This window comes from Heterodontus francisci, chromosome 5 (genome assembly GCF_036365525.1).
Source record: "Heterodontus francisci isolate sHetFra1 chromosome 5, sHetFra1.hap1, whole genome shotgun sequence".
NCBI classification, from domain to species: domain Eukaryota; kingdom Metazoa; phylum Chordata; class Chondrichthyes; order Heterodontiformes; family Heterodontidae; genus Heterodontus; species Heterodontus francisci.
In genome coordinates, this window is record NC_090375.1 from 119,922,699 (window position 1) to 119,994,787 (window position 72,089).

The window sequence follows — 72,089 nt, forward strand, 5'->3', positions numbered from 1 at the left end:
AGGAGCAGAGAGACCTCGGTGTATATGTGCACAAGTCATTGAAGGTGGTAGGACAGGCCGAGAGAGCAGTTAATAAAGCATACAGTATCCTGGGCTTTATTAATAGGGGCATAGAATGCAAGAGCAAGGAAGTTATGTTAAACTTGTATAAGACACTAGTTTGGCCTCAGGTGGAGTATTACATCCAGTTCTGGGCGCTGCACTTTAGGAAAGACATGAGGACATTGGACAGAGTACAGGAAAGATTCACGAGAATGGTTCCAGGGATGAGGAATTTCAGTTATGAAGATAGATTGGAGAAGTTAGGCCTGTTTTCCTTGGAGAAGAGAAGGCTGTGTAAGTGATTGACCTGTGCGGGGTCATAACAGTGAAAATCTCTCCTCCCCCAACACTCACTTGTGGGGTTCTTGGCGAAGGCGGTGTGATATTGCAAAGTGGAATTCGAAAATGATGTCAAACAACACTTAGGTATATGATGAATCAAACAAGGGTATTTATTAAACAAAAACCAACAGTGAAACCACTTATGCTCTATCTTGTACAATGGATATAAAAACATCACCCACCCAGTCCAACCTAAGGTGTGTGTCTGGTGTATTTGATAGAGGGACCCTTGCCCACGCAGCGTGTTGTGTAGTCTCGTTGGTGATACTCATGGGTCTGATGTCTTGCAGCTTGCAGTGGCCTATCGTTGTTGCAGTGCACAGTCTATCCTGGGTCGAGGATTTACCTCCTTACTTCAATGCCCCTCTTTTCCTCTGTGTCCTGAACTCAAACGTGAGCTCTGTGGTCTGGAAGTGCTGATGTTATCGGCACTCGCTCTGTACAGCCTGCTGGAGATGCTGGCATGCCTTTTCTTACTGTTCCTGTAATGATCTTGCTGAAGAAAAAAAACTCATCTACCCAAAACCCCTCATTGGGCAAACCCTATACCAGTTATAGTGTTATCAGTTCACAACAAAAACTGTCTTGCTATTGTCCTGTGAGTTTGTGTCAGACAGGCCAGATATAACTTGTTGAATAGTTCTTTTGAACAAGGTTGCCTATCTCGTTTGGGGAGAGTAGGTAAAAAATGGAGGGGAGATACGTTGATCATGTCTTGATAGTTTGGAGATGTCTAGAGTGGGTGCTAATTGATAACTGGTTTCATTTTATTTGAAATGACTTGTCCAGGAAATGGCATCCCTTATCAGGTCTTTGAATATTCAAATACTCCCTGCTGTTTGGTGCCTGATAGTCTGTACCTGTATTTCTTTAATTGATTTTTAATCCGTTGTTCAGAGGCAATTTGTTAGTGATTTAAAGGGACAGTCCACATGAGTCAAATTCAAAGTGTCCTGGCCACAGTTGCTGAATTTAAAGTGTCCTTTGGCCTGGGCTGATTTGAGGGCTTAAAAATGGCCATGCCTACAGCTGAGGGGTGATTTGATAGAGGTATTCAAAATCATGAGGGGTCTGGACAGAGTAGATAGAGAGAAACTGTTCCCACTCATGAAAGGATCGAGAATGAGAGGGCACAGATTTAAAGTAGTTGATAAGAGAAGCAAAGTGTCATGAGGAAAAACTTCTTCACGCAGTGAGTCGTTAAGGTCTGGAATGCACTGCCTGAGAACGCGGTGGAGGCAGGTTCAATTGAAGCATTCATAAGGGAATTAGACAGTTATATGAAAAGAAAGAATGTGCAGGGTTATGGGGAGAAGGCAGGGGAATGGAACTGAAGGAATTGCACTTTCAGAGAGCCAGTGCAGATAGGATGGGCCGATTGGCCTCCTTCTGCACTGTAACGATTCTGTGATTTGGTGAACTGTAATTGAACAATGGGCTGTCTTTAAAGAGGAGATTGTTTGGGTGCAGTCGAGGTACACTCTCATGAGGTAGATAGGTACGAGAAACAAAGCCAGAGCTCCCTGGAAAATGAAAGAGATAGAGAGTAAGATAAAGCAAAAAAAGGATGCATATGACAGATGTCAGGCTGATAATACAAGTGAGAACCGGGCTGAATATAGAAAGTTCAGAGGGGAAGTGAAAAACCAAATAAGAGAAGCAAAGAGACAGTGTGAGAAGAGACTCTCGGCTAACATAAAAGGGAATCTAGAAGTCTTCTATAGGCATATAAATAGTTAAAGGGTGGTAAAAAGATGAGTGGGCCAATTAGGAATCAAAAAGGGGATTTACGCACAGAGGCAAAGGGCATGGCTGAGGTACTAAGTGAGTACTTTGTATCTGTCTTCACCAAGAAAGAAGATGTTACCAAAGCCATAGTGAAAGAGGAGGTAAATTAAAAGCAAAATACTGCGGATGCTGGAAATCTGAAATAAAAACAAGAAATGCTGGAACCACCCAGCAGGTCTGGCAGCATCTGTGGAAAGAGAAGCAGAGTTAACGTTTCGGGTCAGTGACCCTTCTTCGGAACCGAAGTGAAAGAGGAGGTAGTTGAGACACTGAATGAATTAAAAATTGATAAAGAGGAAGTATTAGAAAGGCTGGCTATACTTGAGGTTTTTAAGTCACCAGGACTGTATCAGATGCATCTGACGAGAGGAAATTAAGGGTGGAAATTGCAGAAGTACTGGCAATAATTTTCCAATCCTCCTTAGGTACAGAGGTGGTGCCAGAGGATTGGAGATTTGCAAATGTTACACTCTTGTTCAAAAAGGGGTGTAAGGATAAGCCCAGCAACTATAAGCCAGTCAGCTTCGAGGTGGGAAAGCTTTTAGATACTATGGGCTGAATTTTGTTGAGCTCTCAATGTCAGGCTCCATGGCGGGGGTGAGGGGGTGCGGGGGGGGCCGGAAGATCACAACGGCAGCGGCCTGCCACGGAGCCCGACACCGGGATTGCCGGGCCCGATCTTCCTGGCGGCAGCAAGGCTGCATGGCGGCCGTCCCATCACTCGGCGATGGGAACTGACTTTAAGTATTTAAATAAACCTCATGAATATATTTACCTGCAATTCCCCGCCATCTTACTGGCTGTCTGGGATCTTCCGTGCAACAGGCACACTCACGCTGGTGCCACCGAGGTGGGGAAGTGGGGAGCTTAGGATTTTTGGTGTAGTTGGAGGGAGCAATGAGGTCAACTCTGCATTTCTAGTGTGGTGAGAGTGAAGGGGTGACCTCTGCACTTTGTGTAGTTGTTGGGTCGAGGTCAAATCCTCGATGTAAGTGTTTTTGAGGTGGGGGGGGGCAGCCATTTATTTTCATTGTATTGGGAGGGGGATGGGTCAGAAATGTATTTACTGTATAGTGGGGGAGTGGGCTTTGGGATTCAACTCTGTATTTTCTGTGCAGATCTGGCAGTCCTTTAAAAATGGCCCCAGCGCCTGCGCAGAGGCAGCTGAAGCCATTCACGGCGTCACTGAGGCCACCCCTGCTTCGTAACTGTGGGTGGGGGAGCAGCACACCCTGCATATTTAAATGAGCCGCCGCACGCTAGATCGCAGTGGCATGGCGGCACGCGGCCTGTGTGTGCGGGTATTCATTTTCTTCGGTGGGAGAATAAATTCCAGCCCTATAAAATTAACAGTCACTTGGACAAATGTGGATTAATTACAGAAAGTCAGTATGGATTTGTTCAAGGCAAATCGTGCTTAACTAACTTGATTGAGTTCTTCAATGAGGTAACAGAGAGGATTTATGAGAGTAATGCAGTTGTTATGGTGTACATGGACTTCCAAAAGGCATTTGATAACGTGTCATATAACAGGCATGTCAGCAATGTTAGAGCCCATGGAATAAAAGTAACAGTGGCAGCATGGACACAAAGGTGGCTGAGTGACAGGAAACAAAGTGTAATGGTGAATGGTTGTTTTTTGGACTGGAGGAAGGTATATAATAGGGTTTCCCAGGCTCGATACTAGGACCATTGCTTTCTTGATGTATATGAATGACCTAGACTTGTGTGCAGAGGGCACAATTTCAAAATTTTCAGATGACACAAAACTTGGAAGTATTGTGAACTGTGAGAATGGTAGTGATGGGCTTCAAGAGGACATGGAGAGGCTGGTGGAATGAGCAGACACATGGCAGATGAAATTCAATGCAGAGAAGTTTGAAGTGATACAGTTTGGTAAGAAGAACAAGGACAGGCATTTTCAAATAAGACATACACTCCAAAAGTGGGTGCAGGAACAGAGACCTGGGGATATATGTGCACAAATTGTTGAATGTGGCAGGGCATGTTGAGAAAGTGGTTAATAAGGCTTACAGGATGCTGGGCTTTATAAATAGATGCATTGAGTACAAAAGCAAGGAAGTTATGATAAACCTATATAAAACACTGGTTTGGCCTCGACTGGAGTATTGTGTCTAATTCTGGGCAGCACACTTTAGGAATGATTCGAAGGCTTTAGGGAGGGTGCAGAAAAGATTTATGAGAATGGTTCTAGGGCTGAGGGACTTCTGTTATGCCAATAGATTGAAGAAGGTGGTTTTGTTTTCCTTAGCGTAGAGAAGGTTGAGTGAAGATGTAATTGAAGTGTTCAAAATCATGAGGGGTCTTGACAGAGTAGATAGGGAGAAACTGTTTCCGTTGGCGGAAGAATCGAGAACCAGAGGACACAGATTTAAAGTGATTGGCAAAAGAACCAAAGGTGACATGAGGAATTTCTTTCAAAGTAGCAAGTGGTTATATTGGAATGGACTGCCTGAGAGTGTGGTGGAGGCAGACGCAATTGTGGATTTCAAAATGGAATTGGATAATTATATGAAAAGAGAAAATTTGTAGGGCTACGGGGAAAGGGCAGGCGAGTGGTACCAGCTGAATTGCTCTTACAGAGACCCGGCACAGATGCAAAGGACTGAATGGCCTCCTTCAGTGTGTTATGAAGGTTCTTCCATTTTTAATATTTTTTGAGGACGCATGTGCAAATGATTGTGGAAATACTGAGGAGATGCTGCACTTGTTTTTTTAAAAAGGGTCACTGGAAGGGCACTTGGGACTTTGTTTAAAAACAAGCACTTACTGGAACTGTGGGCTGAATTTTACGCCGCCCCAGTGGGTCGGATGGTGGCGTGGGGGTGACGTAAAATTGAGTGGGAAGCTCTGGGAGGCCTACCCACCCCACTTCCGCCTCCGGCCAAGCTTACAGTGTCAAGCAGGGGGTGGGAAACGGCACCCTTACCTGAGGCCAATCAAGGCCCTTAAGTGGCCACTTAACAGCCACTTAAGGGCCCTCGCCCTACTTCACGGGTATTTTACCCTTGGCAAGCGGGCGTGCTGGGGACGTGAAAGGCCGCCCAGTGACAGCTGCTGACCTTTCCGCGCCCTGGGGGATGCCATGGCAATCAGGCACAGGGTGCCCGATTGAGGGCCGCCCCCGCCTCCCGACCCACCCCTGATTTCAAGACGCACCCCTCCCCCCAGAAGATCACTCCAGCCTCACCAGGGAAGGACTAATCCCCCTGGTGAGGCAACCTTAAATTACCTTCCCTCCAGGCTCCTTGGCGTCGGCTGGGCTGCAGTCCCAGCAGTGACCACTGCTCCCGGTGGCGCTGGTGGGACTAAGAGCTGCCGGCCCACTGATTGGCTGGCAGCTCACGGAGGCGGGACCTCCTCCCTCAAGTGGGTGCAGGTCCAGCCTCGGGACAATTAAAGCCCGGGGATCTGTAAAATATGGAATGGATCCCTGGGCTAGGCAGAAGCGGGTTTGCTATTGACTTTCATGTCAGTGGCAAATTCCCATCTGCCTAAGGTAAAATTCAGCTCTACATTTCTTAAGCTAAGTAAACAGCTGGAGCCTTGCTGACTATCGGAGTTGTTTATAGAGAAGTGCCATGTCTAGACTTATGGTGGTCAAGAGTTGGTTTCATTTTAGGATATTGTTTGGAGTTCAGTTGGGGTGTGAGCCTGCTAAAAGACAGAGGTTACCAGTTCACCCTGTTCCACCTCTTTGAAAAATGCTGAGAATCCAGTGTGAGAATTGGAGAAACTGATGCAGCATGTGCAAGACTTTCTTTTGACATCTCCTGAACGAACTGCTTCTGAAAAGATCCCAGTGACCACTGCATGTGTCCAGTGACACCTGTCTACATGTACCTGGATGCCAGACCAAAGATCCATCTGGAACAATTCATATCTTATCCTTTTTCTTCAAGGGTAGGCGGTGGCGTAGTGGTATTGTCACTGGACTAGTAACCCAGAGACCCAGAGTATTTCTCTGGGGACAGGGGTTCGAATCCCACCACAGCAGAAGGTGGAATTTGAATTTAATTAATAAATCTGGAATTAAAAGTCTCATGGCATCAGGTCAAACATGGGCAAGGTAACCTCTTACTGATTACCACCTACTTCCCTCCCTCAGCTGATGAGTCAGTACTCCTCCATGTTGAACACCACTTGGAGGAAGCACTGAGGGTGGCAAGGGCACAAAATGTACTCTGGGTGGGGGACTTCAATGTCCATCATCAAGAGTGGCTTGGTAGCACCACTACTGACCGAGCTGGCCGAGTCCTAAATGACATAGCTGCTAGACTGGGTCTGCGGCAGGTGTTGGGGGAACCAACACGAGGGAAAAACATACTTGACCTCGTCCTCACCAATCTGCCTGCCACAGATGCTTCTGTCCATAACAGTATTGGTAGGAGTGACCACCGCACAGTGCTTGTGGAGACGAAGTCCCGACTTCACATTGAGGATACCGTCTATCGTGTTGTGTGGCACTATCACCGTGCTAAATGGGATAGATTTCGAACAGATCTAGCAATGCAAAACTGGCCATCCATGAGGCGCTGTGGGCCATCAGCAGCAGCAAAATTGTACTCAACCACAATCTGTAACCTCATGGCCCGGCATATCCCCCACTCTACCATTACCATCAAGCCAGGAGACCAATCCTGGTTCAATGAAGAGTGCAGGAGGGCATGCCAGGAGCAGCACCAGGCATACCTCAAAATGAGGTGTCAACCTGGTGAAGCTGCAACCCAGGACTACTTGCATGCCAAACTGCGTAAGCAGCATGCGATAGACAGAGCTAAGCAATCCCATAACCAACGGATCAGATCTAAGCTCTGCAGTCCTGCCACATCCAGCCGTGAATGGTGGTGAACAATTAAACAACTAACTGGAGGGGGTGGCTTCACAAATATCCCCATCCTCAATGATGGGGGAGCCCAGCACATCAGTGCGAAAGATAAGGCTGAAGCATTTGCAACAATCTTCAGCCAGAAGTGCCGAGTTGATGATCCATCTTGGCCTCCTCCTGAAGTCCCCAGCATCACAGATGCCAGACTTCAGCCAATTCGATTCACTCCGCATGATATCAAGAAACGACTGAAGGCACTGGATACTGCAAAAGCTATGGGCCCTGACAATATTCCGGCAATAGTACTGAAGACTTGTGCTCCAGAACTTGCCGCACGCCTAGCCAAGCTGTTCCAGTACAGCTACAACACTGGCATCTATCCTGCAATGTGAAAATTGCCCAGGTATGTCCTGTACACAAAAAGCAGGACAAGTCCAACCCGGCCAATTACCACCCCATCAGCCTGCTCTCAATCATCAGTAAAGTGATGGAAGGTGTCATCAACAGTGCCATCAAGCGGCACTTGCTTAGCAATAACCTGCTCAGTGACGCTCAGTTTGGGTTCCGCCAGGGCCACTCAGCTCCTGACCTCATCACAGCCTTGGTTCAAACATGGCCAAAAGAGCTGAACTCAAGAGGTGAGGTGAGATTGACTGCCCTTGACATCAAGGCAGCATTTGACCGAGCATGGCATCAAGGAGCCCTAGCAAAACTGAGGTCAATGGGAATCAGGGGGAAAACTCTCCACTGGCTAGGATCATATCTAGCTCAAAGGAAGATGGTTGTGGTTGTTGGAGGTCAATCATCTGAGCTCCTGAACATCACTGCAGGAGTTCCTCAGTGTAGTGTCTTAGGCCCAACCATCTTCAGCTGTTTCATCAATCACCTTCCTTCAATCATATGGTCAGAAGTGGGGATGTTCGCTAATGATTGCACAATGTTCAGCACCATTCGTGACTCCTCAGATACTGAAGCAGTCGGTGTAGAAATGCAGCAAGACCTGGACAATACCCAGGCTTGGGCTAGTAAGTGGCAAGTAGCATTCGTGCCGCACAAGTGCCAGGCAATGACCATCTCCAACAAGAGAGAATCTAACCATCTCCCGTTGACATTCAACAACATTACCATCGCTGAATCCTCCACTATCAACATCCTAGGGGCTACCATTGACCAGAAACTGAACTGGAGTAGCCATATAAATACCGTGACGACAAGAGCAGGTCAGAGGCTAGGAATCCTGAGGCGAGTAACTCATCTCCTGACTCCCCAAAGCCTGTCCACCATCTACAAGGCACAAGTCAGGAATGTGATGGAATACTCTCCACTTGCCTGGATGGGTGCAGCTCCAACAAAACTCAAGCTTGACACCATTCAGGACAAAGCAGCCCACTTGATTGGCACCCCATCTACAAACATTCACTCCCTCCACCACCGACGCACAGTGGCCGCAGTGTGTACCATCTACAAGATGCACTGCAGCAATGCACCAAGGCTCCTTAGACAGCACCTTCCAAACCCGCGACCTCTACCAACTAGAAGGACAAGGCAGCAAATACATGGGAACACCACCACCTCCAAGTTCCCCTCCAAGTCACACACCATCCTGACTTGGAACTATATCGCCGCTCCTTCACTGTCGCTGGGTCAAAATCCTGGAACTCCCTTCCTAACAGCACTGTGGGTATACCTACCCCAAATGGACTGCAGCGGTTCAAGAAGGCAGCTCACCACCACCTTCTCAAGGGCAATTAGGGATGGGCAATAAATGCTGGCCTGGCCAGTGATTCCCACATCCCATGAATGAATAAAAAAAAAAATTAACAAGTATTTGGCCAAAATATTTTTTTGTCTTTTTGTAAAGTTGATGTCTGCAGAGAAAGCTTCTTTATTTTTCCTCTAATCAGTGCATGTGTGCATGTGTATTGGGGTTACTTAGAAGGGAATATATTTATACTTTCATATTTAAACCTCTGTGTTAATAAGCTTTGCATCTTTATTGAATGAGTCTTGTTTTATAATAAATTAATATATTAAAGAAACCTGGTTGTCAGATTTTTATTCTGAAACTAGAATAGATAAAGTATATAACTGGTCGTTTAAATATATGTTGTGACCTATGGAGAAGTGGAAGACAGTGTACTCCTGTCACCTCAGTCATAACAAGTGCTGTATCCATTCCATGATTCTATGATTGTATTTATTCCCTGGCATTTAGAAGGTTAAGGAGTGATTTGATTGAAGTTATCAAGCTATTACGGGGAATAGATAGGGTAGATAGAGAGGAACTATTTCTGCTGGTTGCAGAGTTTTGGACTGGGTGCCTGCTCTAAAAATTAGAGTTGGACCTTTCAGGACTGAAATTAGGAAACAGTAGATCAAGTTTAAATTTCAAATCTGATATTGATAGATTTTTGTTATCCAAAGGTGTTTAGGGGATTATAGGGGCCAAGGTGGGATATGGAGTTAGTCCATACATCAGGCATGATTTCACTGAATAGCCGAACAGACTGGAGGGGCTAAATGGCCTATTGCTGTTCCTATGTTCCTGTGATCTTGCTCCCTCTGATGCGGGTGCTGAACAAAGGGATGACAGAAGGTGGCTCCTACTGTTCCCTGCAGAAGCTTCTGGAAGTGGAGGAGAGCGGGTGCAATCAGCTCTCTGCCCTTTTCTCAGGGGCTCCAATGATTTCCTTCTGGCTTTACCAAGGGACCCCCTAAGGAATTTTGGTCTCACTGGGGTAGATTTTCAACTTGCCGACTGAGTATAAAGCTGACATTGAGGATCAGCTGCCTGTTTTAGAATCTGCCTGAGTTTTCTCTTCATTAACATGAATAGAAATGAAAATCGAACAGTTTCTATACTGGGTGACTGGTCCCCAAAATCAGTTTTACGCCCACTTGGCAAGTTACTCAAGTCTACCTCATTATGTCTGTTCATTGTGAAAATAATTGTTTCAAATGTGAACCAAAAGTTAGATATAAAAATAAAAAATAATGAAGTGGTAAAAAATAGTGCAACTTTTAAAAAGAAAAGCATTTCAACAAAAAAGCTTTTCTCATGAATGCATGTTTCTGTGGTTCCAAAGCACATCACTGACACAAAAACAGATAATATGCAAAAGGCTTAATTAAAAAACAAAATCACAACTGCGAAAATGAGATGGAATGTTTCATACTTATAATTAAAATAGGACATAGAAAAACATTCAAATACATTTTCTCTTTGTTGAAACTGACTTCAGAAGAAATTCAGATCAAGATTATGTGATTTTACAAGAACAACGGTATCAATAAAGTTCTGGAACTTTAATTCTTTTTGTTCTGGCCCTCTTTCTTAACTAAAAGAGTTATTTGGCCAAATGGAGTCATGGGTTTATGTACCAACATTATCCACTACAAAGTAATAGGATGTAAGCTTTTACTCTTAGTTCACTATGTGGTACGGTCCTGATTTCAGCCAGGACATAGTCAAAGTAGTGAAGTGAAGGGCAGCTTATAGAGAACGACAGAAATTGGATGGCAAGTGACTGAGGCCTATCTGCACATCTTTTCGCAATTAGTTGCAGATGACAATGGTAAAGACCTGGGATGGCATTGCCGTAGATGATCTAAAAGGGAGGGGTAGTGAAGGGTGGGGGGGGGGGGGGGGAAATAAAGAAATCAAATAGGAAAGCATATTTAAATAATTATAGAATGGGTTTAAATAGTGGCATCAGAACCTGCATGTAAACCAGCAGTGGGGTTGAACCAAATCTGTTTGTTGGAAATTGGGGTATTGGCATCTTCCTGTGACACAGAGATAATTCGTTCTTCCTAATTCAAGAAACTGAGCATATGGTAGGCAAGATTACTTCTTTCAGGAAACAAAAGGGATGAAATTTGTTAAATCGTAAGAAAGTAGATTCAGCAGAAATCTATGCCCAGTATGTCGGGTGCAGATGGAAGGAACAATACCAAAAAATTGACCTGTAATGAGCTGTAATTGTACTTCACATCTTCCTCACATTTAGAATTAAGGATAAGAACGTGAATGCATCATATTAATGTTTAACTTGGACAAACAAGACAAACAAGGGAAAATATTTGTTCAAAGCCTAGCATTGGTCACACAGCTACTTGGGCAGGAGTCAGATTTGTTTTTTTAAAAATATGCAAATATTTAAAAAGGAGTTTTCAGATTAGACTCCAAGTTAATAAGGTGAAGCTTAAAAAGCTATGAAAATAGCAAGAAAGTGACTCCTGACAACGCATCCGGCACCTGATGTTATCTGACCGCACCCAGATGTGCACCAGTAAGGTTGCTGCCAGTAAGGTGCTGCGCATGTGCAGCCTACGTTCTTGCCAGGACTAATTTGCACATGTGTGCGAAAATGTAATCGCTCCCCCTCACCGCTTCAAACCACCCGCTTCCCCCTGTTGTCGGCCACTCGCTCCAGGCCTCGCTGCTTCATTCCCCCCCCCAACCTCACTCCCTCCCGCTTCATCCCCTCCCATTTTCACTTTTCCCCCAGTCTCTCGTTCGTAGTCTCCTTCCCCTCCCCTGCCTATGCCTATCTTTCCACTCTCTCTCTCTCTCTCTCTCCCTCGCTTCCCCCGTGGGGAGCAGGAGTGGGGTGGGGGAGAAGCAGGAGGGAGCGGGGGATGTGAGGGAGCGGGGAGAAGTGTGAGGAGGGAGCAGTGGGGATGAGCAGGGGGGGGAGGAATTAAGCAGTGAGGCCTGAAGCAAGTGGCCGACAAAGGGAGAGAGGTGGGGGGGGTTTGAAGCGGTAAGCAGGAAAGAGTGGACGACGGGGTTGGGGTTTGAAGGAGTGAGTGGAGCGAGCCACTGATGGGCATGAAGCAGCGAGGCAGAGCAAGTGGCCGACAGGTGGGGTGGGCGGGGGGGGGTGGGGGTGGAGCTGAAGCAGGGAACATGTCACTGAGGGAAGGCAGTGATGAGGCTGGGAGTGAGCAACGAATAGACAGGCGCGGGAGGCTGCGCCGGGGAAGAGAAGCGGGATATTGTTGGGGGTGGAGTGGGATCGCAGCAAGTGGATTAAAGTTTTAGTGATAAATTGAGCAGCGCCATCTTTAATCCTGGCAGCTGCCTAAAACGTTGCAGTCAGTAACATTGCAGTCAGTGACGTTTCAGTGCATGAGGCTACATTTGCGCATGTGCAAGTACAGCGCCACCTAGTGGTTGTGTTGTCAGCAAACGCACCTAATAGCAAAAGTTGTTACAATACTACATTCGCATGGCTGAACAAATCATTGCATACATCATCAACAGAGCTGTAAAAAGGAACGATAAGGGACAATTTGATAAAATGTAAAATATTTATGTATGTGTGTATTTTCTATTTTTAAAATACTTTTCTTGTGTTGTCCATCTTCTATCACCATATAGAGTGGAACCTGATACACACAATCCCTTGAGAGCTCAAACCTTTTCCTTATGGCCTCTGTAAAATCTACAGGGCAGCAAAATAGCTGCTAAACTGTGAGCTATATGCACAGGAATTGTAAAATAAAAAGACATAGTGAATCAGTGGCAGGAAATTATGAACCATAAACAAGTCCACCGACTAATGTTTTTCATGGAATCGCAAAATTAGATCCCCAAACACTGGTATAAATCTGGGAATCCTGTTTATTTAAAAAAAGGAGAAAATCAAAATATTGCAGAAGCTGGAAATCTGAAAAAAGAAACAGAAAAATGCTGGAAACACTCAGCAGGTCAGTCAGCTTCCTTGGGAGGGAAAGATAAAAAAATTACGATTATTTGATTTATTTAGTCATCTTAAATTATGGCCTGACTATAAATCTATTCAGAATTCAGCTCTCTGTGTGGTAACTACCAAAGTCAAACTAAATTTCCTAGTACAATTTAGAGATAAGCGTGGGCTATGGACAATTGAGAGAGATTGCACGGATGGACAGATGATGCAAGGAATTGTCTCCTTACGGTACGGACAAGCATCTTGGAGCTTTCTTTTGGTGCTTATTTAGAAAGCCTTTCCCAGCATCCCTTGGAAATTCTCAAAGTCCATGCAAAACAGCGATTTTGTTTAACTAATCACAGGGTAAAATGTCTAAATATACAGTGACGAGAAAGTAATGCATTTCATTAATACTCCCTTCTTTGCTAATGTAACCTCAGAAACATTTATATTAACTACACGCATGCTATTCACTCCCCTGCACTCTACTGCTTGTGGAGGTAAAATGAAACAAACTAAAATGAGAAAGCAGGCTAAATCTCCTGGAAAATATATAATGCATTGAAGAGCGAAGGTTGTGTTGTCCAGCAATCTGAGTCGATAAGAGGTGCAATGGCCAAGGCTACAATGATAAGGTATAATCTATATTGGCAGACACAGGTACAAAATGTATGTAGCCGAGAACTCACAAGGCAAAACCAGATTTATCACATTTATTTAGTATAGCAGACAAGCGCAAAAGTTAACTCATTCTCAGAGGGTTCCCAAATGCTGCTTTTTATTGTTTCATACCTTTCCCTGACATTAATAACAGTTCTCTGATGACTGATGGTTGGTAGTAGTTACGGTGGTGCAGTTAAAGCTACCCCCCCCCCCCCCCCCACCACCACCTCCCGCCACAGTCTTAACCCACATCCATAATGGAAAAAGCAACATTTGATGTAACGACTGCTGGAACTTATTTGATTTTTAAAATCAAAAACATAGTGAAATAATTATGGCATAAGCAAAAGTCTAGTAAATGCAATTACAAAGAGTGAAAGTAATCCTCTTCATACTCCGTAAGGAATTTATTTAGTGACTAAACTTTTCTGACATGAATCAGACACTATTTTACAGTGCCACAAGCAATATGTCATCCTGATAGAAACTGCATTTGTAAATTAGGAACAAGTGGAAGATTTTAACTCTAATAACAGCTTTATTCTTAAAATAAATATGAAAAATGAGTTCATTTTAAAATAATTAAATGAATCAATCTCGCTTTTGCTGTCTTGAGACCACTATGTAAGCTGGATGGAATTCCAAGGAATTGTTTAAATTGTGTTATTTGTATCTAGTCTGGCATATGGCGGTACCAGTGAGCTCACCTGAAAAGCATGCAGATTACACCAAAACTGTCTTTGCTCTATGAAACAGTAGTTGGTTTGAAAATAAACATTAAGTGCAGTAATCGCTTGGTGGTTCAGATCAAATTCAGTTTTCTTATGTACATGAAAGCCTCTTAACTGTCAGCACTAATATGTCTATTGTCAGAAGCACTCTATAAAAACAGCCAGTTGTAAGGGATTAAGCAGTGGTAAACTGCCACTTATCTAAAGGCTGCAGCTTTACTTTTGTGGGAGGTAAATACCTTTGGACAGGGACAAGAAGATAATATTTTTTTAAAATGTTCTTTAATTTTTTTTTTAAACCTCCAAAATTGCAACTTCAAAGATTTAACATTCTTAATTTATATGCTAAGTCTCCTGTATTTATAAAGCACACAACATAATTAAAGGCAAGTTTCAGCCTAATGAGCTTCCAAGCTAAAATATGGCTTTGATTATCAGCACTGTGGGCCAGCCATAGATGTGGTTGATATAAAAGGAATTTTTAACTGTCTTTTAGACCCTTTTGACATTTGATTGCCTTACAGAAAGAATATGACCTAAATTGGTTCACTTGTGGCTTCTTAGGTATTAAGAGCTGTATTCTAATTCAGTGATCTGCCTTTAATGCTCAGTTGTTAAATCACAGAACGCATGCTAACAAATTGCTCCTGTCAAGGACAGATTACGCAATGAAAAGGGTTAATTATATGCAATCTGTTTTTGTGATGATCAGAGCAGTGTGCCACTTTTTAAAGACACTGGTTTTCCTCAGAGTTAAATGTTAAGGATAGTCAAGTGCATGGAATATCTGATGACCTCTACAACATCTGAAGGCTGCCTGAACTATATACATCATAGAAGATTAGAGGAAAGGGGAAGCAAAGTCTTTTTTTCCTTTTAGCCCCTGAGAATAACAAGGCTCAAGGAATAGTTTGGGATCAACAATATTGAACAACTGGAACTATCAGAGTTGCAGAATCTTTATCTGGTTCTGAATATTGACAGGGTTTTTAATTCTAATTCAACTACTTGCTGAATGTTTTCATGGCAGTGGTATGTTCAGGTTTTCTACTGAATCCATTTCTCTGGTGACGTTCCTCAGAGGGAATTGAGAAGCTGCAATACCCAGATGCCCTCTTGTAGGTGACATATAATTGCTTTGTTCATTAACTCTGACTAATATTAATAATTGGAAATAATGTTTTCATTATATTAGCATGGTAAAGATACAAATGGGCCCCAGTTGGTTTCTTTCCTTTGTCCATTGCCCAACTCTACCCCTGCCTCAGCTCATCTGCTGCTGAAAGCCTCATCCATGACTTTATTACCCCTAGCCTTGAATTCAGATGCTCTCCTGGCCAGTCTCCCATATTTCACCCTCTATAAACTTAAGGTCATCCAAAACTCTGCTGCCAGTATCCTAACTTGCACCAAATCCCGTTCACCCATCACCCCTGTGCTCACTCACCTACATTTGCTCCTAGTTAAGCAATGTCTTGTTTTAAAAATTCTTATCTTTGTTTTCAAATCCCTCCATGGTCTTGCCCCTTCCTATCTCTATAATCTCCTCCAGCCCTACAACCCTCTGAAATATCAGTGCTCCTCCAATTCTGGTTTCTTGAAAATCCACCAGTGGCACTGTATCTTCAGCTGCCTACGCCCTAAATGCTGGAATTCCTTCCCTAAATCTCTCAGCCTCTCTACTTCGCTTTCCTCCTTTAAGAGTCTCGTTTCTGGCTGAGCTTTTGGTCATCTGCTCTAATATCTCCTTATGTGACACAGTGCCAAATTTTGTTTGATAATGCTCCTGTGAAGCTCCTTGCAACGCTTTACTATGTTCAAGACTCTATAAAAATACACATTGTTGTTGTCATCAAGCTGATTTGCTAAGATTGTGCATTTCAAATATCTGGGATTCATTTACCAGCAAATAATACCAAAAATTCCAGGAAATTTATAGAAATAAATGTATCTTGATAAGTAAGCAACTTAAATGAAATTGTATTAAACTGATATTTTTTTGATATGTTCATCCAGTAGTTAATTGGTTAGTTTAAACTTTTGCAGAGGAATTGATAATAATTATCAACATTCACTGAAATACTAATTTTGACTGATGTGCTACTTTCAATATTATTAATTCATAGGGCTGAATTTTATTCTTAATGGCAGCCTGCACGCACGAGTCGTGTGCCGCTATGCCGCTGCGATTTGCTGCACGGTGGCTCAAGATAATATGCCGGTTATGCCGTCCGCCCAATCACGTGGCGGGGGCAGGCTCTGCGACACTGGCAATGGCGTCAGCTGCCTGTATGCAGGCACCGGCGCCATTTTTAAAGGGCAATCAGACCTACTGCTAAATTTAGATTTTTAAAACTGTACTCCCCACAGTCACCGCAATAAAAAATATCGCCCCTTCCCCCTCCCCAATAACACTTACAGATAATAGTTGCCTTCTGCACCCCCCCCAACTATAGACTTACATGCAAGACTTGGCCTTTACCCCCCTGCAAATTGTTCAAAGTGCAGAGGTCACCCCTTCATTCCTCCCCTACACTATTAATGTACATTTGACCCCAGACGTCCCCCCCTGAACTATACTGAAAATCCTAAATACCCCCTTTCCCGACCTCGGTGGCGCTAGATTTCCCTGGACGGGAAGGTGAAAACGTGTGAGTGCTGTCTGCCACTTGGAAGATCCCGGGCAGCAGGTAAGATCGCTGACAATTTTATTTAAATGTATTCGTTTTCTTAATTTACATATTCAAAGTTGGGTCCTGTTGCCTAGCGGCAGGGGGGGCCACCACAGAGCCTCAGTGCCATCGGGAAGATCGGGACTCCCGGTGTTGGTCTCCGCGGTGGGCCACTGCCGGTACAATCTTCCAGCCCCCCCTGCTACAGATCCCGACATCGAGACCACAACAAAATCCATTCCATAATGTGAAACATTTTCATTTTATATGTCGCTTCTATGATTCAACTTTTGAAAGATGCTTTGAAAATTTTTAGACAGTAGTTTGGATGGATATTTGAACAAATGTCTGGGGAGAAGTGAGAAATGTAGGGCTGGATTTTGTTTTGGCAGACACTAGTCATGCTGTTGGGACCAGAAACGGGTGTCCACCATGTTGGGGCCAGGAGTGGCTGGCCACACGCAATCCAGTGGCAGCCAGCAAATTAAGGGCAATGAGGTGCAGGGGCTGACCAATTACGTGAATGGTGGTGGGGCGACAGTGGAGACGCCTGCATCAGCTGATGTCGTGACAAGTGCTGGTGCCATTTTTAAAGGTATGCCTGACCTGCATTCAATCTTGCAGTGATAGGAGTGGCAGAGCTCCGAAAGTGATGGCGGAAAGTAGACCCCAAGTAACTTCAGGCTGCCAGGGAAAGGTGAGATATAATATTCCCTAGGGATGGGAGGAGGAGAGCTGGGATTATGACCAAACAAGTCTGGCTGCAAATTGCGGAGGAGGTCTGCAGCAGTGGAGTCACCCCAAGGACATGGATTCAGTGCTCCAAGTGACTCAATGACCTCATCCGGGCAGCAAAAGTGAATACCCCTTAAAACCTTCAGCTCTTGGGCCGTGCACCAAGCAAAGCAGGAGGGTGTGTAGTGTGGAGAGACAGTGCCCACCCAGACGTGGCAAACGGTCAAGGATGCAGGCAAATCGCCTGAGGCATGGAGAAATAGCCCTGACAGGAGGCCACTTGGCATTGGAGACCCTTACAAGGTCCTTGGAAAGGGGCTGGATGCAAGAGGCGTCTGTGTGCCGTCATCCGGATTGTACTCGCTGGGGGACCAACAGCTTCCACTCCTGTGTCTGCAGGAGAAGATTGCATACAATCGGAGAGAGCAGGTTGAGACCGGTGGTGGGCAGCCAATTCTCCATGTCCTGATCCCGATGGAGGAGGAGGCCATGGAGCTGGTAGGGCCGCAGGATGGATGGAACCTTGCAGATGGAGAGATGGGGACACTTTCTCAAGACAGTGAGTAAGGTCATCATGGGGCACAAGGATGCAACTGCAGCGTTCGAACAATAGCGATCATCAGGCATGCAGTGCCTACAGGAATCGTCGAAGTAGGGATGTGTGCTATGTCGAGAGGGGAGACCCTTGACACTCCAATGTCTCTGTTCTCTCATGCAGATCACATGGAGCCTCCTCGAAGAGCCTCTGAGACTGTGGGAGAGCCTTCCACCTTTGAGGGGGAGGAAGGACCCTCAGAGGGTGAAGCGTCACCTCATACCCCTGCACCCTCCACCAGCGCAAATACTTGCATGTCGGTGGGCATGTGCTGGTGGTTAGATTCAGTCACACAACCTGGTGGACACAGCACACACACGCCCGAGCAGCTGATGGAGGCTGTGACAGCCCAGGCCTCTGACAGTCGGAGGACTATGAGGGGCCAGGCCCATGCTGCGTCCCAGGCTCATGATGTGACTTTGGTGTCACCAGCTTTACGGAAAATGCTGTAGCTGCAGAAGGAGGTCAGGCAACATGTGGCAGAGATGCCAGAGGCTATGCGCGCCCAAGCACGAATAATGGAGGAGTCCATTCAGGCCTTGAGCTCTGCACTCTCTCTGCCTGACTGGTGCACGACTGGCGTCCTCCACAGAGAGATTGGTGGCTCTGATGGCGAGCTATATCCGGCAGAAAACTGAGTGTCTGCAAGACATTCATGCAGACCTGCATATCCTCATCTTGACCATGGGCGCAAGGCAGAGTGGCAAAGATGATAGGGGGACAGGGGACCTGGAGTCACCACCAGGTCCTCTACTCTCTCAGGTCAGAAGAGAAGCTGTGTGCAAGTGTGCCTTGCAAGGGAGGATGAGCAGCTGCCCACTGCTTCTGGGGGCTCCTCTTGGGGTGTTCTTGGTGCAGCCCATCGAGCCTGTTCTGCCATTCAATTAGATCATGGCTGATCATCTACCTCAACACCACTTTCCCACGCTATCCCCATATCCCTTGATGTCGTTAGTCTCCAGAAATCTATCGAATTCTATCTTCGGTGTGCTCAATGATTGAGTTTCCACCGCCCTCTGAGATAGAGAATTCCAAAGATTCGCCACCCTCTAAGTGAAGAAGTTCCTCCTCATCTCAGTCTTAAATGGCCTACCCCTTATTCTCAAACTGTGTCCCCTGGTTCTAGACTCACCAGAGGAAACATCCTATTCACATCTACCCTGTCATGTTCTGTAAAAATTTTGGAAGTTTCAATTAGATCACCTCTCATTCTTCAAAACTCTAGAGAATACAGGCTTATTTTCCTCAATCTCTTCCCAGGTTGCTAAAGGAAGTGGGGATGGAGATAGCGGAAGGGCTTGCCGTAATCTTCCAATCTTCCCTGGATATGGGGGAGATGCCAGAAGATTGGAGAGTGGCAAATGTGACACCCTTATTCAAGAAAGGGTGTAAGGACAGTCCTAGCAACTAAAGGCCAGTTAGTTTAACATGGGTAGATAAGGCTTTAGAAATAATAATCAAGGAAAACATCAACAGGCACTTGGAGAGGTTTGACCTAATTAAGGATAGACAGCACGGACTTGTAAAAGGCAGATCATGCTTGACTAATCTAATTGAATTTTTTGATGAAGTAACAGAGAAGGTCGATGAGGGGACTGCAGTGGATGTTATTTATATGGATTTTCAGAAAGTGTTTGATAAAGAACCACATAAAAGACTGGTTAACAAAACTGAGGCTCATGGAATAGGAGGGTCAGTGTCAAATTGGATAAAAAAATTGGTTCAAGGACAGAAAACAGCGTGTCGTAGTAAATGGTTGTTTTTCAGACTGGAGGATGGTAGACAGTGGTGTTCCCCAAGGGTTAGTGCTAGGACCACTGCTTTTTGTTGCTAAATATAAATGACTTGGATCTTGGAATACAGAGTAGAATCTCAAAATTTGCCGATGACACCAAACTTGAGGAGTGGCAAACAGTGAGGATGATATGAACCACTTGCAACAGGACATAGATGGGCTAGCAGAATGGGCAAGCAGTTGGCAGATGGAATTTCATACTGACGAGTTTGAGGTGATGCATTTTGGCAGAAGGAATAGGGTGAGGCAATATATACTTAATGGTGCAGGAACAGAGGGAACTGGGGGTGCATGTGCATCGATCTTTGAAGGTGGCAGGACATATTGAAAGAGTGGTTAGTAAAGCATGTGGGATATTGGGTTTCATAAATAGAGGCATTGAGTATAAAAGAAGGGAAGTTATGCTGAACCTTTATAAAGCTCTGGTTAGGCCCAACTGGAGTATTGCGTCCAGTTCTGGTCACCACCCTTCAGGAAGGTTGTGAAGGTTCTTGAGAGGGTGAAGAGGAAATTTAGCAGAATGGTTCTAGAGATGAGGGATTTTAGGTATGAAGTTAGGTTGGAAAAGCTGGGGTTGTTCTCCTTGGAACAAAGAAGATTGAGGGGATATTTAATAGACGTGTACAAGATTATGACAGGTTTACATAAGTTAGACAAGGAAAAACTGTTCCCATTAACTAATAGTACCAGGACTAGGGGACACAGATTGAAGGGTTTTGAGCAAGAGATGCAGGGTGAAAATGAGGAAAGACTTTTTTACACAGTGGCTAGTAATGACCTGGAACTCACTGCCCACAAGGGCGGTGGAAGCGGAGACAATCAATGACTTCAAAAGGAAATTGGATGGTCACTTGGAGGAAATAAACTTGCAGGACTACAGGTATTGAGCAGGGGAGTCCATGGAGAGCTGGCATGGACTCGATGGGCTGAATGGCCTCCTTCTGTGCCATAAATGACACTATGACTCTATCCATTTATAGTGGTCACAGACCAATTGTATATTGAGGGAGTAGAAGTCATTTCTGTTGATGAAGGCTGCTGGCTGGTGTTCAGGAGCCTTGATGGGCAGCAATGACCCTGAACCCGATGGCCCTCTCAACTTGAGAGTTGGGATCCATGCGAAAGCACACATAGTTGCTGGTCCTCCTGAAATGGGCATTGATGACCTCCTTGATGCACTGATGGTCTGCTGACTGTGAGATCCCACCCATGTCTCCAGTGAATCCCTGAAATGATCCAGAAGTGTAGAAGTTCGTGCCACAGTGACCTGCAGCACCACTGGTATTGGATTTCCACCAAGTTCCCTAGGGCACAGCTTACCCTGCATCATAGCGCATAGGTCAGTGACAGCCTCCCTGGAGAGGCAGAGTCTTTGTTGGCACTGCCTCTCGGACATCTGCAGGTAGTTGAGCTTCGACCTGTAGACCCTCTCTGGAGGGTACCTCCTTCTGCATGGTGGAACCACCTATCTTTCTCCTCTGTTGTGGTGCCACTGCAGGTGCCCTGCTGTCCCTCCTGCTCTGTTGCACTCGCTCTTCAATGGGGTCCCCAAAGCCTAGATTTATGAAGCCCAAGGCAGGTGGCCTCTCTCTAAGTACAAATCCTTCCCTGCCAGCGGCCCTCCTCCTTCCCCTCACTTGTCACCTCTGACAAGGTGGCACTTGCCCTTTGGAATGGCACCCCCGCAGTCCTGGGACATTATCTCCCACTCCTCAGACGATGCCTGATGCCCTCCCTTCTCCACCCTGCTTGGCAGTCGATGCTGCCTCTCCCGATTGCCTCCCTTTGCGGTCAACAATGTGCTACCACCCTCATGTCTCTTCCTTGAAGCAGGTGACGCTCTGAAGCCCTGTGAATCCTATGTGCTGTTAATAAATTAAAAAACCACAAATAAAATTGCTGTCAATAGGCCTCATAAATACCTTAATTGCCTGCCCTTCTCGTCACCGTCTGATCTCCGCCCTCCGTGTTTGCCGCCATGGACCAAATCAGGATACGACCTTATGAACGTAGGAATAGGAGCAGAAATGGGCCATTCGGCCCCTCGAGCCTGCTCTGCCATTCAATAAGATCATGGCTGATCTGTTTGTGCCTCGAATTCCACGCTCCCATCTACCCCCGATAACCTTTGATTCCCTTGCTTAACAAGAATCTATCCATCCCTGCCTTAAAAAATATTCAATGACCCTGCCTCCACCACTTTCTGAGGCAGAGAGTTCCAAAGTCACACAACCCTCTGAGAGAAAAAAATTCTCCTCATCTTTGTCCTGAAAGGGTGACCCCTAATTTTAAAACAGTGCCCCTAGTTCTGGACTGTCTGGATGGGACATCACAAAGTCTCCCATCCCAATTTTATGCCCTCCCCCATCTCCGTTCCCATCCCCATGGTATGCATGAAATTCAGCCAGTAGTTTCTTCACATTAGGAAATGGAAAAGGAATTGTAGTTCGAATAGGCTTAATATATTTGAATGATAATCCACATTTTAGCATCTGAGAAACTTTTATATCATTGGTAAAATAATTTTGAGCTCCTACAAAATGACCACATCCTTGGAACTTATTTTTCAGCAATTCCTGAGAGACAATTGCATCATCGTGTTGAATAACTGCACCATCAATCATGACGGATTGGCACATCTAGCAGTAAGTTGAAGAGGTTGGATGCATTTGTTATGTTGCTACTGTACATAGGGGATTAAGATTCAATTATTTTGCACTGCTGCTAATCACATTTATAATCGTATTGTTACCATGGCTATAATGACAGTAAATTCCATTTTTGTTAAAAAGTATGAGCAGTGCTATGCTAAGCCCCAACTGAACTAAATTAAAGTTGCAAATTCTTATCAATTTTGTATCCTGTTCACTGTAACAGTTCTTATTTGAGTTATTTTATGTCAGGCAACCGAAAAGTATTTTACACCAGAATGTAATTAATTCCAGAAATAAATCCAAATCAATCTTTCTTGTGCTGTCACCTATAGCCAACAGCATTCTTGTGTGAAAGCTCATGCCCACTTCTCCAACTGAGACTGAAAGGACTTCAATAAGATAAATATCTTATTCTGACTCAGATTGTTCATTGTGCTGTCCTGACTGGATGGATTTACCATGACCAGGAAAATTGGAATGCATTTAGTAAATCAGCTTTGGTCAAGATATCCATCTTCCATGGCATTGCAGTTAGCACTAAACCAAAGAATGTACCAGTCCAAAGCACCGATTTTTAGCAACACCTGGAAATTGTCCCATAACCTCCTCTCCCTGTTATAGAAGATGAGAATCCTCTTCAGTCAACATGTTAAAACAGACTTTTTTCACAACTAACAGAAGTAAATGAATCTTTTGCATTTCAAATAGGTTGTTAGTTTCTTTCTTTATATGTGATGAACATTTGAATTCAGCTTTTGCTGCCTCTTTCCAAAGTGTCTCGGGGCAACGCTTACCCAACAGAAACCAGGCTGACTGGAATTGAAATCACTCAGCTTACTTAACCATCTTGGAGCTACCAGGAGATGACCCTGATGTTAACCACCGAGCAGGTTGCAAGGAAAAACAGCCAAAGTCGGCAGGGTACTTCTTTACATATGCAGATGGTTCCCGATGACATAAATGGGACCTGACTGCAATTTTAACTCAATGGCCTGAGTGGGAAGTTGTAGTGGTGGTCCCATCAAGTGTGGAGAGTGAGGAAAAGAATCAGGGCCAGGTAATGCTCTTCCCAGATCCTCAAGGAAAACTTAGGACTCCCCAGCTGTGGACTTACCCCCTTCCTGATGCAAGTCCCCCCACAAGACAGCCATGGCAGCTGCTCCTACTATTTACTTGGTGTCAGTGGGTGGCCTTTGGGGATGTATGATTTTCTGCTACTTTGTGCGTGGGAGGTTCGCTACCAGGATTTAAGTGAGGCCCGGGGGTTAAAATGACCCAGCTTCATTTTTGGCAAAAGAGCTGAGTTCCTAAATCACACTGCTACTCATTCACTCAAAACTCACCTGACATTAAACTTGGACTTTCAGTCTTCTTCTTGTAGAACAATGCTTACTTCTACTCAGATACTGCTCCATACCTATCAAAATTCGGCATCTGCTTTATCTTACAGAAGGAGATATTTTGTCACACCTAGAAAAATTCAGACTGCCCAATATGACCATATATAGCAGGGAGTTTGTCTCGGGGCTTTTGATCTCACCCAGCATTACAGATGAGCATCATCACTTTTGAGTAGTAACACCGGTACTGGCTGAGATGAGAGTCACTGGTAACGTCATAGAAACATAGAAAATAGGAGCAGGAGTAGGCCATTTGGCCCTTTGAGCCTGCTCCTCCATTCATTATGATCATGGCTGATCATCCAATTCAGTAGCTTGTTCCGGCTTTCGCCCCGTACCCTTTGTTCCCTTTATACCCAAGAGCTATATGTAACTCCTTTTGAAAACATGGCACATAAACTTTCATTGAAAAAATCCAAATGTTCTTCAATTTAAGAAGGAGCCCTACATCTCCATCAAGCCAGGAGGCCAACTTTGGTTCAATGGGGAGAGTAGCAGGTGTGCCAGGAGCAGCACTAGGCATACCCTAGAATGAGACACCAATTTTCCGACACCCTCCCGGAATGAATGAGAGTTTTCTGGGATCAGGAGTACCTCTCCAGAGCTATGCCTCCAGAGCTTGAGAGAACAGCTATTTAAATTTCACATCATCAGTGCAAAAGACAAGCTTGAAGCATTTACATACACCTTCGGCCAGAAGTGCCGAATGGATGATCCATCTTGGCCTCCTCATGAGGTCCCCAACAGATACCTGTCTTCAATAATAACATAATAAAAGTCTTCAGCCAATTTGATTCACTCCACGTGATATCAAGAAACAGCTGAAGGTACTGGATACTGCAAAGGTTATGGGCCTGTTGGGTATTTTAACCTTGCCAGGTTATTAACCTTGATCACCCTGTTTGTAGGTCCGTAATGAATGTGTGTATGACAGGCATAGAAAAGGAATGGATGCATCCAGTGCCCGTGTTTCTAGTCGCTTTCGTAATCATTACTTGGTTCCTATGCCTAGTCCTACAAATGATTTCTATCGTTTTACGTTTATGTATGTACCTGCCTTGTGGGCGTCTCGGGAGAGACCAAGGCTAAGGGAGTAAACCCTAACAGAAAATCCGGAGCGGAACCCCGTAGGCGGTCATGTGTCACCTTTGGCATGTTTCCGGCAGTTCCTGCAGCCATACTGGTGCCAAACGTCGTGTCCTGCACTCCTTTGGACCCCACCAGAAAGGCCGAGAGGGGGGTTTTGACGACTGGGCAACTCTCAACCTCCATAAATTTGCCCAGGCATGCGCCATGGAGAGGTCACTCCATAACCACTGACCACCTCCAGGCGCGTATCCATTGTCTCTCGAGATAAGGAGGCCCAAAAGAAGAAAGAAAGAAGAGAATGGGCCTTGACAACATTCCGGCAATAGGACTGAAAACTTGTGTTCATGAACTGGCTGCGCCCCTAGCCAAGCTGTTTCAGTACAGCTACAACACTGGCATCTCCATGGCAACGTGGAAAATTGCCCAAGTATGTCCTGTGCACAAAAAGCAGGACAAATCCAACCTGGTCAATTACCGCCCTATCAATCTACTCCTGGGAGACTGGGGAATGGGGGCTCAGGGAAAGTTGGAGACTGGGAAATGGGGCTCAGGGAGAGTTGGAGACTGGGGAATGGGGTAAAAGGAGTGTTGGAGACTGGGGAATGGGGGCTCAGGGAGAGTTGGAGACTGGGGAATGGAGGCTCACGGAGAGTTGGAGACTGGGAAATGTGACGGAAATCACCCCTGCCAAATGGAAACATATTAATTTTGTCATATGGGACACAAAGGCTTCAAGCCCTTTAGGTGCATTTGCATTTTTAAAGTCAAAGAATGTGGAAAAGTGCAGTTAAACATGGAATTACATTTTCACTGCCCTCACCCACACCGCCAAGGAAGAATCGATTCATTAATTGGACAGTCCCCCCCAAAAACACTTATGCAGATACCGACTTTCCCCTCCCGACCTTCAATAACTTTAATCCTCAACCCCTTCTCACCATCCCCCCGACCAATCCAAAGAGTTTGACCTGCTCCCCCCTCCCGCACTGAGAAACCTACCTCCACCCCCTCCCCACAGGTGATGAGCCTCGTTTCCCCGGATGGAGATTCAAAGGCACGGCAGTGCCGGCTGCTGGGATGACGATCGTGGCGATACTTCAGGAGGCAATGGGAATTTCATTAATGCAGGTGAGTTAATATATTTGAATATTTAAATTATGGTCCCATTGCCAAGCAATGGGCAGGGAGGGCCGCCATGAGGCCTCGCCGCTGCCAGCAAGATCGGGACAGGCCCTGCCGGCATTGAGGTCCGTGGCGGGCCTCATCCAGGGCAATCTTCATGCCCCCCTGCCACGGATCCCAATGTCGGGTCCCCTATAAAATCCAGCCCAATGTGGGTGCTCCTTGATTCAGAGAACAAGAATGGTCTGGACAATAGTGGTGATCGACATCCTGTGACTGTGTAAGAGCCAGAACTGCACCCCCCACCAAGTGTGTCTGGAAAGCTTTGAAATCAAACAACCCTCCCAGAAGCTGCTGTTTCAAACAAAGAGATGGTCACATGACTGACCTACTGGTAAGTCTGGGGCTTTTTGAATTGTGCCTCACAGAAAGGAAAAGATTGCAACTGGACTGGCAGAGGAAAAGTCCCACTCTCTCTCTCTGTCTCTCTCTCCAGCAAAGTCCCAGGGAACCCACTGTGGCAGCTTTGACTTCAAGACTACAGACAAAGCACCTCTTCGGCCTTCTGGTACCAGAGAAACAAGTCTGAAATTGTGCACGAGGCCCCAGCAAAATCTCTACAACCTTCACTTCAATCAAGGACACTACTGCAAGGGCACTACTAACCATGTCTGTATTCCATTTATTACGAACTCTACTTCAACCACCCCGTAATTCTTTCTCCCCCTCTGTATCTATTTGTGTGTATGTGCCTCTTTATGCATGTGAGCAGGGGTGTGTCGTGTATTTTAGTAATTTTAACCGAGTTAGAGTGATAAGGCTAATAAACGTACATCTTTCTTGTTTTCTTGGCCTCCTTGTCTCGAGAGACAATGGGTAAGTGCCTGGAGGTGGTCAGTGGTTTGTGAAGCAGCAACTGGAGTGGCTATAAAGGCCAATTCTAGAGTGACAGACTCTTCCACAGGTGCTACAGATAAAATTGGTTGTCGGGGCTGTTACACAGTTGGCTCTCCCCTTGCGCTTCTGTCTTTTTTCCTGCCACCTGCTAAGTCTCTTTGACTCGCCGCACTTTAGCCCCGCCTTTATGGCTGCCCGTCAGCTCTGGCGATCGCTGGCAACTGACTCCCATGATTTGTGATCAATGTCACAGGACTTCATGTCACGTTTGCAGACGTCTTGAAAGTGGAGACATGGATGGCTAGTGGGTCTGATACCAGTGACGAGCTCACTGTACAATGTGTCGTTGGGGATCCTGCCATCTTCCATGCGGTTCATATGGCCAAGCCATCTCAAGCGCTGTTGGCTCAGTAAGGTGTATATGCTGGGGATGTTGGCCGCCTTGAGGACTTCTGTGTTGGAGCTATAGTCCTGCCACGTGATGCCAAGGATTCTCCGGAGGCAGTGAAGATGGAATGAATTGAGACGTCGCTCTTGGCTGACATCCGTTGTCCAGGCCTCGCTACCGTAGAGCAAGGTACTGAGGACACAGGCTTGATACACTTGGACTTTTGTGTTCCGTGTCAGTGCGCCATTTTCCCACTCTCTCTTGACCAGTCTGGACATAGCAGTGGAAGCCTTTCCCATGCACTTGTTGATTTCTGCATCGAGAGACAGGTTACTGGTGATAGTTGAACCTAGGTAGGTGAACTCTTGAACCACTTCCAGAGTGTGGTCGCCGATATTGATGGATGGAGCATCTCTGATGTCCTTTCCCATGATGTTCGTTTTCTTGAGACTGATGTTTCGGCCAAATTCGTTGCAGGCAGCCGCAATCCTGTCGATGAGTCTCTGCAGACACTCTTCAGTGTGAGATGTTAATGCAGCATCGTCAGCAAAGTGGAGTTCCCTGATGAGGACTTTCCGTACTTTGGTCTTCGCTCTTAGACGGGCAAGGTTGAACAACCTGCCACCTGATCTTGTGTGGAGGAAAATTCCTTCTTCTGAAGACTTGAATGCATGTGAGAGCAGCAGGGAGAAGAAGATCCCAAACAGTGTAGGTGCGAGAACACAGCCCTGTTTCACACCACTCAGGATAGGAAAGGGGTCTGATGAGGCGCCGCTATGCTGAATTATGCCTTTCATATTGTCATGGAATGATACTTAGTAGCTTTGGTGGACATCTAATCTTTTCTAGTAGTCTGAAGAGACCACGTCTGCTGACGAGGTCAAAGGCTTTGGTGAGATCAATGAAAGCAACGTAGAGGGGCATCTGTTGTTCGCGGCATTTATCCTGTAGCTGGCGAAGGAAGAACAGCATGTCAATGGTGGATCTCTCTGCTCGAAAGCCACACTGTGTTTAAACCTAAGAAAACCTGCCTGATTGGTTTATTTGCAATTACAATTAGCGTGCAGTGAGCAAGGGATCACTGGGGGGAAGGAATCAACAGGAATCTAAAAAATCACTATGTTTTAAAAGATAAACCCTGTTATGGCCAAACCAGGAAAGGGGCAAGAGGGGAGCCTGAGATCTCTTCCTCACTCAGTCCTAACAATTTCCGTGGAGGTTCTTCTGCTTTTCTACCATAACATCAGTGGAAGAGATGTGAAAATCCTGGAAAAATGGCATAAATGGTATTTTTACTGTTTTTCCGGGGTTTCTGCAGCCTTGGCCCTTAGCTCTAGAATTCCCTCCCTAAACCTCTCTGCCTCTGTACCTCTTTCTTCTCCTTTAAGGTGTTTCTTAAAATATCTCTTTGACCAAACTTTAGATCACCTAATATCTCCTTCGATTTTGCAGTGCCAAGCTTTGTCTGATAACACTCCTGTGAAGCACTTTAGGAAGAGGCATGTAAAGTTGCCAAAAAAATGGTAAGCCTGAGATTTGGGAGCATTTTAGAATTCTGCAAAGGAGGAGCAAGAAAAAGATTTAGAAAGGGAAAATAGAATGAGAGTAATCTAGTGAGAAGCATAAAAACGGACTGAAAAAGCTTCTATCGGTATGTAAAAAGAAAAAGATTAGCAAAAACAAATGTGGGTCCATTACAAGTGGAGTCAAGAGAATTTATAATGGGGAATAAGGTAATGGCAGAGAAACCAAACAAATACTTTGTGTCTGTCTTCACAGAGTAAAACACTAAAAACTCCCAGAAATAATGGAGAATCAAGGGACTACTGGAAATAAGGAACTGCAAGATATTAATATTAGTAAAACAAGTACTACAGAAATTAATGGGGCTCAAAGTAGATAAAACCCATGGACCTGATGATTTATGTCCCAGAGTTTTGAAAGAGGTGGCTGTGGAGATATTTGATACATTGGTGGTCATATTTCAAAATTCTATAGACTCTGGAATGGTTCCTGCAGATTGGAAAGTGGCAATTGTAACCCCACTATTTAAGAAAGGAGGGCGAGAGAAAATGGGGAACTACACACCTGTTAGTTTAACATGGTAGGATTGGGCAGAGTCAACATGAATTTATGAAAGGAAAATCATGTTTAACAAATCTGTTGGAATTTTTTTGAGGATGTAACTAGCTGAATAGATAAGGGGGAACTGGTAGATGTGGTATATTTAGATTTACAGTAGGCTTTTGATAAGGTCCCACACAAGAAGTTAATGAACAAAATTAGAGCACATAGGATTGTGGGGAATATACTTGCATGAATTGAGAACTGGTTAATGGACAGAAAACAGAGAGTAGAAATAAATGGGTCATTTTCAGATTGGCAGGCTGTGACTAGTGGTGTACCGCAAGGATCATACATACATATGAATTAGGAGCAGGAGTAGGCCACTTGGTCCCGCTAGCCTGCTCCGCCATTCAATAAGTTCATGGCTGAACTGATTAGTCCACATTCCCACCCACCCCCGATAACCTTTTATCCTCTTGCTTATCAAGAATCTATCTACATCTGCCTTAAAAATATTCAAAGTCTCTGCTTCCACCGCCTTTTGAGAAAAAGAGTTCCAAAGACTCACAACCCTCTGAGAGAAAAATTTCTCCTCATCTCTGTCTTCAATGGGCGAGCCCTTATTTTTAAACAGTGACCCCTAGTTCTAGATTCTCCCACAAGGGGAATCATCCTTTCCACATCCACCCTGTCAAGACACCTGAGGATCATATATACTTCAATCAAGTCAGGTTACTGAGTTAGATGATCAGCCATGATCAAAATGAATGGTGGAGCAGGCTCGAAGGGCCGAATGGCCTACTTCTGCTTATATTTTCTATGTTTCTCTGTTTCTAAGTCGCCTCTTACTCTTCCAAATTCCAGCGGGTACAAGCCTAGTCTGTTCAATCTTTCGTCATAAGACAGCCCACCCACTCCACGTATTAGTCTAGTAAACCTTCTCTCAATTGCTTCCAGCACATTTACATCCTTCCTTAAATAAGGAGACCAATACTGTACACAGTACTTCAGATGTGGTCTCACCAATGCTCTGTATAACTGAAGCATAACCTCCCTATTTTTGTATTCGATTCCCCTCACAACAAACGATAACATTCCATTAGCTTTCCTAATTACATGCTGTACCTGCATACTAACCTTTTGCAATTCATGCACTAGGACACCCAGATCCCTCTGTATCTCAGCTCTGCAATCTCTCACCATTTAGATAATATGCTTCTTTTTTATTCTTCCTGACAAAGTGGACAGTTTCACATTTTTTCCACATTATACTCCATTTGCCAGATCTTTGTCCACACACTGAACCTATCTATAATCCCCTTGTAGGCTCCTTCTGTCCTCTTCACAACTTACTTTCCAACCTATCTTTGTGTCATCAGCAAATTTAGCAACCAGACCTTTGGTTCCTTCATCTAAGTCATTTATATAAATTGTAAAAGTTGAGGCCCCAGCACTGATGCCTATGGCACACCACTCTTTCCATCTCGCCAACCAGAAAATGACCCATTTATGCCTACTCTTTGTTTCCTGTTTTTTTTTTTAGAGATACAGCACTGAAACAGGCCCTTCGGCCCACCGAGTCTGTGCCGACCATCAACCACCCACTTATACTAATCCTACCCTAATTCCATATTCCTACCACATCCCCACCTGTTCCTATATTTCCCTACCACCTACCTATACTAGGGGCAATTTATAATGGCCAATTTACCTATCACCCTGCAAGTCTTTGGCATGTGGGAGGAAACCGGAGCACCCGGAGGAAACCCACGCAGACACAGGGAGAACTTGCAAACTCCACACAGGCAGTACCCAGATTTGAACCCAGGTCGCTGGAGCTGTTAGGCTGCGGTGCTAACCACTGCGCCACTGTGCCGCCCTGTGGCTGTTAGCTAGCCAATCTTCTATCCATGCCAATATGTTACCACCTACACCATAAGCTTTTATTTTTTGCAATAACCTTTGATGTGGCACCTGATCAAATGCCTTCTGGAAATCTAAGTACAGTACATCCACCAGTTCACCTTCATCCACAGCACATGTAACTCCCTCAAAGAACTTCAATAAATTGGATAAACATGATTTCCCTTTAATAAAACCATGTTGACTCTGCCTGATTACCTTCAAATTTTTCTAAGTGCCCTGCTATCATGTCTTTAATAATAGTTTCTAACATTTTCACTAAGACAGATGGTAAGCTAACTGGCCTGTAGTTTCCTGCTTTCTGTCTCCCTTTTTGAATAAAGGAGTTATATTGGCTATTTTCCAATCGAATGGATCCTTCCCTGGATCTGGGGAAGTTTGGAAAATTAAAACTAATGCATCAACTATCTCACTAGCCATTTCTTTTAACAGCCTTAGATGAAGTCTATCAGGATCCAAGAACTTGTCAGCCCGCAGCTCCAACAGTACCACTTCCCTGGTGATTGTAATTTTCTTCAGTTCCTCCCTCCCTTCCATTTCCTGACTTACAGCTAATTCTGGGATGTTAATTGTATCCTCAATAGTGAAGACTGATGCAAAATACCTGATCAATTCATCTGCTATCTCCTTATTATCAATTATTAATTCCCCATTCTCACTTTCTATAGGACCAATGTTCACTTTGTTAACTCTTCTTTTTAAAATATCTATAGAAACGCTTACTATCTGTCTTTATATTTCTAGCTAGCTTTCTCTCGTACTCTAATTTTTCCTTCCATAAGAATCTTTTAGTCATTCTTTGCTGTTTTTTGTATCCATTCTTCTGACCTGCCACCCATCTTTGTGGAAATCTATGCTTTTTCTTTAAGTTTGATATAATCTTCAACTTTTTTGTTAACTGCAGATGGTGGGTCCTCCCCTTGGAATTTTTCTTTCGCGTTGCAATGTATCTATTCTGTGTATTCTGAAATATCCTCTTAAATGTTTGCCACTGCATCTCTATTGACCTATCCCTTAAACTAATTTGCCAGCTCACTTTAGCTAGCTCCGCTTTCATGCCCTCATAATTGCTCTTATTTAAGTTTAAAATAGTAGTCTTGGCCCCACTCTTCTCTCCCTCAAACTGAATGTAAAATTCAATCATATTATGATCGCTACTACCTAGGGGCACCTTTACTATGAGGTCATTAATTAATCCTATCTCGTTGCACAAGAGCAGGTCTACTATAGCCTGATCTCTGGTTGGCTCCAGAACATGCTGTACCAAGAAATTATCCTGAAAACTTTCTATGCACTCCTCACCTCGGCTAACTCTGCCCATCTGATTTTTCCAGTCTATCTGTAGGTTAAATCCCCCCATGATTATCGCCGTACCTTTCTGACAAGCTACCATTGTTTATTCCTTTATACCCCGTCCTACAGAGTGGTTAATGTTAGGTGGCCTGTACACCACTCCCACAAGTGACTTCTTGCCTTTATGATTTCTCCTGGTTTCCTGAACTTAGGTCATCCCGCTCTATTGTGCTAACACCATCATTAATTAACAGAGCCACCCCTCCACATTTTCCTAGCTTCCTGTCCTTCCTAAATGCCATGTACTCTTCAATATTCAGGTCCCAATCTATGTCATCCTGCAGTCATGTCTCCTTAATGGCTATCAGATCATACTTATTTATTTATGTTTAAGCTTTCAGTTCATCTGTTTTGTTTCGAATGCTATGTGCATTCAGATACTGAGCCTTTAGTTTTGTCCCTTTATTATTTTTGTAACCTCTAGCCTTATCAGTTGATTTACTCATAGTACACTGTCCCTTCCTTATCACAGTCTGTTTATCATTTCCCATATTAATATCTTTCTCTCTTGCCTTGTCTCTACTCCTTGATTTACCATATCTTCCCAAATTTGATCCCTTGCCCCCACAAATCAGTTTAAAACCCTCTCTACTTCCCTCGTTATGCAGCTCACTAGAACACCGACCCCAGCATGGTTCAGGTATATTCAGGTCCCAACTGTGCAGCCACCACTTTCCCCAGTACTAATGCCAGTGCCCCATGAACTGGAACCCACTTCCACCACACCAGTCTTTGAGCCACACATTCATTTCTCTAATCTTATTTGCCCTATGCCAATTTGCACATGGTTCAGCTAATAATCCAGAGATTATTACCTTTGAGGATCTGCTTCTTAATTTGGTGCCTAGCTCCTCATACTGACTATGCAGAACCTCTTTCCTTGTCCTGCCTATATCATTGGTACCTACACGGACCACGACTGGATCCTCCCCTTCCCACTGTAAGTTCCTCTCCAGCCCTGGCATCAGGCAGACAACACAGCCTTCTGGACTCTCGCTCTTTGCTGCAGAAAACAGTGTCAATCCCCCTAGCTATACAGTCCCCTACTACCATTACATTCCTTTTTGCTTCCTCCACTCGAATGGCTTCCTGTACCATGGTGCCAATGCTTGAGCCCCAGCTATTCACAATCTGTATCACTGATCTGGATGTGGGGATTAATTGTAATATTTCAAAGTTTGCAGATGGCACAGAACTAGGTGGAAGTGTGAGTTGTGAGGAGGATGCAAAATGCTTCAAGGGGATTTGGAGAGGCTAAGCTAATGGGCAAAAATTTGGCAGATGGAATACAATGTGGAGAAATGTGAGGTTATCCACCTTGGAAGAAAAAACAGAAATACAGGGCTGGACTTTAACAGCCTGCTGCTGATCTTGGAAGCGAGCTCAAAAAATGGCAGCCTGCACACCAAACAGCTGCCATGATCTCCCGTGCGAAGTCTCATTTAAATAGCTCGGGCGATGATTCCCCCCAATCACGTGGAGGGGGTGGGCTGACCTTCACCAGTAGTGGCGGCAGCTGCCTGTACGCAAGCGTTGGCACCATTTTTAAAGGGCAGCAAGCCCTTCCGGCATATTTAAATTTTTAAAGATACACCTCCCCAAAATTTATCAAATAAATTTCTAACACCCCTTTCCCACCCACCAATAACAATTACATTAACTATTTGCCCCCCCGCAAAACACTTACCTTTTAAATTTGACCTTCCCTCACCAGACTGCACAAAGTTTAAAGTTCACCCTTCCCACCATCCCCTACACCCATTATGTTTATTTGACCCCATTGCCCAACCCCCCATCCCGCACAGAAAATCTTTACTCCTACCCCTGCCCACCAGTGTCACGTTGGCTTTCCCCAGATGGGGAACTGAAGGCATGGGAGTGTCGATTGTGGCACTGAGGATCACGGCGGGCCCGGAAGATTTAAGGTAAGTTTACTTAAATTTATTCATCCTGTTGATTTAAATATTGTTATTCAGTTCCCGTCGCCCAGCGGTGGGGGGGAGAGGCCGCCACGGAGCCACCCCGCCATCTGGAGGATCGGGCCGGGCCCTCCCGGCGTTCTCTGGCGGAACAATTTTCCGCAACCCCCAACCCCCGCCACGGAGCCCGATGTGGGCTTGGTAAAATCCAGCCCACAGAGTATTTATTAAATGGTGAGAGGCTGAAACGTGTTGAATTTCAAAGGGACTTGGGTGTCCTTGTTCATGAGTTGCTGAAAGCTAACATGCAGGTACATCAAGCAATTAAGAAGGCAAATGATATGTTGGCCTTTGTTACAAGGGGGTTTGAGTATAGTCATAGAGATGTCTTGCTACAATTATATAGATCCTTGGTTGGACCACACCTGGAATATTGTGTGCAGATTTGGTTTCCTTACCTAAGAAAATATATACTTGCCATAGAGGGAGTGCAACGAAGTTTCATCAAATTAATTCCTTGGATGGAGGGATTGTCCTATGAGGAAAGATTAAATAGACTGGGCCTTTATTCTCTGGATTTAGAAGAATGAGAGGCGATCTCATTTAAACATACAAAATTTGTACAGGGCTTGACAGGTAGGATGTTTCCCCTGGCTGGGGAATGTCAGAATAAGGGGGAAGCCATTTAGGACTGAGATGAGGAGGAATTTCTTCACTTAGAGGGTGGTAAATCTTTGGAATTCTCTGTTCCGGAGGGCTGTGGAGTCTCAGTCATTGAGTATGTTTAAGACTGAGATCGATAGATTTCTACACATTAAAAACACCAAGGGTTATGGGGATGGTGCAGGAAAATGGTGTTGAAGTAGAAGATCAGCCATGATCTCATTGAATGGCGGAGCAGGCTCGAAGGGCTGACTGGCCTACTCTTGCTTCTATTTCTTATGTTCTTATGTTACTAAGTTCAAGATACCATATAAATGTTGTTGTTCTGCTGAGGTTACTGCAGGTGAGTGGGAGATTTCCTCATGGAAGTTCGCCCCTTAGTTTCTGTTGGATTCTATGTTTAAAAAGGTGTCTTAATGTTGGAAAATAAAACTAAATCTACAAATCAAAATGTATTTGTCATTGTTGGATCCCAATATACATGCACCAGATTAGAATAAAATATAAACATTGTACTCCTATTCACTGGCCCTGATGTTGAAGAATTTGTGCTGTTGATCGTAGAGGTGAGCAAATACATCTTGATTTTTGTTCCCTTTCAACCTGACATGGAATTTGAGCTAATTTGAATTTTGTTAAACCCCATGTTTGTTAATTGTGAATGGTACTAATTTTGTTATGTGTTGGTGCAACTAAGGTATACAAGCACACCACACAAATATTCAATGTCTTGAAACTGATTAAAGGAAGAAAATAATTGACCCAGAATTTCTAAACTTCAGGATATAATTGGGGCAATTGACATTTTATTAGTAAAATGGGGGAGAAGCCTTTCCCATCAGTTGCCTATTCCAAGATCTATTCTCCTAAGCATTTTTACACCTTTTGACCCTTCCTGAGATCTCCCTGCTGAGTCTCAAGCTCATTTAAGTTTATTATACAATCACATCACGAGATATTTGGTCTACTGTAGTTCATCTGTGCAGAAAAAAGAATCTACAACCTTGTTTCCCTGCTACTGTATCCAGTGTTTCTTGAACGACTATAGTTTTTTCCTCAACTACCCTACTCGAATTCTATTCCACCTATTGATTATTCTTTGTGTGAAGAAATAGTTCTTGGTATCACTTCTAAATTTATCTCCCACATGTTTTGCAATTAAAAAATACTTTGAAACACACTGGAAGTGGAATAACCTGCAGGGCTATGGACCAGGAGCTGGAAAGTGCCATTCTCAGCTGGCACTGGCATGATGGGCCAAATGGCTAACTTCTATGCCATAAATTTTCTATGTTTTTATGTTTCTAAGTTTGAACCTATGCCTCTTTTTGTATTAACATAGCTTACTTTGAAGTAGGTTTACCAATTCCTCCCATTTAGCATCAAACATACTTGTGTAAGACTTTGTTCACCACCTTCTTTTCAGGTTAAAGAGCTCCAGTTTCTTTCGTTTTCCTTCATAGCTGAATTCCCTGATGCTGAAAATCAATCTTATTGTTATTGCCCTTGTATCTTGGTAACCAAAAATGGATACGATGCTTAGGTGCAGCCTGACTAGAGCACTCTGCTGTTTCACCATGACATTCTCTGAATTTCTTTCATTCGTTCTTGGGATGTGGACATCACTGGCAAGGCCAGCATTTATTGCCCATCCCGAATTACCCTTGAGAAGGTGGCGTTGAGCCGCCTTCTTGAACCCCTGCAGTCCATGTGGTTTAGCTACACCCACATGCTGTTAGGAATGGTGTTCCAGGACTTTGACTCAGCAACAGTGAAGGAATGGTGATATAGTTCCAAGTCAGGATGGTGAGTGACTTGGAAAGGAACTTGCAGGTGCTGGTGTTCCTATACACCTGCTGTCCTTATCCTTCTAGGTGGTAGAGGTCATGGGTTTGGAAGGTGCCCTCGAAGGAGCCTTGGTGAGTTGTTTGTAGATGGTACACACTGCTGTCACTGTGCGCCAGTGGTGGAGGGTGTGAATGTTTAAGTTGGTGGATGGGGTGCCGATCAAGCAGGCTGCTTTGTCCTGGATGGTGTTGAGCTTCTTGAGTGTTGTTGGAGCGGCACTCATCCAGGAATTTGGAGAGTATTCCATCACACTCCTGACTTATGTCTTGTAGATGGTGGACAGGGTATGGGGACTGAGGAGGTGAGTTACTGGCTGCAGAATTCCCAGCCTCTGACCTGCTGTTGCAGCCACAGTATGTAAATGGCTGATCCAGTTAGGTTTCTAGCCAATGGTAACCCCAGGAGGTTGATGGTCGGGGAGTCAGTGATGTTATTGTCGTTGAAAGTCAAGGTGAGATGGCTAGATTCTCTCTTGTTGGAGATGGCCATTGCCTGACACTTGTGTTCCACGAATATCACTTTCCAATTATCAGCCCAAGACTGAATGTTGTCCATGTCTTGCTGCATGCATGCATGGACTGCTTCAGTATTTGAGGAGTTGCGAATGGTGCTGAACATTGTGCAGTCATCGGCAAAAATCCCCACTTCTGACCTTATGATGGAGGGAAGGTCATTGATGAAGCAGGTGAAGATGGTTGAGCCTTGTACACTACCCTGAGGAACTCCTGTAGTGATGTCTTGGGACTGAGATGATTGACCTCCAACAACCACAACCATCTTCCTTTGTACTAGGTATGATTCCAACCAGTGGAGAGTTTTCCCCAATTCCCTTTGACTTCAGTTTAGCTAGGTCTCCTTGATGCCACACTTGATCAAATGCTGCCTTGATGTCAAAGCAATCACTCTCACCTCACCTCTTGAATTCAGATCTTTTGTCCAAGTTTGGAGCAAAGCTATAATGAGATCTGGAGCTGAGTGAACCTGGTGGAATTCTGCTGATTTAGCAATATATTTTGGCATTTGCCAAATACCTTTGTTGATTGCTGATCTGAATGATTTAGTTGGCCCTGATATTTCCCTTCCCCAACCTACTTCGACCTTGGGCAGATGGAGTGCACCAGAAGTGTGCTACACTCATGTGTGCCTGAATTTGACATGTTGGGTCATTAAACACAACCCAGTCACACCTTGATCTGTGGGGACCAGACAGTACTATAAATGGGTGTCCTTGAATGCTAGCAGAGAAAACTGAGTTGTGAGGGCTATGAACAACACCGTTTCTGGCTCATTCCTATGCCAATGTTACTCTGCTCCTTAATAAAGCCCATGAAATCCTGCAGAAATGTAATGAGGTTGTGGATGATGTTATGGTTCTTCATCCCCTTCTCGACCCTAAGCCATGGAATTTCCTCCCTAAATATTGACCTCTCATTCTCCCATCCTTTAAAATCCTTCTTAAAACTTAACTCTTTCACCAAGCTTTTAGTCACACCTCCTAATATCTCCTTCTTTGTCTTGGTGTTAATTTTGTCTGATTATGTTCTTGTGAAGCACCGTGGGATGTTTTCTTGCATTAAAGACATTAAAGTTAAAGTTATTGTTGTTGTTTATCTCTGTATAGAGAGGAAAATGAGCTCCTCCAAGGAATGAGCCATGAAAATGAGTGCCTCCCAGAAATGAACCTGGAAAATGACAGTCCCCCAGGAATTAGGAAGAGGAATGTGGTGTTAAGTGCAAACTCTACTAAAGCCTGTAGATCTCTTTCAGCCTCATCTATAACTAATTCTACATCATTTTTGGAATGTATATGTCACCCAGTTTTTTCTTCTAATGTACAACATTTTACACTTTTTTCTTAAACTTCATTTCCCACTGTTTCCTCATGTACAGTTCACACTAAAATTTATCTGCCATTCCATCTGCTTAGTTGGTTTGGATCCCGTTTAAAGGATCTGACCATTCTTAGTTCGCGAAAATCTAAATTGGTTCAAAATTTGCCTGATTATCCAAATTACCCTGATTCAGTGTTAATTTCTGATAATCTAATTAAAGTGTAAACCATTTCATTCAGTAATGCCACACTTAGTTAATTTTATTTTACTGAGATTACAATAATGAGTATTTTATAACTATTTCAGATCATTTTAAATTTGGGGAAAATTAAAATACCATATTAACCTGCAAATGGATACCACTTTATTTAAAAGCAAAAAAAAATCAATTTCAACTTGGAGTGTTTCCAATATTCAAATCATGTTTTTTACTTCAGGTGAGAGCTTGACTTTGGGCTGAGAGCTACATGTAGGAACTATCTATATGTATGCCATTGTAGTAATTAAATGTTCAGAAGTGCAGGTATTTACGCACACATGTTCTCATGATTGTCTTTTGAATTTATTCCTGCAGGCCTCAACGCTTAATCAGCACTCAACTGTCATAGATTGGTAAATGTCTCATTTTGGTCCAACATAACATAACTAATGGCAATTAGAATCAAATGCTATCTCAGAGTTTAAGTGCGAGGGAGAGTTTCATGTTCCCAATAATTAGTGAATTAAAATAACATAATGAAAATGAATCAAAGATGTATCTTCTTAGTCTTGTTCACTTTCTCATGTCAACAAGAATATAACGAAAGGAACAGGGAAAGAAAAAGGTAAAAAGTTAAAGGATTTTCTTGTTCATTTAATATATTATGAAACAATTAATTGCCAGCCTTTTACCATGCTGATGGTGAAGCAACTTTACTGTATTACAAACTTGTACTGCTAGAGATAAAATAGGCATGGTCACTGTTTTAAAAAGAAAAGTGTAATGAAACAAAATTAGTGAAGGGATAAAAAGGATAAAACAACAGCTCCCGAAAAATAGTAAAAATAAAATACAAGCACCAGTGAAAATAAGAATATAAAAAGCAAGAAACAGAAAAAAGAAAAATTCATATAAAGGGGGAAAAGAAATAAGTTAGAATTGAATATTTAGAAATAAAAAGAGTCCAAATACCAAACTCCAGACTCTGCCAGCTGTGTGAAGTAAAAAGTTATGAATCAGGGTTTGTTCTCAACCCATCTATGCAGCTACAGGTAAAACATTGGACAATAGGCAGCATAACTGAAAGGACAACCTGGTATATATGAAACTATATCTGTGGATTTATTTAATCTTTGTCTGCTTTAGTTTGTTTTTTTTTGCAAATGCTGAACCTGGACAAATATATTTTATATGTGGCAATTTTAGAGGTAATGTGCAACATAAAAATAATGATTATTTCTTCCTTTCTGAAAAGTTAATATTGTGAGAATTGAACATATGGTATTCTCATTACACAATTAAAAATATCATTGACAGTTACTGTATTAAGTGGTCTTTGAAGTCTAGTTCTTTTTAAACTTGCTGTGTATTAATCCAGAGCTAATCTGATTATGAACTGTGATATAGTAAATCTACTGTAAAAATGTACCATGCAACAGTTTTAAACTTGATACTGTACTGCTATGTGAGAACTGTTTGTACAGCTAACATGAAAGACTCTTTGATGTTATTTTATTGTCCAGCTGTTTTGTAAGAATAAGCAATGCTAAAATATATTTTCAGTACTTAAATTGTTGCTTGCGACATGTATTTTTCAACAATGAACTTTAGAACCATTCAGATTTGAATTGATTGTCCTAAGATAAGGCTGCCGTATTCCTATTTTCCCTCCTTTCTATTTTCCTTCCATTTTATTTTCTTACTTCTCCTATCATGAGGGCAGCAATTCATTTGGAACATCAGATGCTGGCAGATCACTTCAGCTGCCAGAAGCTCATGGGGCTGAATTTCTTTGGTACCAGACTTCTGCCCTAACTCCAGTGCAAGTCTGGGCCATCTCTTGGAAACTGGACGCTACCTGGATACACCAAGCCAAGATCTTAGTTGAGAAGTGTTAGTTGCCCTGTAAGGGTTGGAGCTGCCGCCTACCCATGGGATCTCCAGGGGAAGGGGGCCTAGGCTCCCTGCATCCCAAGGCATCCAGGTGCTGGAGTTTCCAGTAGCATGTGGCAGGTAGCTAGCAGATGCCTACCAGCTCATGTTAATGAGGTGCCCTTCCATTGACCCCACAACCTCCTTTGCAGGGTACCGGAGGGGGTGGGCATGACCCCAGCGTCATTTATCCCTCACAACGGTTATCACTAAAATAGATTAATGGTTATTTCCCTCATTGCTGCTTGTGGGACTGTGTGCAAATTGCCTGACATATTTCTTACACTATAACAGTGACTTCTCTTCAGAAGTATTTCATTGGCTTTGATGTGCTTAGGATGCCTGAAGTTATGAAAAGCACTATATATATGCAAATTATTTCTTTCTATTCCCCTCCAGTATGGGGTGATAAGGGTCTTGGGTATTCCTGTGGTTAGCCCTGAAAGCCACTCTGAGATAAAGTGAGGCAAGCCAGATAATACTGTTTTTTTCCCTCCCCAAAATGAAACCACTTGTGGAATAGTTCTTTCATTCAGTTTGGGAGTAACGAAAGCCATCCAAATTAAAAAGGTAGATTCAAATGACATCTTTAGAATTTGATACTTTAGAGCTTTTGACAGACAAATGCTCTCTAGCTTTCCAATGCCAGGTTAACCTCCCCTGGCCATTCTAATAGAAAGTTCGGTCAACAGTGTCCGATACATTTCACAAATTCAAAATCAACTAGTCCGTGCTGATGTAGAAGTGAGATAGTCAGATACTGGTTGGTTGCAATAAAACATTGAAAGAAAACAGTCAGGAAAAAGCATAGACGTTTGAACTGGGGAGAACTTTCTTTTGTTGTGTAGACTGCATCATAGGCCAATAAAAAGGATACATGAAGGCAGAAAAAATACTGTACTCGTTTATTAATTTGTCATTTGCTGTTGTGTCTTCTTGCAGAAGATGATATAAAATGTCAGGAAATTGGTCGCCTAAACAATGCCTTTATTCTGACTACTGGAGGAAAGACTCTTTTACATCAATGCCCTGTGGAACTAAATTGCTTCCACGAAAGTTTGCATAACTTAGCAAAACTGTTTCCAGTTAGAACTGTTGATTAGGTCAAGGCAGAGGATGTCACAAATAAAGGATGTTCTTTTCTCACTGACATTCAGGAGAGAAAAATAAGGACAAGGACAGGAAGTTTGAAGGGTTATATTCCTCTGCTTATTCCTATACAATACCATCATTGATGAAATAATATTTGTCATGTCAAACATTTCTTAGAATGCTTTACAGTTACAAATAATTTGCTAGTTTTGCAAGATCGAATGTTGTAGAATGGTTCATAAATGGCATATCATAATGTTTATTATGGATTTCCTTTGGGAACCAAGTCAATTTAATGGGGCATATGCTTGAATTTACAGTTCTCCACTGGTGTCACAGAGTCTACCTTTTTATGCTTGCAGGTTAGGAAATTGAGTGGCATGAATTTTACATGCCCTCTGGAAACTGGCTGGAAGGTGGGAGGGCTCGTAAAATGGTAGCAAAAGGCATTGGGGGAATCTCAACGTCTTCCCACTGCCAAGGGATAGTGTCAACTGCGGAAACGACAGCAGTGCCGCCGCTTACCGAACAGAGACAGGCAGCCAATTAACACAATGAATTGACCAATTCATGGCCTCTACCCGCCCCTGCCGGCATTTTACCGGCATCAGGATGGCTCCCCGTAGTGTGGGGAAACTGCGAGGTACATCGAGGCAGCCTCCCAGTGGGTTCCTGGGGGTTATGCGGCCTTAATTTATGGCCATTCCATGCCCACGGAGCCCCCCACCCACCCAGTGGCAATGTCCATCCCCATGGCTCCAATGCCACCGCTGGAGCGTTCATCCAGGGCCTGCCTGCTTGGCTCTGGCACAGTAAAAATAATTTACCTGGCCTTCAATGGTGCCTCCAACATGGAGGTGCCCTCTTCTTCTCCCTGCAGCCTCAGCACAATCACTTCTAATTGGTTACACTGCCTAGCTGCCAGCCCTCTGATTGGGCCAGCAGCTCTGAGAGGCAGGATGTCATCCATAATTTGACATCAGTCCCGGTGGTGGCCTCTTAATTGGCTGCCACCAGTAAGATCCCACTGGGGCCCCGCCAGGAGGACTCGGGACCCACTTTCAGTCTCGACAGCGGGACTACCAAGCTTTTGGAAAAATCCAGGGCTGTGTGTGGGCTTGATGTGCTTATACTGTATTTTAAAGGGAAGAAAGTGACCAGCATTCAGGAGGCTGTAAACGTCAATAGAGAGCTGAGAATTCTGTTAATTGATCCCAGGCCACATTTCACATTTTTCTCACTGACATCACCCCCTAATATGTACCTTTTTCATGTTAAAAAAGTGCATGACTATCGGTGGAGCCTGAAGAAGTGGGTTTCTCAAAGCTGCCTGGCACTTTGAAAAGTTGTTTCAAGATACGCAATCTTTTCTGAATGAGAATTTCTTTTTGCCTGCATCTTACCTAATGCATTGATTTCTGAATTTTTTGAAGGCTTGCATTTTGCATTGAGAAACTTTAATTTACCAATGGTTTTCCTACTTGTGCTTGAAGTGGGAATTTGTAGAACTGACTTGGGTTTTGCTCCAGTAGTTTGACTATAATAAAAATTGGGGTGACTCTACAAGGGACTGATGCTCTACAGGGTTATTGCCTAGATGGCAAATTTGAAAATGACGCCATTATGCCCATACCAGTCAATACCCCAGAACCTACAATTACAGATCCAGAGAGTCCTACCTGGGTATATTAGAGACCGGTCTTTGTCACCTCTGGTTCACACTGGAAAAATTATGCATCTCCTCTCTAGTGACTTGCAAAAACCTCTACCACAGCTGTGCATATAGAGGTAAAAATCACCTTTGCTTTAAGCTTTTATGTGTTCAGATCCTTCCAAGGCACATAAGGGGACATGTGTCAGAACAGCCTGTCTGTTGACTAGAGATGCATCAAGCAAATGATTTCTCTCTATGGCTGCTTTTGTGCTTGCCAGCTGTGATTTGACACCCATTCATTTTAATGGGCAGAAATAAATCATAGACTAGCGACTACAGAAGCAGTAAATCTGATCAATGTTTTCAAGGGGCAAATCTTCTTCACATTCTCTGTGGAAAGGAAGTTTCAGCTTGAGATGGCACAGAACGTTTACCTGGTGACTGATGTCATGCAGGCCCTCACCTGCCAAGAATGAGGCATATTAATTTCGCCACATGGACATTAAATTTCAAATTGTTGCTGGGAGTAAGAGAAGGCCTATTACAAGGGCTGCCAGACTGACTGGAAAGTTATTTTTGGATTTTGACAGACGGTACTTGAAAGGACAAAGGGGCTATTCCCTGCTCCAATTTAACCCAGAATGGGCCTTTGATCACCAGGTATTGTGCGTAGAGGAGACATTCCAAGGTCAGCTAGGACAAGACAATCCACAAGGGTCAGGACTGATTGGGCCAGCTGGTCACATGACTGTTGCAGGTTTTTTTGAACTCGCCACAGAGAATCGGAACTCAGAAGGTAGTTTTGCTCCTGGACTGAGAACAACTCTCTCCTGTCGGCTCCCATCTCTTTCTCATCAGCTTCAGAATCCTTTGAAGACACAGGAACCCCAGAGAGAAAAGTCTCCTACAGTGAACAAGGTTTAAGAAGAATACTGGGCCCCAACGAAAAGCAAGATCTACCTACAAGCAAGGACTACAGCAAGCTCGAAGCACAGTAACAAAAAACCCTCTTCAGATATTGCCTCAAACCTTTCCATTTTATTTTTCTTCAGCTCTTTTCTGTCTCTATTTGCATGTGTGTATCGCGTATGCATGCTAGTGTGGGCTCGTCGTGTATCCATAGGCGTCAACCGAATTAGAGTTTTTAGTTTAAGTTTTAATAAATTTCAATCTTTCTTCTTTAACACTAAGAAAGCCTGCTTGTGCTCATTTCTTTGCTTTATAATTGGAAAGCAGTGAACAAGGATTCACCAAGGGGGAACTAAAACACGGTGTGTTTAAAAATAAAACCCTGTTACAGTAAGACCAGGTGAAGGCTGAGAGGGACCCCAGACACTTTTCTCACCAGGTCGTAACACTGAGCTCCCAAAATAGCTGGCATCCCTGTGATTATAATGACTGTTCACATCCACTGCACAGCCGACATGAACAGAAAAAGCTTCATTCCTTGATGCACAGATGGGGCTGGACTTTGTGCTGGATGTGGGGCTCCCAGAGCTGAGCTGAAAAGGCAGGGGGAACCCTGCCTCTGCCTTTTCGTGCCCCCACCCAGGGAGCGATCTTCTAGTCTTTTTAAATCAAAGTTTCCGGAGGCGGGATCCCTGTCCATTTATAGACTTTAAAGGGATGGTGATCCCGCCCTCAAGAGCTGCCGGCCAATCAGAGGATCGGCAGCTTAGCAGTATCGGCAATGCCACCGAGAGCGGTGGCCACTGCCGGTACTGCAGAGGCCTTGGACCCAGGCCCAACGCTGGAACCCTGGAGTAGAGGTAGGTGAGGTGGGGATGCCAGGGCCAGTCTGGAAGGATACTCCGTGACCCCTGCCTCCGACCCTGCTTCAGGGGGTCTTACAAAATCCTGGCCATGGTGTCAGACCACTGGAATATAATTATGCAAAACTTCTGGTAATACATACAAAACAGAACTATTCACCCTTGTACATTCCCTTCGTGCCTGTCTTGATGGTGCCTTTGCCTGTCCTAGTGCTTGCATGCGGTGCTACCCCAGTGGCTGCAACATGACTGGTAGAAGGTTGCCAACTTTTACTGGGGGCAACTGCAGATAGCTTTGCAGGATGACCCTGAACAGCTCTGAGCCTTCAACTGCTGGCTTCAGACTGCACCATCTCAATAGGGGTCTCCACTGGCTGGCTGACTGGCATCAGCAGTGGCATTGCCAGAGTGGCAGTGGTGGGAGCACAAAAGCTGTCGTCCTGAGAAAGGACATCAGGTTCATGCACCACGGAACAACTGCCTCTCCCTTGGGGCAGCACCTCAGCAATCCTAGTAATCTGGTGGAAGACAGATTGCTGGACTGCTGTGAGAGTCTGTGCACTTGAATCTGCTGCCATGATCGCAGCAGCCAGAGCTTGCATGGCAGTAAGCTTGCTTTCCATCACCTCCCTCTGACTTTCCACTGCAGCACTGAAATGTTGGATGACTTCTGCCTGTGCGGCAATGGAAGCTGAGACATCAGCCAACAGATGCTGCATTATGGCTGGATCCACAAGTGCTGTCATAGAGTTGGCCACCACTTCCATGCTGGAAAGGATGGGCTGCAAGCTCCTCACGAAGCCCTGTGCCACGTTGGAGCTGGGCTTCTCCTTGCTTCTTGACAGTAACAACAGGTTCTGTGGCAGGCCTACCAATGCACCAAGCATCGCTGTGTGCATATACCATTCACATTCTCCTGTACGCTGTCCCATTGAAGTCTTCATTTGAGTCCCCTGTAGTAGAACTCATGTGCAACCTTGCCCTCTGGGAAACTGGCATGTATGCTGTTGTGATATTGCTTTAACTGCTTTAATACTAGTTAACATACTACTGAATATGTAAATATTTTAGTGTACATCATCACAGGAAGTGATGCAAGCTAACATGTGATACAGTGGTTGGAACAGCATTAGTCAGCAGATAGCACATGTATTGGAGAGCTCTCCTGTAATTCTGTTATTCTATAATAAAGAACCCTTTGTTTAACCTACCAATCATTCTTATAGTGTTTGGTACATTTGTGTTGAGAACCCAATAACACACCATGTGTTATCCTTTCATTCTGGTCTGGCTACAGCTCACTTGTGCCCTATGACACACCCTACCTCTTACCACCCGCTGACTGTTTACATGCCGAGAGAAGATTTTTGGTTCATTTTTATGTTAACTGTCATTCTTTTCTCATATTGTCTCTTATTTTCCTTTTCACTTCCCCTCTCATTGTATTTGACCCAGTTCTTGCTTGAAGAATTCACCATCTTTTTTTGTTTCATTATATTCTCTCTCTCGCATCATCCAAGGAGCCTTGGCTTTGGTTCCCTTACCTTTCACCCTTGTTGAAATGTATGTCGCCTGTACCTGAAACATCTCCTCCTTCAAGATCACCCATTGTTCTGTTACAGTTTTTCCTGTCAGTTTTTGGTTCCATTTTACCCTGGCTAGATCCCCTCTCATCCCATTGAAGTAAGCACTCTTCTAATTTGGAAATTCTACTTTAGGTTGTTCCTTGCTCTTCTTCATTACTAATCTAAACCTTATGATATGATGATCATTCTTACCCAAGTGTTTCCTCACAGACACTTGACCTACCTCATTCCCAGCACCAGATCTATCAATGCCTAGTGAGTGTGCAGTTGCTATTGAGCCTAATTGAGTTTTACGCTCAAACTCTCTAGACTAAGATAAAATAAAGTCAACAACATTTATGAATTTACATGAACAAATTTTCTACTGCTTAGCACCATGCTTCCCTTTGTGACCCCAAGATTTGATCTGCCAGAATTCCCTAGATTCCAGAGCAGTCCCCATGGATTGGATGGTAGCAAACATAACCCCACTATTCAAGAACGGAGGGAGAGAAAAAACAGGATAGACCAGTTAGTCTAACATCAGTAGTAGGGAAAATACTAGAATCTATTATTACAGACGTACAGTTGGAAAAATCACAATATGATGCGACGGAGTCAACATGTTTTTACGAAATGGAAATTGTGTTTGACAAAACACAAACATTAGAGTTTTTTGAGGGTGTGATTAGCAGGGTAAATAAAAGGGAAACCAGTGTATGTCGTATATTTGAATTTTCAGAAGACATTCGATAAGGTGCCACACAAGAGGTTACAACATTAGGGTTAATTGCATTGGGGATAATATATTAACATGGATTGAAGATTAGTTAACAGACAGAAAACAGAGAGCAGGAACTAAAGGGTCATTTTTGGGTTGGTAGATTGTAACTAAGGTACTGCAAGGATCATGCTTCAGCTTCAGCTATTTACAATCTATGGGCTGGATTTTAACAAGGCGTCGTGATCTGTGGTGGGGAGGACCTGAAGATGGCTCCAGATGAGGCCCACCTCAACCCCGGCAGGGAATCCACTTCCAGGTGACATCCATCACTCTCTGACCTCCTGAGCATTCTCCTGCACAGCACTCCTCTGACCAACACACCTTGCAGTTCCACACATTCCTTTCTCTCCAGACATCACCTTAAATCTCCATCTCTATAGACAGCACTCACACTCACCCAATTGTTCTCTCACATCCATCCCTCACAGTCACCCTCCACAAATGTTCTCATTCCATTGTCAGCACACATTCCACTTCTCACACTCATAACTCTCTGTCTTCTCTCACTGCAGGAAAAGAGAGCCCACAACTCCAGGGAGAGGCAGAGAACCAGATTTGGATCTGCAACCAAAGCCACCCTGACCACGATGGAGGCAGACGCTTTGGAGACTTGCAGGGTGGATGCAGACATTAGGTGTCAGTGATGGATAGATGGGGGTCACCCATAGTTAGCTTAGATAATGCACTGCCACTTGACACTTAATGGTCACTCATGTTGAATTGATGTTACCACGAACTGAAATGTCTTGATATGCACTATGATGAGTTTAAACCCTATCCCCATGCTAGCACATAACTCATGTCTTTGCTTTCCCACAGGTGCTTAAAGGGTGACAGAGGAGCTGATGAGGGACCAGCCTGAAGAGTCCTCCACCCTCCACCAGCGCTGATGCACACACCTCGGTGAGTATTGCAGGAGAGATAACTAGGTTGTCACATGGGGAGGAGCACATGACGTGAGCAGGAGCAGGTGCTGGATACAGGGACAGCAGTAGAGAATCCTCATCAGAGCATAGGACAGTTCAAGGTCTGCTCAGCTGGATGTAGATGCTGAGCTTTGGGGGTCATCCACAAAAAGGAAACTTGTGGAGCAGCAATGGGAAATATGTGTGCTTCTGTCAGCACTTCCAGGGACAGTGCTCTCCAGCTGTTGGCTAGCAGGGAAGTGCAGTTGAGCCTTGAGAAGAAAGATGGAGAAATGGCACATGGCAGTGGGAGTCTTCTCAAGGCACCCCCACTCCTTATCCCTTGCAATCCAACCCTGCCATAGATAGAGCCACACATGCTGCCTCCTGCCCCATGATGTCTCTTGACCGAGTCTGCCCATGCACAGGTGCAGGTGGGGCAGTTTTTGGCAGGGCCCTCACAGGCTCCAAAACCCAGAGGGCGTCCACCACAGGTATCTCATTTGCCAGAGCAGGGTGTCATGCAGGCCTCCACCTGCCAAGAATGAGGCACATTAATTTCACCACATGGACATTAAATTTTATTTTGTTGCTGGGAAAAAGAGAAGGACTGTTACAAGGGCTGCCAGACTGGCTGGAAAGACATTCTTGCATATTGACAGACGGTACTTGCAAGGACAAAGCAGCAATTCCCTGCTCCAATTTAACTCACAATGGACCTTTGATTACCAGATATTGTGTGGAGAGGAGACGTTCCAAGGTCTGCTAGGACAAGACAATCCACAAGGGCCAAGACTGATTCGGCTAGCTGGTCACATAACTAACTGGCTGTTGCAGGTTTTTTTGAACTCGCCACAGAGAATTTTAACTCAGAAAGCTGTTTGCTCCTGGGCTGAGAAGACCTCTCTTCTGTCTGCTCCCATCTCTCTCTCACGGAACTCCAAGACCCATTGAAGACACATGACCCCAAGAGAGAAAAGTCTCCTACAGTGAACAGGTTTAAGAAGAAAACTGGGCCCAATGAAAAGCAAGATCAACCTACAAAAGGACTCTGCAGTGAGCTCGAAGAACTGTAACAAACTCTTCAGATATTGCCTCAAACCTTTCCATTTTACCTTTCTTCTGCTCTTTTCTGTCTCTATTTGCATGTGCGTATCATGTATACATGCTAACGTGGGGCCTGGTGTGTATCCGTAGGTGTTAACTGAATTAGAGTCTTTAGTTTGTTTAATAAATTTCACTTTTCTTCTTTAAACCTAAGAAAGCATGTTTGTGCTCATTTCTTTACCTAATAATTGGAAAGCAGTGAACAAGGATACAGCGAACAGTAAGCTAAAAGCAAAATACTGCAGATGCTGGAAATCTGAAATAAAAACAAAAAATGCTGGAAATGCTCAGCAGATCTGGCAACATCTGTGGAGAGAGAAACAAAGTTAATGTTTCAGGTCAGTGACCTTTCTTCAGAACACATGAGACAGTAAGTACAGTAAGACCAGATGAAGGCTGAGAGGGACAGCTAGACACCTTTCTCACCAGATCGTAACAGAAATTTGGGTGCTGGAGTCCGGAATTGACCCACAGACAAATGAGTGAAATTGGAAGTGGGAAGATTGTTCCCAATCAAAAAGAACAAGTTTTCTTGCGGTTGTTTGTGCTTAAGTACTAACATGTCTGCGACTGAAGCTAATAGCTCCCCAAACCAGGGTGAAGTAACTTGGGATAAGTTAAAAGCACTGTCTATGGGGGAGTTGAGGAAAATGGCTGAGCAGTGTGGGATCACTGTATGTGGCAAGGCTAGGAAGTCTGAACTCCTAAGGCTAGTGGCCAACCATTTTTCACTTGAATCTGAAGAGGCAGAAACAGAGTTAGAAGCAGACTCCAACAGGGTAGTGTTCGCAAAGATACAATTGGAACAGAAGAAACTTGAATTTGAGGAAAGAGAGAGGGAGAAAGAGGGAGATTTCCAGAGGGAATGTGAAGAGAAAGAAAGAGCCTTCCAGAAGGAATGTGGAAAAATGAAAGACAGGAGAAGGAAAGAGAGAGGCAGGAGAGAGAGAGAGGGAAAGAAGCTTCCAGAAAGAATGCGAAGAAAGAGAGTTGAAGGGGCTTGAGTTGTCTAGGGGGCGACAGAAGCATGGCCAATACAGAGGAACGTAGTTCAGGGCTGGGTACAGAATTGTTAAAACTAACTCATCTAATCCCAAAATTCAATAAGGAAGATGCGGAGGCATTTTTTGTGTCTTTTGAGAAACTGGCAATGCAGCTAAAATGGCCAGCTGAGACCTGGTCTCTTTTACTACAAAGCAAGCTAACTGGAAAAGCCTATGAGGTTTATTCCTTGTTGCCAGATGAGAGTTCATCAAATTATGACCTGACCAAAAATGCTATCCTCGGGGCATATGAATTAGTACCCAAAGCCTATCGTCAAAAATTTAGAACCTTCAAAAAGCAAGCTGAGCAAACTTATCTGGACTTTGAAAGAAGTAAGCGGCTGGCTTTTGATCAATGGCTGAGGGCTCTTCAAGTACAGCTTAGCTATGAGAATCTCAGGGACGTAGTTCTGTTAGAGGAATTTCAAAACTCTCTCCGACTCTCAATAAAGACCCATGTAGAGGACCAGCGGGTTCAGGGAGCCCGGCAAGCAGCCGTTCTGGCAGATGAATTTACTTTAATTTATAAGTTGGTTTCCCAGGGGAGAACCTTTCCTAATCACCCTCACAAATCCAAAAAGGACAAAGGGTGGGAAGGTGATCTCCACCTGGGCGGTTCTGGGACAGAAAGGAAAGCAGGAGAAACAGGGGGCCCTCCTCTAGCCAAAAAGGAAGGTGTTGTGAGCAAGACTGAGACCCGGACACCTGTGTGCTTCCATAGTAATAACACAGGGCATTTAAAAGCTGACTACTGGAAACTAAAGGGAAAACCGGTAGAGTTGATCAGGGCTCAGTGAAGATGAGGATGTGATGGAAAGCACAGCAGAACAAGCTGTGGCTTTAACTGCAGTAAGAGTGCAACCCAGGAAGCTTATGGCTGCAAGTGCAGGAAAATTTAATAGGATTCCCGAAGTTATCAGGTTTTTGTGTCTCAAGGGAAAGTAACCCCATACCCCTCGAGTGAGGTAAGCAAGCCCATAGTCATTCTCAGGGACACAGGGGACACTGGATCCCTTTTACTGGGAAAAGGCCTGACCTTTCGCCCAGAGAGTGCAGTGAACAGCAAAATGGTGGTGAATGGTACTGGAGGGCAGTGTATGTCTGTACCTGTACACCGGGTGCACCTGGAGTGCGACCTAGTTACGGGACCGGTGACTGTAGGAATTGTCCCCAGTTTGCATGTGAACGAGGTTGACCTGCTCCTAGATAATGATCTGGCGGGGGTGAAGGTGGTAACCCCCCCCCAGTAGTGAAAGAAAGACCGCAGAAGGTCAGAGAGACAGGGCAGTGGCAGGAGACGGTCCCCTGCATGTGTAGTGGATCAGGCCATGATCAAACGCAGAGGAGACTGCATTGACACTGCAGGCAGATGACCATGAGGTCTGCCTGTCCGAGACTTTCTTTGGAAAGTTAGGAGACCCAGGAAATGAATTAAATGGATTTTCCCTAGCTGAGGCTCAGCGAGCCAATGCTGTACTGCAAGAGTTTAGCACAGGCTGCCCAATCTGAAAGTGAAGAAGAGGGAGTCCCTGATTGCTACTATTTACAGAATGAGGTACTGATGAGGAAATGGAGTTCTCCTCACAGACCTGAGAGCAAGGAGTGGACAGTAGTTCACCAGTTAATGGTGCCCCAGAGGTACCAGGGAGAAATATTAAGAAAGGCCCACGAGACGACAGTGACTGTACAGGCCAGTATCCGAAAGACCAAAGCCCGCATAAGCAGTGGTTTGACTGGCCAAAACTCCAAAAAGATATGGTGGAGTACTGCAGGAGTTGCCACGTGTCAGGTTGAGGGGAAACCCCAACCTTCAGTGAAACCTGCACCCTTATGTCCTGTACCAGTGTTGGGAGGACCCTCCAGCAGAGGGCTGGTGAACTGTAAAGGACCCCTGCCGAGATCAAAAGAGGGTAGGCAGGCACATGGCTGGCAAAAGGTTAGACAGGGAAGGGGAGAAAGTGACCAAGATGCCAGGTTAAAGGAAATCCAGAAGGAATCCCAGATGAAAACCTCTGCTCTCCAGTCAGCAAACCCCGAAAAATTTGAAAAGTTGGACCCCACATCCTCCTATGTAAATGCAGACTCTGGAAGTATGCCAACAGAGTTGCGAACAGCACTTACAGGAACCTGCAGAGACAAAGAAAGACCCCGAAGGGGAATAGAAACCGTGAGGGTGATGCCTCATCTAGTCGCAGTGCTGTAGGGAGTACAGTAGGGTCTGCACACATACCTGCAGGCAGAAATGTCCCAGAGAAAAAAATGGGAAATAAACAAAGAATCTGCTCCCACAATCAGAAGAAAAGGGAACCACCCATCCACCGAAGTCAAAAGTCTTTGCATGACTCAGCAAAGCACTGAAAGAGAGTTCAGGATAGACCTGTCCACTACTACCTCTCCTGGGGAAAAAAATGACCTCAACAGGAGCAAAGACCCTAGGCAGTCATGGCAATGGGCAAACTGAAGAAAAACTTCCCAAATACCAAATCTTTATTGGGATGCCAAAATAGGGGCAATTTTAGTAAGTTGCAGGATTTATGAATGAATGGAAATGAATGAGAGATATGCATAGCGTTTCTTTCTGTATCTTATATTTCTCTCAACCCTTTTAATGAAATGTGCATTTTTTTCAAATCGCATTTCATTCCCCTGGGTGTGGAGGTGTCATGCAGGCCTCCACCTGCCAAGAATGAGGCACATTAATTTCACCACATGGACATTAAATTTTATTTTGTTGCTGGGAAAATGAGAAGGACTGTTACAAGGGCTGCCAGACTGGCTGGAAAGACATTCTTGCATATTGACAGATGGTACTTGCAAGGACAAAGGGGCTATTCCCTGCTCCAATTTAACTCACAATGGACCTTTGATTACCAGATATTGTGTGGAGAGGAGACGTTCCAAGGTCTGCTAGGACAAGATAATCCACAAGGGCCAAGACTGATTCGGCTAGCTGGTCACATGACTAACTGGCTGTTGCAGGTTTTTTTGAACTCGTAACAGAGAATTTTAACTCAGAAAGCTGTTTGCTCCTGTGTTGGGACGACCTCTCTTCTGTCTTCTCCCATCTCTTTCTCACGGAACGCCAAGACCCATTGAAGCCACATGACCCCAAGAGAGAAAAGTCTCCTACAGTGGACAAGGTTTAAGAAGAATACTGGGCCCAACGAAAAGCAAGATCAACCTACAAAAGGACTCGACAGTGAGCTCGAAGAACTGTAACAAACTCTTCAGATATTACCTCAAACCTCTCCACTATCTTTTCTTCTGCTCTTTTCTGTCTCTATTTGCATGTGTGTATCGCGTATGCATACTAGCGTGGGTTGTGGCGTGTATCCTTAGGTGTTAACCGAATTAGAGTTTTTAGTTTAAGTTTACTAAATTTCACTTTTCTTCTTTAAACCTAAGGAAGCCTGTTTGTGCTCATTTCTTTGCCTTATAATTGGAAAGTGGTGAACAAGGATTCACCATGGTGAGGGGGCGGGGTTAAAACTCTGTGTGTTTTAAATCAAACCCTGTTACAGTAAGACCAGTTGAAGGCTGAAGACCCCTCGACACCTTTCTCACCTAGTCACAACAAGGGGAATGAGCAGCCTGCCTCCAGCTCAGCTGAAGCCACAGGGCTTGCACAAGGTGGGAGTAAGAGGAAGCGGATGGACAGTTGGGTATTTATAACAATGGTAATGGTGTTATGCTGAAGTTTATTTTCATGAATGAAACATTTTCTTTGAGCTCTTCATTTTCTTGGCCTCTACTTTGTTGCACTCCCATTCACCCTGGACAATAGCCTCTGGTGAATAGTAAGATCATATTTTCAGATGAAAGGGTCTCAATTTCATGGTTGGTTGTTGAGTGATGTAATGAATTGTGTCTGGGGGTTGGCATGTGGTTGGCAGAGAGTTTCTGATGACACTGTCAGATAGACTCACTCACATAGATTTGGGCGGCACAGTGGTGCAGTGGTTAGCACCGCAGCCTCACAGCTCCAGGGACCCGGGTTCGATTCCGGGTACTGCCTGTGTGGAGTTTGCAAGTTCTCCCTGTGTCTGCGTGGGTTTTCTCCGGGTGCTCCGGTTTCCTCCCACAAGCCAAAAGACTTGCAGGTTGATAGGTAAATTTGCCATTATAAATTGTCACTAGTATAGGTAGGTGGTAGGGAAATATAGGGACAGGTGGGGATGTTTGGTAGGAATATGGAATTAGTGTAGGATTAGTATAAATGGGTGGTTGATGTTCGGCACAGACTCGGTGAGCCAAAGGGCCTGTTTCAATGCTGTATCTCTAATCTAATCTAGATTAAGTAAAGCATGCCTGAATGTGGCCATTACAGGCTTTTCTGGCAGCCAGGTGAGTGGCTGCAGGCAACATGGCAACATCTGGCTTCTCCCCCTTTTCCTCTTCCTCCACGTCCTTCTTCTCTGATACTAGTTGTTTTGCAGCTTCCTCGTCTTATAGCTCTACTCCTCTCTGCATTATAATGTTATGAAGACCACAACCATTCTGGAGACCATTGACGGGGTATAATGAAGAGAACCTCCAGATCTGTCAAGGCAGCTGAGCCTCATATTCACCAACCCAATGGCTTGTTCTATGATTGCTGTGGTAATTAGAAACATAGAAACATAGAAAAATAGGAGCAGAAGTAGGCCATTTGGCCCTTCGAGCTTGCTCCACCATTCAATATGATCATGGCTGATCATCCCAACTCAGTAACCTGTTCCCGCTTTCTCCCCGTATCCCTTGATCCCATTAGCCCTAAGAACTATATCTAACTCTTTCTTGAATATATTTAATGATTTGGCCTCAACTGCTTTCCATGGTAGAGAATTCCACAGGTTCACCACTCTCTGGGTGAAGAAATTTCTCCTCATCTCAGTCCTAAATGGCTTACCCCTTATCCATAGACTGTGACCCCTGGTCCTGGACTCCCCAACCATCGGGAACATCCTTCCTGCATCTAGTCTGTCCAGACGTGTTAGAATTTTTTCAGTTTCTATCAGTTCCCCTCTCATTCTTCTAAACTCTAGCGAATACGAGCCTAATTGACCCAATCTCTCTTCGTACATCAGTCTTGCCATCCCAAGAAACAGTCTGGTGAACCTTTGCTGCACTCCCTCCATAGCAAGAACATCCTTCCTCAGATAAGGAGACCAAAACGGCACAAAATACTCCAGATGTGGTCTCACCAAGGCCTTGTATAATTGCAGCAAGACATCCTTGCTCCTGTACTCGAATCCTCTTGCTATGAAGGCCAACATCCCATTTGCCTTCTTAACTGCCTGCTGAATTACTTTCAGCGATTTGGTGCACAAGGACACCCAGGTCTCGCTGCACCTCTCCCTTTCCCAATCTATTGCCGTTCAGATAATAATCTGCCTTTCTGTATTTGCCAGCAAAGTGGATAACCTCACATTTATCCACATTATACTGCATCTGCCATGTATTTGCCCACTCACTCAACCTGACCAAATCACACTGGAGCTTCTCTGCATCCTCCTCACAGCTCACATTCCCACCCAGCTTTATGTCGCCTGCAAATCTGGATATATTACATTTAATTCCCTCATCTATATCATTAATATATACTGTGAATAGCTGGGGTCCTAGCACTGATCCCTGCAGTACCCCACTAGTCACTGCCTGCCACTCAGAAAAAGACCCCTTTATTCCTACTCTTTGTTTCCTGTCTGCCAACCTGTTCTCTATCCATGTCAGTACCTGACCCCCAATCCCATGTGCTTTAATTTTGCAAGCTAATCTCTTATGTTGGACCTTATCGAAAGCCTTCTGAAAATCCAAATAAACCACATCCCCTTATCTATTATACTAGTTAGATGTGGCTCCTGTTGTATCTCTCCTCTGGTTCACTGGTAGGTTTCCTTACAGGAGTCATCAGCCAGGTCTTCAGAGGGTAGCCGTTGTCTCCAAGGAGCCTCTCACTCACACTGTGTGGAAGAGCGAAAACCTGTGGGAGATGTGACTGTGCAGAATGAAGGAATCATGGAAATCTAGCACAGACATGCATGATAACCTTCCAATGGTCACAAACAAGCTGAACTTTGAGGGTGTAGTATTCCTTGTGATTAGTGAAGACTCCAGGCTGATCTGAAGGTGCCTTGATTGTCACATGTGTGCAATCAATGACACCCTGTGCCTGTGGGAATCCAGCCACTTCAGTGAATGCAACAGCCCTCTGGATCTGACTGGCCTCATCGCGTTCACATAGTTGGAGGCCTTGGAAAACAAAGCATTGGTGACCAGGGAGATGCATTTGTTGGCTGCAGGTTGAGAGATTCTGGAGATGTCACCAGCAGATCCAGGATGGAGCTGGAGAGGAAGAAATTTAGGGCTGTGGTGACCTTGATGGCCACTGGCATTGAGTGCCAACCTGGCCTTCTTGGAAGGAGGTCTTCTCATGTCAGCAATGAACTGCCTCAAAAGCCTGAGCCTCCTGTGGCACTGTTGCTCTGTCATGTTCAGGAAGCTGATCCTCTGTCTGTTGACCATATTCTGGGGGTATTGCCTCCTTTGAGCTAGAGATCTGTGTCCATCCGCTCAGTCATGGGGAGAGGAAATTGGCTGCCTGAGGTGGCCTGAAAGTAGAATCCAGTGATCGAGTGAGTCACAATACTGACGGTTGGGGCTCACGTTAAAAGTCTTTGGAAAGCTTGTGGTACTTTTCTAAAGGTATTGTTCTCAGAAAGTAAAAAAAAGGGGAAAAACCCAATCCTTCACTCGGGCTGAATGCAAAAGCAAAGAATGGGAAACACTTGAAAAGCATGGGAACTCCTGAGAAGCACAGGAAACCCCCAAAGCAGCAGGAACACCTCCATTAAGGCAAGCAAGCCTGAAAAAAACAAACTGCATTTCTCAAAGAAAGGGGAAAACCCTAAAAAAGGCTATTAAAACTGTGGGGAATGCCTGAAAACAGCAGGAACACCTCTATTAAGGCAGCCAAGCCTGAAGAACACAAAGTAAATTTATTAAAGAAAGGGGGAAAACCATAAACAAGCCTACTAAAACAGAGGGAAACTCTCAAAAACAGCTGGGGACCTCCATTAAGGCAACCAAGTCTGAAAAAAAGTAAATTTATTAAAGAAAGGGGGAAAATCATAAAAAAGCCTATTAAAACAGAGGGAAACTCAAAAACAGTTCGGGACCTCCATTAAGGCAATCAAACCTGAAAAAAAAACAAACAAGCAGAATTTCTTAAAGAAAGGGGAACACCCTAAAAAGTCTATTAAGAAAGCAATATGGATGCAAACTTGGCAATGCCTGAGAGTTTGCAGAATCAAGAGGGACCCAATCAGATTAAAAATTGGCTATCATGGAGAAAAAGGTTCCGAAGGTTTAGAATCGCTTTGCAACTCAATACAAAATCTGAAGTGGAGTAGGTGTAGTTGCGGACGACTTAATTGTCCAACAAGGGATCAACGAGGCTATTGATAAATTCAAAGAGGTACTCTAAGCCTTTGATAAATATTTGAATATCTGTACCAATAAAATCTTGATAAGAGCCAGATTTAAAAAGCGGATACAGATGATTGCGAATCTGTAGACTGCTATATTAATGACCTGTATAGATTGGCAGAAGGTTGCAAATACGACGATTTAAAGGCAGAACTAATCAGAGACAGGATAGTCGTCTGCATAGCTGATGAATCCTTGTCAGACCTGTTGCAAACCATGGAAGACCTTACACTGGAAAAGGCCATTCAAATTGTAAGATAGGCTGAAGTTGTCAAACAGAATAGGGGCATCCTATAAGCTGAAGACAAGCCACAGATGAGAAAGAGTCCATGTCCATCCAACTGGGTAAGCCGAAGCCAGGGAAACATTTTGAGGAACAGAAAAAACATACAGATGAGAAGGTGCATGAAATAGGAAAACATTGCCAACATTGTGGAGCCAAGAAGACCCACAGACAAGAGCAGTGCCCAGCAAGTAAAGCTGAGTGTTTTAAGTGTGGAAAAACTGGACACCAAGGGAAGATGTGCTACAGCAAAATTTCTTTGCTTAAAGATACAAAGCATAAGACTTTCACACAAAGAGCAGTGAATCAAGTACAACAATAGCCACAAGAGAAAGAACTAGGAGAGCTCTTGGGAGAAATCAGTAATCCAGACCAAGATTTCTGGACAGCAGACATCTACATGAATGGACACCTCACCAATTGTAAGTTTTATACAGGGGCTAGCGTTACGGTATTGTCTGATCAAGAGCCATGGGTGAAGAGACATTACCTGCAACTGACTGATATACAGTTGCATGGTCCAGGCAGGACAAAACTGTGAGTAAAAGGCAAAGTCCAACCACTCTTCAGCATAAAGGAAAACAACTGGTAGAGACGTTATATGTCTTACACAAGCAAAAGTTTTCTTTACTGAACAGGAATGTATGCTTGCAACTGCAGTTGGTTAAAAAGGTAGCCGAAGTCAAGCAAACAAAGGTAAACAATTCCTTTCAAACAGAATTCCTGAAGCTGTTCACAGGGCTCAGAAAACTAAAAATGGAGTACAGGATCACTCTGAAAGAAGGGGCCAGACCAGTGTGTATCTTCACACCAAGAAGAATGCCTCATCCCTTAATAACCTAAATTTAAGAACAATTAGAGGAGGTGACAAAAATGAGCATTATCTCTCCGGTAACACAACCAATGGACTGGTGTTCAGCCATAGTTCTTGTCCTGAAGCCAAATGGAACGCTACGAATATGTGTGGACTTAACGCAGCACAACAAAGCAGTAATGCGGGAGATTCACCCAATGTCTACAGTGGATGTCAGTTTGTCAAAACTCTCTCAGAGCACCATGTTTACAAAACTCAATGCCAATAGTGGGTTTGGCAGGTACCCCTGGATGAGACCTCTTCCAAGTGTCGGGTTCCGTGGCGGGTGGGGGCCTGAAGATGGCTGCAGATGAGGCCCACCACAGACCTTGACACCGGGAGGGCCTGGCCCCACCCTCCTGGCGGCAGCAAGGCTCTGTGGCTGTCCCCCTGTCCCTGGGTGACGGGACCACAATTTAAGTATTCAAATGAATAAAATTATTAAATTTAAATAGACTGATCTGTGATCTTGAGGGCCCGCCATAATCTTTGGCACGGCGGCTGGCACTCCCGCGCCTTCACATCCCCGTCCAGGGAAACGCAGCACCACACTGGTGGGGAGGGGGGAGGAGGTACTGTGTCAGTGCAGGGGAAGGGGGGTAGGGAAAAGGGGTCAAATAAACATAATGAGTGTAGGGGATGGTGGGAAGGGTTGAACCTTAAACTTTGTGCAGTTTTGGGGAGGGAAGGGCAAATAGTTATTGTAATTGTTATGGAGGGGGTGGCAAAGGGGCGTTAAAATATATTTATTTAATTCTGGGGGTTAGGACTTTAAAAATTTAAAATGGGCGGCAGGGCTGGCTGCCCTTTAGAAATGGCACCAGCGTCTGCGCACATGCAGCTGACGCTATTTCCGGGGATGAACAGCCCGCCCCCTCCATGAGATTGCGGGCGGCAGGACACCCCTGCTATTTAAATGAGCCACCGCTCTTGAGATTGCGGCGGCTCTTTGGCGGCGGCCCATTTTTGAGCTCGCCGCCAAGCTTGGCAGTTGGCTGTTAAAATCCAGCCCAATACAACAAAACGCAACAAACCCAACAGAGATGAAAGTGAGTAAACTCCAAGGTAGTTGAAAATACTTCTAAAAAGTTGGAAATGAGCCTCAATAATGATTTCAAGCCCTCAGAACAAATCCCACAAGCACAAACCATTCTCTGAGGTTAGTCACAAGCTTTGCAATTTCACTCTTCAAAGGCTTCCCAGCCTGTCAGTTTCATTGATCAATGAATCCCTGCCGTGCTCTCACCTCATTGACCCTGGCAAGTTCTGTACAGTTCAGGAAATCTATGCACTGGCTGTTAAAGACAGAATGCTGGGTTAAATTCACATTTAATTGCCTCTCTGCATATTTTAACTACTTACCCGACAGCTGCACAGGGGTTCCTCACTTGTCTGTGAACCTGCCCAGGTTAAACCCAAATGTGGGAGGCAACATGTTGGATTCCTGACCCAACATCACTTTTCCAGGCTTTAACCCCCCTGTCATGCACCCAGAACTGCCTGTCCATGGCAGTTTAAAATTCTGCCCTTGAAGTGGCAAATTAAATGTTTAATCTTGATGTATTTCTGTCATGATGAACATCATAATGAAAGATATGCTTTGCAGTTGAAACATCACTTCGTCCTATTTTTAGTGTGCCTGTTAATGTGTTGATACCAAATTATTGAGTACACTATTTTAACAAAGTCATTACCCAATTAACAAGCTTTATTTTACTGGGGTTACATGTCCTTTGTGCATTATCAAGGGCAATTAGGGATGGGCAATAAATGCCGGCCTTACCAGCGATGCTTACATCCCATGAACGAAAAAAAAAATTCAAACAAATAATGACTTTCTTAAATTATTAAATACAGGACTTGACTCAAAAGTATTAACTATGAAAGAAAGACTTGCATTTATTTAGTGCTTTTCACGACCACTGGACATCTCAAAGCACTTTACAGCCAATGAAGTACTTTTGAAGTGTAGTCAATGTTATAATGTAGGAAATTGTATGAAAAGTAGCACACAGAGAAATTTCAACCCCAGCAAAATGGAATATGATAAGCAATCTTACTCTGTTCTTTACAACCTCCCCAAAACACAGACTTATTAAAAGAAAAGTACAATAAATGCAGTCTAAAAATGTGCCATAGTTTTTAAAAGTAAACAATGTTGTGATTGTTAATTTGTATTTTAGGGTGAGGTCTCTGAATAAGGACAGTTTCTCATTTGGAGGGGATGGTATCTGAATTACATAAACTGCTGGTATCATACTGCACTGGCCATAGACGTCAGTTTGCTTTTAAAGGCAAGAAATAGTCTTAGAATATCTAAGAATGCTTTGAAAAGACCTAGGTTGGTAGCTAGTCCACTCTGTGAAACTATAGTGCAGGTATTTCATGGATAATGTAGCTATACATTTGGTCCAACTCATGAAAATCACAGTGCACCTATTGTATTAGTGTTTCCTTATGTGGCAGACCTGACAAGAGACACTTACTTTTGATTTGATAAGGATCTATCCATTAATCTAAGGAAAGCATAAATTGTAATGCTATTTTAAAACAAAGCCATCCTAGCCATACCTCTTAGAACTGTAAAAGAATTGCATGCTTCAGCTTGCATTAGTAGAGCACACTATCTCTGTGGTTCCTCTGAAAATATATGTGCTGCCAAAAAGACCATTACCGGTACAGAGTGGTCATATAGAGTTACACCTGAAGCTTATACATGAACCTTCTATCACCGCTATGTTCTTTTCTGGAAACTGACTCAAAAATGTTACCGCATTACATTAAAAACAATGGGATTGGTCCCTAATACAGTTAGAATAGACAGACAAAAAAGATGATTCTGTTGGTCTGATATTTAACTTTATAGTCCAAAAAAATTAATAATTTTCATGTGCATATTGGGCAATATTGCTTAATAGCTGGGAGGTCAGAACTGATTTAAGATTACAAGAAAATTTATACTGTGGGGCAGGGGGAGGTGCGCAGTGATTAATAATTTTCACTCCTCACATAATGGAAAATTCACACGAGGACATTACAATTGATAATTCACTTATTTGAATTTGTGACATAATGGTATCCTTTGTTTGACCAAGGGTTGAAGAACATCTTTAAGGAGGTGCTTGATATTCCATTATAGTTCAAATTAGCTGCCAACTTTAACCCCTCACCATAGAAACTTGAGAGATTTGAGGGGTCATTTTAGCCTAATTTGGAAAACCACAGGATCGGGTGGAGGCTGGTTTTACACTCCGGACAATATTACTCTTTATTGACTTCTATGGAGAATAAAATCGGGCAGGGTTGAAAACCTGCATTGCACCCGATCCGATCAGTTTCCTGATGTGTGGGTTAGGTTAAAATTGCCACCTGAGGTGACAGCAAGATATTCAACCTGAGGGTACATCATACCTGAACCCAGTTCTGTCCCCCTCTGATTGATGCTCATATACATTCACCTTCCAGCAAAAGCCCTGGTAGATTTTTTGCCCTTCCAAGCAAAACACAAACCTCAGTTATAATGGGAGCTCTCTTGTTTTGAAGGTAGACAATGTAATAATTTCAGAATTCCTTTAGATATTCTGGCATTACTCCCACTGAAAGGTGTAGGAAGCACACTCAGGTTTATCAGTTTTGGTGTGGGCTATAGCCTGACTTGGGTATAAAAGTAAAACCCAACTCGGGCCACACCCGACCACAGCCAACCTGAACCCGACTCGAGCCCGAGCCGAGCCGAGCCGAGCCCTTTAATTTTTTCGCACCTGACCCGACCCGACACAAATACCCTTCATTTGTTCCGGAAGCAGGCTATCCCTGCAGCTGTAGTTGTGGGGAATCATGGGTAAGCCTGATCCCGTGACTTCCCGGAAGCAGTGTCCAACCCGACCTGACTCAAGCCCGAATGCTGGACTCGGAATTTCGACCGGACCCGAACCCAACACATGGAGTCGGGTCTAGTTGGGCTCGGGTCGGGTAGCCCGGCTTTAGTGTGAGTATCTCACTAGCAGAGTTTAGCTCCTTTGGAGGTAGCATAGCCATCCACAACTGGAGTGTGATTTGGTGAGGCAGTTTTGCAGTGATGATCTGATACTCAGACTGCTTTGCCAGATCCTTTCTTTGCTGTTTACCTGAATTGTAGCTAAGTTCTGATTGCTGATTATTACCACCAGATGACAAGTAGAAAAATAGTTGGACTACAGTACTAGCAAATCTCAAAGCAATAATAGCATAGTAATTGAGAAGATTAGCTTCTTATAGTACAGTCGTATCGATAATTATTCTTTTTTCTTTTTTACAGCACAATGGAAGACTTATTCAGCATTATATTTAATGTAACCCTCAAAGCACCAGTGATTTATTGTACCAGCTGTACAAACTACCACTTTATTCAGGATGGTATCAGTTATTAAAGGGGAAGAATGATAATGTTATAGCATTTTGCAAGTGGATTTAAAATGTTTATAACAAATGAAGCAGACAGCAACATAGTATCACAATGTGTCAGTGATCTCATTTGGCACTGCAAATTTATTAGTTATGATTTTAGTTTTTAAGTGCATGAACCCTCCCTTTAAGTTCAAAAAATACTTGCTGGAAAGGAGCTCAGACTTCATCTTTCTAGAGACAGACCTCTTCCCGGGTAAAATAGATGGTGTTTGCTCTGTTTGTCTAATCTCTGCAGCAATGCAAAAAAAAAAACACTTTGCAGATCCTCTCAAATTCATTGTAGTGGTTAGAGGATGTATTCTGTGGATTTGAAAGTGCATGTTTAATTATAATGTTAATCAGTATTACTACTACACTTTTAATGAAGTTACGTCAGCGCAAATAGTCTGAGGAAATTCAGGGCTATAGCTTAGTATCCTCAATTCTATTGGCAAAATATCTTTTCTGATTAACATAGCCACTTCCGTGCTAAATTTATTTCAAAGTTTTTATTAATATTCACCGTACAATCTATAAATTCCCACTGGGTAGTGTGGAGGCTTTGCCTCTTCTCTTTTCATCTCTAGCCCAGGATCTCTTCTACACTTTCCAACATCCAAACCATTAGACCAGCAACTTTCGGCATAGAAGGAGAATGCTCCCAGTCAAGACAACCAATTGTAGTAAGGACCTACTCATTCCCTGATCTACTTAAACCCTAGAGGTCAAGAACAAACAAATTGGTTCAATCCTTAAACCCACATTTTTGATATATATAAATGCCTTGGATATTGGAATACAGAGTAAAATTTCAAAATTTACCAATGATATCAAACTTGGAGGTGTGGCAAACAATGAAGATAAAACCAATCAACTGCAACAGGACATAGATAGGCTAGCAGAATGGGCAGACAAGTGACAGGTGGAATTTAATGCAGAGAAATGTGAGGTGATACAAAAGGGATATGGAGAGGCAATATAGACTAAATAGCACAGTTCTAAAGAGTGTACAGGGACAGGGGGCCTGGGGATTCATGTGCATAAATCTTTAAAGGCGGTAGAATATATTGAGAGAGTAATTAACAAAGCATATGGGATCTTGGGTTTCATAAATAGTGATACTGAGTGCAAAAGCAGGGAAGTTATGCTGAACCTTTATAAAGCTCAGCTTTGGCCCCAACTAGAGTATTGCATCCAGTTCTGGTCACCACACTTTAGGAAGGATGTGAGGGTCCTTGAGAGGGTGCAGAGGAGATTTACCAGAATAGTTCCAGGGATGAGGGATTTTAGCTCCAAGGTTAGGTTGGAGGAGCTGGGTTTGTTCTCCTTGGAGCAAAGGAGATTGAGGGGAGATTTGATAGAGGTGTACAAGATTCTGACAGGTTTGGATCAGGTAGACAAAGAAGTTATTCCCATTAACTGATGGTACAAGGACTAAGGGTCACAGATTTAAAGTTTTGAGCAAGAGATGCAGGGGGGATGTGAGAAAGAACTTTTTTATGCAGTGAGCAGTAAGGACCTGGAATTCATTGCCTACAAGGGTGGTGGAAGCGGAGTTAATGAATGATTTCAAAATGAAATTGGATGGGCCCTTCGGGGAAATAAACTTACAGGGCTACAGGGGTAGAACTGGGGAATGGGACTGATTGGATTGCTCTGTAGAGAGCCAGTATGGACTGAATGGGCTGAATGGCCTCCTTCTGTGCCATATGACTCTATGACTTTGCTTTCAATGCAAACACATACAATATATCAAATATTCTTGCGAGCATTGTGAAATAAAAATGTGCTGTATTTCGTAAGTATATATAGATCAAGAATGTGAACTCTTCATAATATAACATAAAAAAGAAAGTATATGCATGTGTGTTTGTGAAAGAGAAGGGGCGAGGAAGCAAGACAATCCACCATTTCTAAACTGCTACAAATTTTATTAACACCAGGTGGCATTATGTCTGCACCATATCACAGTTGGTTCATGGAACATACTTTGTGTTCTATAGCTAAACACACAGCCGCACCCAAGCTAATTTACAGGGTATAACTTGATGCTGATGTTTTTAAAAATCTGACATTTCAGATTTATCCATCCTCTTCTCTGGTGTTAAAAGACTTGATGAAAATATTGATGTTTTCCATATTTCCCAAATTCTCAACATATGTTTACATGAGGGTTGGCAAATATCTTGAGTTCCTTTGTCAAAAGACTTTGCTATGGTGCGGGTCCAGTCTGGCAAATTCTATCAAAAACACTATTTTTCGATATAATTTAAAACAACCCACTTTTGGGATAATTCGACTAGTAGCACATTGAATAAACACAAATGTTGGCTCTTCTCTATCAAACGTTTGTCAAGTATTAGTGGAGGTTTGTTAGATGTACCAGCAAGTAATTAAGCCCATCCGTCAGGAGTTTTGCAACATGATGATTCTTAAGACAAAAAGATTGACAGAAAAAACATTGATACATCGATGTCCTGTAAATATCCTAGCATTCAGTTAACCTGCCCAACCCCCCAACCCCTCTCCATTCTGAAAGTGAAAGAAATGCTCCACAGAACTACTGCATGACCGGATTCAGTATGAAGTGTGGAATGCCTGTTCTAAGTTCTTGCTTCTAAATTGGAAGTGCTTCACATTACCAATGCAGCATTGCCTATACATTACAGTTAAAAGTCTCTTGGATTCTTTATGGCAAACAGTAAAATAGATTCTAGTAGAGTTGTGAGCATGGGCGGCTTGCTAGAATCTGTTTTTGGTGGAAACTGAAATTTCTCCAGATTACCCCTACCAACAGATAGATCAAAATGCTCTTTGAGGAGACAGCTATTACCTCTATGGATTTTGGTTAAATTGTCTAATTAGATGATCCACTGAGCAGCTCCATTCGACTGGGCTAAAGAGAATGAGAATTGCAAAACAACTGATATGCCAACTTGCACATGAAGGAACACAACACAAAAAGTGGGTTTAATAGATAACATTCAAAAAAACAACTAGCTTTTAAATTCGCTGAGTTATTTCAATTGTGAGATTTACAGGTCACCCCCATTCATTTTGTTTCCTTACAATGTTTGAAGGCCTCAAGACCAATCAGTAGAACGTGACTAACCCTGCCTGTGAACCAGGATGAATAGTTCAACCATATCAGCAAAAAAGGCAAGGATCTTTTATGTCCTTTCATGTGTACTTAAAAGGAATCTCCCCATTAGTACCCCTTTTACAAAGCTAAAATAATTATGATTAATGTGCAACGTTGAAGTGCTAAAAATGACTCAAGCACCTTGGGCAAATTACTTTATGTGCTGGTTTTACCTCAGATGCTTTGCACTGCTGCCTGGGAATTTCCCCAGCTCAGTTTTTCTGATGATATTATCAACACTCAAGCTTCTCAGCATGAAATAGTCAAAAATTAGATTAAAAACAAAAGGCTGGTAAAGTTAACTACAATACTTTTAAAGCAGTATCATTTAAAAAATGATACACTCCCTCTTTAATCTAAAGTAGGAAAGTGTAAATGTGCAAGAAAATTGTGCATCTAATTCTAACAAAGCAAATGTGACATCAAATTAGAAATACATGGAGAGATCCATTCAAAAGGAAGCAGCTTTAGAAGAAAGTGACAATACAAGAAATGGAAAGACGCATTCATCATTCCAGTTATTATCTCTTTAATATTGTTGGATGAGTGAGTAAAACTTGAATGTGATTACTGTGTCATTGATTTACCTATGGATTGGTGTTACTTTATTACAGTATAAAAATTAAACATATCCTGGTTGCTGCTTTGAAGTCAATGGCTCTGAAGGTTCACCGGCCAGCAATCGCAATACCGGCTGGGAACTTCCTCTGTTGACCATGACAGACAAGACAGGGGGTAGATTTCCTACTTTGAATGCCACTGGATTGGCACTATGGTTACTTCTTGGGTGTCCACTATTGCAGCAAGGCTGCAAGTCAACGACGAAGGGTTGGGTGGGGATGGGAGGTCCAACTGATTTGACCAGGTTATCTCTGCTAACCTTATATTGCATCCCTCTGAAGGTCCTGAGGCATGGGAATTCTTGATATAGGGAGTCAGGAGGAAAAGAAGAAGAGGAAGAAGGGGATGAAGCTCCTGTGTTGAATAACTGGGTAATTAGAATTACTATACTGCTACTGAGTATTAGATTAGTAAGATATGAAACTTGATTCCTAATCTGGGGTGAGTTAGCTGATCTGTAATTGCGGTGCTACAATTGCCCTTAATGCCAATGCTTTGGGAGGGTAATAGTCACTGCTCCTGATCAACATCCAATGTGTGTAGATTTAAATTCAGCAAGCACATTTTGAGCTGATTGTGAGTGCAGTTCTGGGGGTGTAAAGCCTAAGTTAGCTATTTAACCATGGAGCTTCATAAGTGAGCCCCAAGAAGGCCCACTGACCTCAGCCATTTTTCTGGCACTGGGGATATTCATGCAAGGAAGATGGATTCTCCAGCCTCCTCTGGGGAATTGCACCAATCTGAGGACAGATACTTGTCGCAGAAGCCTGAGGCTTTCCACAGCTGGAAAAAGAGGAGGCCAAGAACTGCCATTAAAAATTATTTTCAAGGAAATGGCTTTATCTGGTGAAGGGGACGATGCATGGCTGTGCTCCTAGACAACTTTTGCAGGCATCTCTTTACCTATTGTCCCAGGGCCTCCATCGCTGATCTCAGTACACTGGATCCTGGGGTCTAACATATAGGGCCTGCATCTAGCATCTGAAGAGAACTAATGGAAGAGCTATGTTTCCCTTATTTGCACACAGTTTCATGTGCCCACCCAAAATAGGCAGGTATAGTTTTCCCTGGTGTGAACAGCCAGTTTCAAATTGAGGGGAGGTGGGAATCAGCAGAACACATCCCTGAATTGCTTTTGGCCTTCACCTGCCCTAGCTCCATTACAAATTCAGTGGGTGGAAGGCAAAAAACCTAGGCTTCACCAGCTGATCTCATACTGCTAGACTGGCCATTAGGACAAGGTACTGGAGGGTTGCCAGGGCATATACAATGATTAACAGTTGCATGTTTTATTAAACCTCCACTCTGTTATCGGTTAATGGAAACAATTGTGTTTATTTCTGTGGTATCTTACTCTCAGTGAAGTTGTGGATTCATGAAATCAAGGAAGATCAGAGGCACCGAAAGGGTTGCATATGTGCAGCAAGGAACCTGGAATCTTGGTGATGTTGCTAATGTTTCATTTGGATCAACTGATGATGAAGATATCAAAAGAGTTCACTGGATCTTACTGACAGCCAGCTCAATTGTTTGCATCTGTTTCCCCTGCATTACACACGTCTGGAATGCATTACATTGGCCTATGCTGAGCACACTTCACCTTGACAAAGTGATGGGCTCCAGTAAAACCACTGCCCTCATTATTCAACTTTAGAAACTTATGCAGAACTCTAAAATAGATATTTTAAAGGACATATAACAAAATTGTTTCATGTGCACATTATTAATGTATAAAATATCCAGCAACTTGTGGTGAGGAAGAGATACACTGTGAGTTGCAAATTGCCAAAAATTGTTGAAAGATTTATGCTGCTCTGCCACTAGCCTCGCGAAACGGGAGCTCACAGTCAACCTTACCGTGAATTTCAAGAAATTACTACGTTTACGCTGTTAAAATGAATTCAACTTGCCACAGAAAGCTAGGGCAGGTAATTAATGACACAAGGACCATTTTAATGTTGAGATTTGTGTCCTTGCAATTCTAGTCAACCTTTGGAGACCCAGAGAGGGAGCAACTGAAAGTGTGGAGTCTCATTCTTACAGGCCATAAATTCTTTCTAGGAGTTTTTAAAGTATAACATTTAAACTTAGAAAAAATATTATTTTCCTTTCTGTGTCTTTTCTTCTCTCACTTAATCCAATTGTTCTTTCCTTTTCTTTCCTTCTCTTTATTTCACTTTCTGTGTCTAATTTGACTCTAATTCATCTTACGTCCTCTCTGTCTTTTCTTTGTTTCTTTCTCTATTCTTAAATTGCATTGGTAAGGGGGATTGACTGTTGGTCCTGTCATTCACCAAGGTTCCCCATGCCCTGTTGACCTCATTGCTCTAGTATCAGCTTGCACTTCCAGCATCTTGCAGAACAAAACTTTGTCAAGCTGAAGGGTGAGAAAAAAAATTAACAAACAGGGCACACTATATCAGATGTCTCACTCCAGCAAATTCTGGGACATTATTTTGATTTTGATAGCTTTACACTCCATTCCTATCACATGACAACTTTAAGATAATGTTTTGTCATTGGCTATGACAAAAAGTACTTTAAAAAAGACAAAAGGTTAGACATTTAAAATTGTGCTTCTGGAAGCGAGGTGGAGTAGAACCTCCAGCTGCTGGCCTGTCCTTGCCATGACTCTGTCCTTAATCCCAGGACCAGGGTCATCTAAATTCTATGGATGGGAGCATGTGTCAACAGAGACACTATTGATGTACTCACTTCATAAATCTAGCAGGATGCCAAAGCAGCTCCTTGCTGCTCGGTGGGAGGTCGCTTAGGCCACTTTGGCTAAATTTTCAGGAGACCCAAAGCCAAGAGTAAAGCCTCTTTCTCATTGGTCAACCGATCTCCAATTGAAAATTGATCTCTCTTGGATCTATTGGCATTTGAATATGATACGGTGGAGCCAACATTTGGCCGTATATGGCAAGTATACTTGCTTCATGCAGGTTAATTTACCTCTGGATCTACAGTAGGTGTAACAGATGGATTTTCCAGGGGAGACCGCTCCCAAAAATAACTTTGGGAGAGAGAGCCCCCATCCCATTTCCCAGACTCCCTAACCAAGACAACTGATATCGCTGCCAAAAACAGAGTGGAAGTTCTAGCTCAAGACCACTTTAAAATTGGAACAGCTTTAAATCTTGGCCTGCCTTATTTGCATTTGTCTTTACTGAGATTTATCATCATAATCTTTGAACAATATTGATGATTTAAAATTTTAAATTTGATTACCTTCAATGTACTTTTATTTGTGCTAAATTAAGCAGCACAGAAGTCGGAGATAAAAGCATGCATTTATGTAATGTAGAGATAGCAATTTAATGCAAAATACAAGGGCAAACACAATAAAAGCAAATTTGTTGTTTGCAGGTAGGCAGGAAATTGTGCCTGCTTCCTGTCAGTGAGCAGGTGGTATTTACCTAGTAAATTGCATTGGGCAGCTGGCTAATAGAACCCTCCAGCTGGACACTTCTGCCCCATTCAGACTAGCCACACCTGCTGTCAACTGCAAACAACAAAATTTCTTTTGCCAATCTGTCAGCACACGCCATTGGTTCAATCATACTTTCCTAGCTGTAATATTTCAGAATTGCCTGGGATTCTTTCTAGCCTTCACTAAGAGTAGAATTGTCCTTTTCCTCTTTACCATACCATTCTCTTTAACACAACCACTTTATTATCTCCCTTTATCACTTGATCGACTTTATCCTTCCCACTAATAATCTCTTACCCTGAAAGCTTTCAGTGGAATAAGTATGAGTGCCTTGTATAAGAAATGGCAGAATACTTTAATGAAAGATTAATGACTTCCCGTAAGCACTTTGTATCTGATGATTAGCAATTATAAAAGTATGCCCAGAAGAAGGAGGCTGTTGAGAAGTACTGGCTTGGCATCTATTGCCAAGGAAATGACTAGGACTACAGGCTCCAGGGCCAGCTTCCATCATATTTAGTTATAATATTAGTACTGTTCTCAAACTATAAGGACCCTTTCCTGGACTTCTTTCGATGTGTATCAAAAAAATTAAACTAAAAAATGTACTGACTATGGGGTTTGAAGCACACTGGACCTATTAAAAGGCAACACTATTTTGGCAATTCATGCACTGGGGTCCAAATTAAGCTTTACATTCAAAAGCATTTTTCTGGATTTGATTTCAATGGGAAAGATGGAAAATG